Source organism: Helianthus annuus, chromosome 14 (genome assembly GCF_002127325.2).
Source record: "Helianthus annuus cultivar XRQ/B chromosome 14, HanXRQr2.0-SUNRISE, whole genome shotgun sequence".
In the NCBI taxonomy this organism is placed as follows: Eukaryota; Viridiplantae; Streptophyta; class Magnoliopsida; order Asterales; family Asteraceae; genus Helianthus; species Helianthus annuus.
The window spans coordinates 45,132,226-45,204,314 of NC_035446.2; the positions used below are offsets into that span (position 1 = coordinate 45,132,226).

Below are 72,089 nucleotides of genomic sequence, written 5' to 3' on the forward strand. Positions count from 1 at the left end.
CAGGGAGGTATACTTAAATCTGATAACTCAATAATATTATTTAGATATTATTTGTGTAACATATGTGGGCCTTATATAATTTATACATGGCACCTTGAAACTGGTTTACTTAAATAGACTTACCATATATATAATGTATACTTTAAACCTTAAAGGTTGTTTTATGGCCTAAATATGGTGAATAGTTAGAGTAACTTTCCGTTGAAGGGTTGGAGGTGTTCTGGCAGCGGAGGCGGTGCTGGCGCGGAGGTTTACGGGGTCCGGTACTCCGGAACGATACCACCTGTTTAGCCACCTGTGTAACTCAGGAACATGGTAAACTTTTATTTATATATAGATATAACTTCATGTGGTTGGCCATCATCATTCTTATTAAATGTATGTTGGATTATGGTTAATGCAGTGTGGATTGTTCTAACACTTGTGGATCGCAGTGATCTTCCAGACGTTGGGAGTGGTCATTTCACAGAGATTGTTAGAGCAATGAAGGTATAATGTATACAAATTCTACTGATTCCTGCATATTATATATAGTGGGCTGCAGATAACTGAGGATCATGGTGGGTTTTTGAATTTTGCTATGGTTTATGTTGATATATTATATTATATTATATTAAGTGTTTCTTGCATTTTGTTACAGACATTTTATAGCGCGTTGTATAAAAATTTCACAATTAGTGGGTTTTTGAAGAAATACGTGATCTGAGCTCTTCTGGTATCATTTAATTCAAGTTTTGATTATCTAAGACTTTAAAAGATGAATTATTTGTATTGTATTTATAATCTAATCACATATGTAGTGCGTTTTAACTGATTATATTATGGTTGAAAATTTTGACATGTGAAAATAAACAGGTTGGAATGGGTAACTCTTATGGAGTTACTTTAACATATGAGGTACAACCCTTTTATTTATATCCTTTTTTATTATATTCTTTATAAGTGATGTTTCTATGTGCCACATCCAGTTTTCATGGTCAAAATTTTTTGAACTGTTGTAAATGTGAAATTGTTGCAGGGTCTATTTGTGACAACCGACAAATCCAGGCTAACATCCGTACCAACCCGAATTTGGCGTACATCGTGACCTTGCGTTTTAGACTTAGTTTTTATTAATTTGGGCATCACATGCATAGCGATATCTATCCGGGTTAAATTTTGCATCTGATAATTTTTCTTTTATAAATTACCGGGTCACACACGAGTTACTTGACACGCACGAAGATTGGTAATACTTGTCCAAATACTTGGGAAATCACTCTATAGTAGTATTATGTGTGTAATACTATAAATATATATTTAGATATATATTTGTTGTTATTTGAATTTTTTTGACGCATAAATTGTAAATTATATTTACGATATACAGTTAGTACGACACGAATACAAACGTATAAAAATATATAATATGCACCCAACGCATTCATATTTTTTTTACTATGATATTATTTTATATATTATCAAAAACAAGTAACTAGTGGGTAGAATTAAACAGGTATTTTATACACCCAACTAAACTTATTAAATACTCAACTAACCTCCACATACACCACCCATATTTATTTGTATCCAACATGTGCTTCCATGCACTATCATCTTTCTCATTCAATTAATCCACTTAGTAACTATGTAAAAAAAAAAACGAAAGATAAAAGAGGAAGAAACCAACTAGTCTTGTCTTTCAAATATGACAATTCATAATGGGATATTATAATTCTCAAGTCTCCCCCTAAAAAAAAAAAAACTCATTCTCAGCCCCTATAACCTATAACCGAACTCAACCATTCCCCATGCCATGTTGTTTTGTTTTTTTTCTCATTTTCCATGAATTGTTTATGTATATCATCCATCCTTTGTCTAAGAGCATGCTTTGGACCCATCTTATCATCTTAAACATAATCATGAAGTTGTACTGGTTAACTTGTTATACTAGATTTCTTAGCAAGGTGAAACCATTTTAAAAAGGTAACTGATGCATGCTTTCTTTATAGAAAAAAAAAATCTAAAGAATACCTACACTTGAAAACCCAAAACACCTATACCTTCGAACCCTCAAATATTTCAATTCCCCAAACCAGATTACACTACACCTTTCCTTTTCTGTTATGGTTAGAAAAAAAGGGGGCTCAACAACATCATCTAGTTCAAGCTTGCTTCAAGGAGTTTAAGTCTTGTGTTCAAGTATACAAGCTAAAGATTTCTTTCTCTCATTCTCTCACCTTCTCCTTGCTTGCTCTACGTGAGTATTCACCCTTTTAAATCTATGTTTTGAGGCCTACAAATTCGTTTATGTATAATACGTTCATCCAAGTAGTGTATGAAATGAAAAAAAGATATCTTACAAACAACTTGGTTTGCCAAAAACGAACTCGGTGATATACAATAGTTTTTACGGGATTCAAATGATAGTGCTTTGTGTACTTGGAAGTATTGCTAAAATTGACTCGTTTAGGCGTTGATCTTTAAATTTAAGTAGGCTTTTGAAACATATAAACACAAGTGTGTGTGTATATAACTATATATATGTTTTATCTATGGACTTTATACATATATTATAGTGAGGTATTGTTAAAAAAAGGGTATTTCATTAAATTATTCTTGTACGGATTTGATAATTGTTGGAAAACTTAAAGGTGTTGCTCTTTGTATTTATAGCTAGATATAGTCTAGTAAAAAAAAAAACTATTTAGAAAAATGACAATAATTTACATACGTACTTTTTAAAAATACCATTTTTGTGTTAGTTGTGTATAACACATGGACTTAAAACCCAAAAATGATTTATGCTAAAAAAAAAATAGATGTTTTTATAGATCTTTTGCTGAATTATATATATTTAGTGAAATTGATGGCTTTAAACTCGAGACATCCTTTTACACCTCTATATATTTGTTTTCAATATTTATGAAGTTATTATAAGTAGAAAATCCTAAATTATGTAGTTGTAATGCTATGTGTACTTTTACGAGCCTTTAAACGATATATATTTGAGATATATATACAAGTTCAAATTGCTAAATTTCCATTTTTTTTACAAGTATAGTATTTTTATGGGAGTATATGTGTAGAAATGTAATATATAATTTTTACACAAATACAAGGTTATTTCAAGTATATTTCTCTAAAAATAATATGTGTATATATATATTTGCCAATCGAGACGAGTTAGGAAATAGGTTAAGATCTTTATCTATGTTATAAAACCAAACACGTTTTCTATATGTGGATCCATAGATGAGTTATGATATTTTTTTATCTTCTATATTTATATATTTCATGTAAATATAGTTTCAAGAAATCAAATACATATCACCGACGGGTTCTCAAGTTAAAGTATTTTAAAACGATGAGCATTTCTATCGAGTCTAGCTAGTTGGGTGAATATTATACATGGCCAACTTGTATGTTAGGGTATTTCCATTAGATTTTAAGGTGTCATTTACTTGTAGTAGGGCACGACAAGGTTATTTCAAGCTTCGGGATTTGCTTCTCTTTGTTTGATATATGAAGTATTTTGCTTTATTGATCAGGTGAGTTCATAACCCCCACTTTTTACTGTTTTACATTTTTTTTATAAATGTTTTCGGGGGTGGAAAGACATGCAAGTTTTTGCAAAAGCAAACACTATTTTGATGAACAAAAACACATATTTATAAACCATGTTGCAAATGAATTTCAACGAACTCAAAAGGTTTACGAAAGGTTTATACTAAACATACCGGTTTTACAAAACAAACGCGTATTTTCGCAAACGTGCATGATTTTCATAACTAGAGACGAGAATGTCCTAGTTACAACAACGGGACTGGGTTGGCCTGCGTATGAAAAATGAGACAACTCAGTGAGATCATGTCCCCCTTTTCTTTCAACGTTTTGGTTAACAACTTTCAGGGGAAATACATGTCAAACTTAGGTATGATTAAGTTATGGAATGAACTCTTAGATCATGTGAGCATAGGCTGTAACTGAGGTGCCATTAATCCTTTTGAGGACCAAGGAACAAAGGTTAGATCTAATGGGTACGGGCGAGCCCCACTCACGGTCCATGGGTGACCACTTAGAGTGCTGTTGTGTCCTAGTCGAGGTGATTCGACACTAAAAATTGCCTACGCGGGTTGAGTACCTCCTATGTCGTCGCATATATTAATGTCCTCGCGAAACATTAATGATCAACATGTTCATAGACGCTTTACATACCAACTTACAACACTATAACTTTCAAATGTTTTAATATTCATTTGACGCAAACTCATAATACATGTATTTACAAACTTTGATGATGTTTTCAACTTATGTACAAGTAAGAGGACGAGTTGGTCCTGTTTACAAAGACTCTCGTGGGCTAGACTCACAACTTTCATATATCATGTCGAGAAAATGATTTTACTATGCTTTCTCAACAACTTTTAAACCGGTTATCAAAAAGATTTATTTTAAATCTTTTCAAAACAAACTATGAACTCGCTCAACTTTATGTTGACTTTTTCGCATGTTCTTTCTCAGGTTGCATTTTCAAAACTATGGAACGGTTGGAATAGGAGAACCCATTGGAGATTCGAGTACTTAGCGGCGTTCACTGTTTAGAAGTCTTAGCCTTTTGCTTCCGCTGTGCAATGAAGATACCGGTCCAGTCACACCAGCTCTGATAATTTCGGGGTGTGACAGATTGGTATCAGAGCTATAGGTTTCAGCGAATTAGGTTTCTATATAGATTCCTAGGCTTTAACCTCACTATCCTCTGGAGACTTAGATTATTAAGACTTGAATACATACAGAACGCCTAAAACTCGAATATGGGTTCCAACCGTTGCCGAAACAATGGGTAAACATTTTCGGTTTTAGAAATACACAAGTGTTGTATTTGATACATGGTACACGAAACGATTACACACAGTAAGCAAAACCTAGAGGGTTTTGATAACACGCATATAGGACTTTTGGAAAACTCTTGATGAGAACTTATGTCGAAACTCATTAAAGGTCTTCACTTAGAAACCGTGACTAACAACTCGGGCAAACACCATTATCTATATTGTCTATGCTATTTTAATTACCCGAGCAGGTAACATACGCGGAACGAAACGCTAATGCGCGAATATACGTGAAACTTAAACTATACGTCAGCGGACGTCGAAGTACATTACACACGACTTTCGAGGCAAGGCCTTGGGGAAGCCACAAATGGTCACGATAACAACGATGCTAATCTCGGCAGCGGGAGAACTACCGACCGCAATACGACACTTTGCCATGTGATCCGGCAAACAACATGAATCTCGCTGAGGTACGTTAAAGCAAGATTTCACAACAGTCGATGCTTAGTCTAATAGGACTCACAGCTATTGGCGCTGCAAAAGAAGTCACAGGTCTTCACATCCCCCTATTTCATTTATGGCAAATACGCAACGTTCGACATTCCATGGTAATGTCATCTAACAACCGATCATCACACGAACTTCCAGGTAAAGTCCTTAAATTTCTTTTGTTGAAATTTCGACTTCTTGCATATAGTGAGTAGATTTTTGCATTTCTACTCCCCCTAATGATCGTTGCACCACAAAGATTTTCTTTATTGTTTTATTTTTGATGAATTCATATGTACGCATGCATTGTTTGTCGCGCATGTGGTTCGTTGATTCGTGAAGACCATTGGAGGGCTTCACTCCAAATTGTTCTTTTATCAAAGCTCAAATATCGTTCGCTATACTTGAACTTTGCATTGTGATCTAGATGACCCGCATTGTTGCAAAGTGTTGACCTTTTGATATCGAGTCAATTTACTAGTTGAAACTCTTTTCTTTTGAATACGTTACATGGTTTGTTCATTGTAACCATGTCGAAATCTCTTTTTAACACATGCATTCATAGTTGGAATGTGAGTAAGCCAAGTTCAATTGTTTGAACTTGCTCATAATATATATTCGATTCAAGATTCCATATGATGGATTGAGGCCATCATATTCAAAAAAATCCCAACAAGCACTTCATTTGCTTTGAACCATAACATTCTTGTTTGGTCTTCGACTTCATTGAATCGTTTCCTTGATCACGATCACCTTGTGGTGACGTTTTCACAAATTTGAAGCTTGCGCTAATATCGTTTGCACACATCATGTACGGATTTAATTATTTGTTTGTTTATTTATATTAAATCCGCTTGTTCGATTTGTCATACTAAAGCAGTCTTAATACAATCGTGTGTTAAGATAATGGTACACAAATTCATGTCATAATTCGGTGTACCTCTTAACGATTCTTTCACTATCGAGCGAACATTTTGTGATATTTATTGCTTTTCATCTTCGCTTGAAAACATTGTTTATTTGTTTCGTTTTCAATTGAAAATCCTATGAGAATTGTCTGAAACAGATATCAGATTTACTTCGTTGAATCTTTCACTTGATTTCAAAACAAGGTGATGCTTGTTCAGTCACCACTATTATTGAATTATTTCGATCACTACGACACCTTGTGGTGTCGCTATAAACTTGTAGCTTGGGCTAATGGTCGAGCGTTTCATGCAAAACACAGGTGATATTTGTTCGGTCACCGCTATTGTTGAATTATTTCATTCACTACGACACCTTGTGGCGCTGATATAAACTTGTACCTTGTGCTAATCACGATCAATCGCTTCATGCGAGACTACGTATGCTCTTTGTTTGACTAATCACTCAAATAGTCTTAATGCAATTATGTATTAAGACGATGATACACTAGGTTCGGTTGTATTTCAGTTCAGTGTATCCTTGCAATTCGATAATGTCAACACGTTGATTTTACTCATTTAATGGTTCGATAGTTGATAGATCATTTTTATGATTCTATTTATTTGAGTTTGTTGAATTCGAGTTTCACTTATACGACAACCAACGCAAGTTTTCGTTGGTAGTGAATTCTATTGTTTCAAAATTAATTTGCATATTGTGAACGTTCATTTGGAATTCCATCGGTCGAAATTTCTCTTTTGTTGAACCCTGTAAATTTACTCACATTGGTGATAGTATCCCTACGCCTCGTTCACTTGATATTGATTTCTGAAACAACTCAGTTGAACCGCTGGGTTCTTATTGATGCAAAATGTCCTTACAATCCACGTAATCTGAATAAGTCTCGGTTCGATTACGCGATCATTCACTTTGGTATTATTCGAACTTACCTAGAAACGACACAACTTTGAGGAGATAACATAGTCTAAATTTCGAGGACGAAATTTCTGCAACTGGGGGAGAATGTGACAACCGACAAATCCAGGCTAACATCCGTACCAACCCGAATTTGGCGTACATCGTGACCTTGCGTTTTAGACTTAGTTTTTATTAATTTGGGCATCACATGCATAGCGATATCTATCCGGGTTAAATTTTGCATCTGATAATTTTTCTTTTATAAATTACCGGGTCACACACGAGTTACTTGACACGCACGAAGATTGGTAATACTTGTCCAAATACTTGGGAAATCACTCTATAGTAGTATTATGTGTGTAATACTATAAATATATATTTAGATATATATTTGTTGTTATTTGAATTTTTTGACGCATAAATTGTAAATTATATTTACGATATACAGTTAGTACGACACGAATACAAACGTATAAAAATATATAATATGCACCCAATGCATTCATATTTTTTTTTACTATGATATTATTTTATATATTATCAAAAACAAGTAACTAGTGGGTAGAATTAAACAGGTATTTTATACACCCAACTAAACTTATTAAATACTCAACTAACCTCCACATACACCACCCATATTTATTTGTATCCAACATGTGCTTCCATGCACTATCATCTTTCTCATTCAATTAATCCACTTAGTAACTATGTAAAAAAAAAACGAAAGATAAAAGAGGAAGAAACCAACTAGTCTTGTCTTTCAAATATGACAATTCATAATGGGATATTATAATTCTCAAGTCTCCCCCTAAAAAAAAAAAAACTCATTCTCAGCCCCTATAACCTATAACCGAACTCAACCATTCCCCATGCCATGTTGTTTTGTTTTTTTTTTCTCATTTTCCATGAATTGTTTATGTATATCATCCATCCTTTGTCTAAGAGCATGCTTTGGACCCATCTTATCATCTTAAACATAATCATGAAGTTGTACTGGTTAACTTGTAATACTAGATTTCTTGGCAAGGTGAAACCATTTTAAAAAGGTAACTGATGCATGCTTTCTTTATAGAAAAAAAAAATCTAAAGAATACCTACACTTGAAAACCCAAAACACCTATACCTTCGAACCCTCAAATATTTCAATTCCCCAAACCAGATTACACTACACCTTTCCTTTTCTGTTATGGTTAGAAAAAAAGGGGGCTCAACAACATCATCTAGTTCAAGCTTGCTTCAAGGAGTTTAAGTCTTGTGTTCAAGTATACAAGCTAAAGATTTCTTTCTCTCATTCTCTCACCTTCTCCTTGCTTGCTCTACGTGAGTATTCACCCTTTTAAATCTATGTTTTGAGGCCTACAAATTCGTTTATGTATAATACGTTCATCCAAGTAGTGTATGAAATGAAAAAAAGATATCTTACAAACAACTTGGTTTGCCAAAAACGAACTCGGTGATATACAATAGTTTTTACGGGATTCAAATGATAGTGCTTTGTGTACTTGGAAGTATTGCTAAAATTGACTCGTTTAGGCGTTGATCTTTAAATTTAAGTAGGCTTTTGAAACATATAAACACAAGTGTGTGTGTGTATATAACTATATATATGTTTTATCTATGGACTTTATACATATATTATAGTGAGGTATTGTTAAAAAAGGGTATTTCATTAAATTATTCTTGTACGGATTTGATAATTGTTGGAAAACTTAAAGGTGTTGCTCTTTGTATTTATAGCTAGATATAGTCTAGTAAAAAAAAAAAAAACTATTTAGAAAAATGACAATAATTTACATACGTACTTTTTAAAAATACCATTTTTGTGTTAGTTGTGTATAACACATGGACTTAAAACCCAAAAATGATTTATGCTAAAAAAAAAAATAGATGTTTTTATAGATCTTTTGCTGAATTATATATATTTAGTGAAATTGATGGCTTTAAACTCGAGACATCCTTTTACACCTCTATATATTTGTTTTCAATATTTATGAAGTTATTATAAGTAGAAAATCCTAAATTATGTAGTTGTAATGCTATGTGTACTTTTACGAGCCTTTAAACGATATATATTTGAGATATATATACAAGTTCAAATTGCTAAATTTCCATTTTTTTTACAAGTATAGTATTTTTATGGGAGTATATGTGTAGAAATGTAATATATAATTTTTACACAAATACAAGGTTATTTCAAGTATATTTCTCTAAAAATAATATGTGTATATATATATTTGCCAATCGAGACGAGTTAGGAAATAGGTTAAGATCTTTATCTATGTTATAAAACCAAACACGTTTTCTATATGTGGATCCATAGATGAGTTATGATATTTTTTTATCTTCTATATTTATATATTTCATGTAAATATAGTTTCAAGAAATCAAATACATATCACCGACGGGTTCTCAAGTTAAAGTATTTTAAAACGATGAGCATTTCTATCGAGTCTAGCTAGTTGGGTGAATATTATACATGGCCAACTTGTATGTTAGGGTATTTCCATTAGATTTTAAGGTGTCATTTACTTGTAGTAGGGCACGACAAGGTTATTTCAAGCTTCGGGATTTGCTTCTCTTTGTTTGATATATGAAGTATTTTGCTTTATTGATCAGGTGAGTTCATAACCCCCACTTTTTACTGTTTTACATTTTTTTTATAAATGTTTTCGGGGGTGGAAAGACATGCAAGTTTTTGCAAAAGCAAACACTATTTTGATGAACAAAAACACATATTTATAAACCATGTTGCAAATGAATTTCAACGAACTCAAAAGGTTTACGAAAGGTTTATACTAAACATACCGGTTTTACAAAACAAACGCGTATTTTCGCAAACGTGCATGATTTTCATAACTAGAGACGAGAATGTCCTAGTTACAACAACGGGACTGGGTTGGCCTGCGTATGAAAAATGAGACAACTCAGTGAGATCATGTCCCCCTTTTCTTTCAACGTTTTGGTTAACAACTTTCAGGGGAAATACATGTCAAACTTAGGTATGATTAAGTTATGGAATGAACTCTTAGATCATGTGAGCATAGGCTGTAACTGAGGTGCCATTAATCCTTTTGAGGACCAAGGAACAAAGGTTAGATCTAATGGGTACGGGCGAGCCCCACTCACGGTCCATGGGTGACCACTTAGAGTGCTGTTGTGTCCCAGTCGAGGTGATTCGACACTAAAAATTGCCTACGCGGGTTGAGTACCTCCTATGTCGTCGCATATATTAATGTCCTCGCGAAACATTAATGATCAACATGTTCATAGACGCTTTACATACCAACTTACAACACTATAACTTTCAAATGTTTTAATATTCATTTGACGCAAACTCATAATACATGTATTTACAAACTTTGATGATGTTTTCAACTTATGTACAAGTAAGAGGACGAGTTGGTCCTGTTTACAAAGACTCTCGTGGGCTAGACTCACAACTTTCATATATCATGCCGAGAAAATGATTTTACTATGCTTTCTCAACAACTTTTAAACCGGTTATCAAAAAGATTTATTTTAAATCTTTTCAAAACAAACTATGAACTCGCTCAACTTTATGTTGACTTTTTCGCATGTTCTTTCTCAGGTTGCATTTTCAAAACTATGGAACGGTTGGAATAGGAGAACCCATTGGAGATTCGAGTACTTAGCGGCGTTCACTGTTTAGAAGTCTTAGCCTTTTGCTTCCGCTGTGCAATGAAGATACCGGTCCAGTCACACCAGCTCTGATAATTTCGGGGTGTGACACTATTTGACATTCTTTCTTTGTGGGGGATATGTATGTTAAATACCTATGGTGGAGTAAAAGGTATGTCCCATGGGAAGAGCGTTACTTTGGCGGAAGATAGTTGTCGATAGTGAATAGCAGACGATAGCGACAAGCTACCTATATGCTACGTAGCGATAGCGATGAAATAGTAGCCACTATTTCACATTTAGTGATACACTAGAAGAAAATTTTAGAAATATTTTATATGTATATTATAACAAAAAAATAAAAGAAAATAAAAAAATTACAAAAATCTCGCTATTTCTCGCTACCAACTTTATAGCGACACATAAGCGCTATGCTATTTGCTATAGCGGGAGTTATGCTCACTATTAACAACTAAGGGGGGAACTTAATGGATGTGTTTTAGGTTGAGGTTATACTGGTAGTTGCTGGTCGTATTTAGGTAGGATGTTATTATAACCTTTTTTTTTAATTTTTGGCAGTTGTTTTTTCTGCCATGAAGATGATCGACTCAGAACCACGAGGCAGCTTGAAAGAGCCGGTTGAGGATAAAAGTAACTAAGTGCATTCAAGTTGTTAAAATCTCGAAATATGCCGGTTGGGGCGTGATGGCCAGTCATCGCAGGTATGGAAAATCATTTGCAACAAATATTATTTTTTGTTGTTTTTCTTGCTTTTTAATCAAGATTCCATTTTTTTGTTCACTATGGAGAAACATGATACACCTTCATTGTTGATCTTTGTTGGTTTAGCAATGATATTAATTTTTATATATGTATAATAATATATAAAAATAGTAGTAAATAACTAAACCAATTAATGTAATCCAAGGCCGATTCAAGAAATAATAGTAAATGGTGTTTTTTCTGTTGTGCTCTGGACTTTTAGGTCCACTTGAATTCATTGATGCGATGACTTTAGCACAGGCGTGGACTCTTCTGTATCCATTATCTACTTATAAGGTCCACTTGAATTTGCTGATGCAATGACTTTAGCACAGGTATGCCACCTATTGTATTCACAATTTCCATTGATTTCTCTACATTAATTAGTTGTTCACTGTTTACATTCATTCCTATAGTTCTATGCATGTTATGTTTTAATGACACCTTTAGTGGTCCGGGTTTTTTTTTTCCGGATATTGTTTTGCTAAGTGTTTGTTTTAAAATCGTCGTTAGTTTTTTACATGTTTGAAGAGCAGGTTAATCAGGAGAAGCTCATATTGTTACATAATCCTACATTGATTTAAATTGCTTTAACATGTACCACCAAGTAAGCTACTTTTTGAATCAATACTTTTTCAAGTTTTAAGTTTCTTGAAGAAAAACTCATTTGTTCCAACAGGTGTAATAGGAAAAAATCACAGACGAATGCTTATAGTATTTTTTGTTGTTTATATTGCTTTTTGATTATTTAATATATTTCTTTTAATAAAAGCTCATTTGTTCATACTTTAAAAACAACTTTTTGATTAAACTTTTGGCCATTTATGATTTATTTTGGCCATTTATGATGTATTATTGTTGAACAAAATACCACTTTGAATAAATTTTGATCCATTTGACCCATTTCTATTTAAAGATATTTTTTGATAAAATATTGTAGTTCGAATAATATAGCGCATTTAATAATTTGTTTAATTTAAATAAAAAATCATAGCATTGGTCAATGGTGGACTTTCTCCTTCATCTCAGGTCCTCAACATGCCATTGCCACCAGATTTCAGTATGGTTGTTTTTGTGATTTATATATGGGTTTTTCAACCGGAAAGCTATTGGGTCGGTTAATCAAGAGTTTATAATAATGGGAATAGATCTACATTAACATTGTTAAATGATATAATTTACTTTGAGACCACCTGTGTAATACTTAATTTCAGTTATAAGAATGGTTTAGAGATTTATGATTTATAAGTGTTTATAATTTTTTGTGAGACCACCCGTGTAACACACGGGAACTTAGACTAGTTAGTCTTATATGTAATAGTTATGAGGTTTGTGAGTGAAAACGAGAAAAAAAAATACTCTTATATGTAGAGGAAGTGTAGAATACAAATCCCATAATCCTACATTACGTACGCGATTCCCACTGCCATACACGTGTCCGTGATTCATTTTTATTAGACAAGGGTATATCAGACATTCTATTCAATCATCCGAGGGCTAATTAGGGAATTCTGTCAATAAGGAAGAGATTACGAGTTCGTTACAATCCATCTATCTAATTATGATTTGTGTCAATTCGATAGTAGGTTTTTGATTGATTCATATACAGAACACATATGTCGATACCGAAAAATGCTGAATTCGTCATTTAGGATGTTTATTTTGGGTTTTTATCAGAGGGTTACGGTTGAGGGATGGTTTTTTATTTGATTTGAAGGTGTTTTCATGTTATTAGATGTAATGAGATTGAAGATAAGATGTTCCAAGTTTTGTTTGGTGATTTTAACATATCGCATGGGTTAAACATTGGATCATAAGGATAATTTCGCATGCTTGAGTTGGACATTTCGCACACAATAAAGTATTAAGATGTAATTTCGCAAGTTTGAGTTTAACATTTCGCACACTATAAAGTCCTAACATGTTGAGTTCAATATTTCGCATGCTATAAAAGTAATTGTGACAACCCGTACTCTAGACTTATCTTGTGTAACGTTATATGCTCACGTGAACTATGTTACTTGAACGAATACATGATATGTTATGTGTTACATGGTTGTGTGATTTCGTGATTATATTGAATGTTGCATGTTATGTGATTTGATGTGATTGCATATGTTATTACTTGAACCGATTAGTGAAACATTAACAAGAACCCACTCGGTCCATGTGGTTGGACTCGAGACCATGAGAAAACCCATGTGGGGGTTTCGGCCCACATCCCTTGTACGCACACATATATATACATGCACACCTTTAGGGTTTTAGTTTTACAACCTTGCAATCTAGAACACACACAATTCCTCTCCTTCTCTCGCAACCGGAACCGGGACCAAAAGCAGCCGAACACCACTCCTCCGATCGAAGATATTGTTCATCAATCGGGTCACCCCTTTCCCTTGTTTGATCTGGACCGGACGTGGTTGATCACTGTTAGTTCAAGAACTCTCTTTCTTTCTTTGTGTATCTGCCGAGCAACCCAAGGTGAGTTCACACAGCCAAGGCATGGGGTTCCCAGGGTGGGAATGGGATTGAATAAACTATACGTACATACTTAGTTAACAGAACATAATGATATGAGTCCTCAGGGTGAGGGTGGTGAATGATAAGATACGGCTAGACTAGTATACCAATTGAACTGATCTTCGCATACACGCCAGGGGTTGGCCGCGATATTATGACTGATCTTCGCACACATGCCTTGGAAAGGCCGCGAACTATATACTAAAACTTCGCACACATGCCAGGGTGGCCGCGATACAAATATACATAGTCTAGAATACTTGAGAACTTTTCCTAATCTTCGCATACATGCCGAAAGGGCCCGCGATACGAACCAATACTATACATGAACAATGAACGAACTAATACGATGCATGATTAGATGATCGAACGCAATGTTTGCTATACTACTCCATTACTGAACTTACTTTCTGTGAACTCGCTCAACTAGTTTGTTGATTATTTGCTGCATGCCTTGCAGGACCTTAGGTATACTTGGGAGCTTGCACAGGGAGGAGCAGGTCGTTGTGGGCAAAGGATCATGAATGATGTTTCAACACTTATGCTAAATCATACATACTATTGTTTGGGTTACTTAAATGCTTCCGCTATACTTAACTACTTTATACGTTCAATATGATTGGTGGTTAGGATCCTGGTCAGTCATGCCTCCAAGCGGTGATACTCCGCGTGTGGATTTTGGGGGTGTGACAGATTGGTATCAGAGCCATTGGTTATAGAGAACTAGGTTTTAATATGGGAAAACGTTTTTATTAAAACCAGACTATAACCAGAACAGTGCTCTCAACGATCCACAACGACGCTTCGCTCCACGTGCAAGACTCGACATCTTAGGTAATAAGGTTTATGTTTATTGCCTGTTTGCTAGAACTGCTTAGAACTTTGCTCGCATTACGTTTAGATACACATGACTTTGTTACATGAGAACACCTACGTGCTTACACTTTTCTGTCATCGCCCTACTCGCGAACCACTCTTATTTACGTTACTTTTACCATGAAGATCATGTCTGGACGAATCAACATGACACAAGCCCAGCTAGAGGCTCTTGTTCAAGCTCAAGTTGCTGCGGCAGTTGCAGCAGCTCAAGCAGGTCAACACGCGCAGCAGCCTGTCTGCACTTTCAAGAACTTCATGGACTGTCGTCCAAACTCTTTCAGCGGCACAGAAGGAGCGGTTGGACTCCTCCACTGGTTCGAGAAGCTAGAATCAGTATTCGAGATGTGCGAGTGCCCTGAGGCTCGCAAGGTCAAGTTTGCCACCGGCACCTTGGAGGGAATAGCACTAACTTGGTGGAACGCCCAAGTTCAAATCTTAGGGTTGGCAGCTGCTAACGCCACCCCATGGAACGATTTTAAGGAACTCATCAAGCGTGAGTATTGCACGCGTGAAGACATTCACAAGCTGGAAGACGAGCTGTATAATCTGAAAATGATTGGGTCAGAGATCGAAGCGTATACGAAACGGTCAAACGAGCTGGCAGTTCTGTGTCCTACTATGGTGGACCCTCCATACAAGCGCATTGAGTTGTATCTCAAGGGTTTGGCGCCAGAGATTCAGAGCCACGTGACTTCGGCTAATCTCGAAAACATCCAGGAAATCCAACGCCTCGCTCATCGCATCACCGACCAGGCAGTGGATCAGAATAAACTGCCTAAGCGTGTCAACGCTACTGCTACAGTCACTTCAGCTGCTACTACTGCTACACCCAGCGACAACAAACGGAAATGGGATGGGAATTCCGATCAGTCTCAAGCACAGCAGCGCAGAACGAACGACTACCAGAACCCGAGTCAGCAATCATCTGGCAGTCAGGAGCAGGGTGGATACAGGGGAGTACACCCACTATGTAACAAGTGTAACAAGCACCACAGTGGAAGGTGTCGCAAGGAACGTTGCCAGAGATGTTTCAAGATAGGACACGAAGCCAAAAATTGCAGGAGCTCACGACCTGCAAACCCGAATCAGCAACTTCCACCACCAGCTCCTCAGAACCCACAGCAGCAGCAGCCACAGCGTGGAAATCGGGAATGTTTCCAGTGTGGGGCAGAAGGTCATTACAAGCGCGATTGCCCGCAGTTGAACCAGAATCAGAACAACAACAATAACCAGGGCAATGGGAACAACAACAACAACAATGGCAACGAGGCAAGGGGTCGAGCTTTCATGCTAGGACAAGGAGACGCTGTTTGAACTCGTAACTCGTTTTGGGATTTTCTTTATTATGTTTCTGTTACTCGAACAAAGTTTGGTTTGAACATGAATCGTACTGGGTTTTATGGACTATTTTAATTACTTTATGTTTGATATGATGGATGGTTTGATAATATTTGAACGCTCCTGCCGTATTTAAGGACCTTATGAACAGGGTGTGCAAACCCTACTTAGACAAGTTCGTCATAGTATTCGTGAGGTCCACTTCTTAGGCCACGTGGTGAATAAGGATGGGATCCGTGTCGATCCATCCAAGGTAGACTCAACCAGAAACTGGCCTGCACCACGAACTACAGACGGTTTACTAAGGATTTCTCGAAGATTGCTCAGCCACTTACGCTACTGACACAGAAGGGTGTCACCTATTGCTGGGAGAGCCCCAGGAGACTGCTTTTCAGCGCGACAAGGTTATCGTTTTCGCTTCACGTCAACTTAAGATTCATGAACGCAACTACACGACGCACGATTTAGAGCTGGGAGCTGTTGTTTTTCGCGCTTAAGATATGGCGACACTACCTGTACGGTACCAGGTGCACGATTTACACCGATCACAGGAGTCTCGAGCATATCCTTAGGCAGAAGGATTTGAACATGCGTCAACGACGATGGGTTGAACTACTTAACGACTACGAATGCGCCATCAAGTACCATCCAGGCAAGGCCAAAGTTGTGGCGGACGCCCTCAGTCGGAAGGACACTCTACCACAGCGCGTGCGAGCACTACAGCTTACGATTCAGTCTAGCCTTCCAGCACAGATCCGAACTGCTCAGATAGAAGCACAGAAGCCCGAAAACGTCAAGGCTGAATGCCTTACGCGGCTCACGACGACGATTAGGACAGAAGGCAGACGGCGTCTACTATGTAACGGGGCGTATTTGGGTCCCACTTTATGGCGGTCTACGCGAACTTGTGATGGATGAAGCTCACAAGTCTCACTACTCAGTACATCCAGGGTCGGATAAAACGTACTACGACATCAGCACTACTTATTGGTGGCCTAGCAGGAAGGCCCACATTGCTACATACGTCGGAAAATGCATGACCTGTGTGAGAGTCAAGGTTGAATACCAGGAACCAGCTGACCTACTTAAGCAGCCTAAGATACCTCAATGGAAATGGGAAGGAATTTCCATCGATTTTGTTACAGGCCTACCTCGATCCCAGCGTGGGAACGATACCATATGGGTGATCGTGGATCGACTCACCAAGTCTGCACACTTCCTACCGATTAAGGAAACGGACAGGTTCTCCACTCTCGCAGACACCTATCCTAAAGAAGATTGTTTCGAGGCACGGGGTGCCCACGTCCATCATTTCGGATCGCGGAGCACGATTCACGTCAGAGCTTTGGCAAGCGATGCACAAATCTTTCGGCTCACGATTAAGCATGAGCACAGCAGCATACAAGCCACTCCATTCGAGGCATGGTACGGGCGTAAATGCCGGTCACCTCTCTGTTAGGGCAGAGGTGGGGGAATGTCAGATTACGGGTCCAGAGATTGTAATGGACGCCACGGAAAAAGATTGCACAAATACGACAACGCATGGCGGCAGCACGCGACCGTCAGAAAGCCTACGCGGACAAGCGTAGAAAGCCATTGGAATATCAGGTCGGGGACCATTCGGGATCATAGAACGTACAGGCAGGATAGCCTATAGATTGAACCTACCAGCTGAACTCGGGGCAGTTCACAATGTCTTTCAGGTATCGAACTATCGACGAGCGGTTGCAGTTCGTCGGGAAACCAGCTGAAATCACGGACCGGGATGCGAAGGTCCTCAAACACAAGAGAATCCCTCTTGTCCGAGTTCGTTGGAACTCCAACGTGGCCCAGAGTACACCTGGGAACGCGAAGACAGGATGACAGAAAAGTACCCCAGTTATTTGAAACCAATACAACCACTACTGAGGCTGAAGCTACTACTTCGGAATTTCGGGACGAAATTCCAGATCAACGGGGGGAGGATGTGACACCCCAGGAAAAATCAGGGAACGATTGAACTTACCTAGCTTCCTCAGTGAGTGCATACCAAATTTCGGGACGAAATTTCCAATTAGTTGGGGATAATGTGACAACCCGTACTCTAGACTTATCTTGTGTAACGTTATATGCTCACGTGAACTATGTTACTTGAACGAATACATGATATGTTATGTGTTACATGGTTGTGTGATTTCGTGATTATATTGAATGTTGCATGTTATGTGATTTGATGTGATTGCATATGTTATTACTTGAACCGATTAGTGAAACATTAACAAGAACCCACTCGGTCCATGTGGTTGGACTCGAGACCATGAGAAAACCCATGTGGGGGTTTCGGCCCACATCCCTTGTACGCACACACATATATATATGCACACCTTTAGGGTTTTAGTTTTACAACCTTGCAATCTAGAACACACACAATTCCTCTCCTTCTCTCGCAACCGGAACCGGGACCAAAAGCAGCCGAACACCACTCCTCCGATCGAAGATATTGTTCATCAATCGGGTCACCCCTTTCCCTTGTTTGATCTGGACCGGACGTGGTTGATCACTGTTAGTTCAAGAACTCTCTTTCTTTCTTTGTGTATCTGCCGAGCAACCCAAGGTGAGTTCACACAGCCAAGGCATGGGGTTCCCAGGGTGGGAATGGGATTGAATAAACTATACGTACATACTTAGTTAACAGAACATAATGATATGAGTCCTCAGGGTGAGGGTGGTGAATGATAAGATACGGCTAGACTAGTATACCAATTGAACTGATCTTCGCATACACGCCAGGGGTTGGCCGCGATATTATGACTGATCTTCGCACACATGCCTTGGAAAGGCCGCGAACTATATACTAAAACTTCGCACACATGCCAGGGTGGCCGCGATACAAATATACATAGTCTAGAATACTTGAGAACTTTTCCTAATCTTCGCATACATGCCGAAAGGGCCCGCGATACGAACCAATACTATACATGAACAATGAACGAACTAATACGATGCATGATTAGATGATCGAACGCAATGTTTGCTATACTACTCCATTACTGAACTTACTTTCTGTGAACTCGCTCAACTAGTTTGTTGATTATTTGCTGCATGCCTTGCAGGACCTTAGGTATACTTGGGAGCTTGCACAGGGAGGAGCAGGTCGTTGTGGGCAAAGGATCATGAATGATGTTTCAACACTTATGCTAAATCATACATACTATTGTTTGGGTTACTTAAATGCTTCCGCTATACTTAACTACTTTATACGTTCAATATGATTGGTGGTTAGGATCCTGGTCAGTCATGCCTCCAAGCGGTGATACTCCGCGTGTGGATTTTGGGGGTGTGACAGTAATGACATGTAATTTCGCACAGTGTGTTCTATAATTTAGTTTAATAATTCATATCAAATAATTCAGTTCAATAATTGATATAAATAATTTTACAGTGTTTTTTTATTATAAAGTTTATCTTTTTATCACAATTTCAAACCACTTATATCTTATCTTATAAAAAAATGGCAGACCTCCCAACATCCTCTTCTGAGTCAAGTATCAAACAGTCTTTGAGAAAAAGGATTCAGGAACAAATTCATGAGGATCGATCATGTCAAGAGATGCAGGAAACCAACATTTCTCGTGTAACAGAAAACATGAAGAGAAGACAAGAAATTGCGAAATTGCTATCTCAGATGCAAGTGAGGAGTCTTCGAAAAATTGCTGTTATGTTCATGGTTGATCTGAGTGAGAGGGATGAGAAGTAGTTGAAAGAGTTGGCGCATGCAATAACTATCTTAAGATGTTCGATGGAGATGAAAATGAAGTTCCTTTCATCTTTTGAATGACTTTGTTTACTGTATCTTTTGTAGTTTTTTGTTTTAGTGTTTTATTTAATAAAACATGCAAGTTTCTTATGTTCCATATAATTCGCATGCTGTGAGAGTTGCATGGGATTTATTTTCGCATGTGGAATTTCAATATTTGCATATTATAAGCAATTCAATGTCAAACATGCGATTTTATACTTAAAACATGCGATTTTAAAAACATAAATATAATCTAACAAGTCTAATAATGCAACAGAAAATCAACATCAAACAAGTTTATTTGTCCTTTCCAATAAATGCTATCAACCTCTCTGGATTTTTTTTGTCCAAATCTTTAATATACCTTTATTTGTTTGGCCTTTTATCGAAATTAATTGTCTCTTTAATTATTCGTTGACGCTCCAAATTGTACTCGGATAGAATGATTTTACTCATATATCTGTGTCTCAAGAGGTGAAGTTGTGAATTCTGTCTGTTGTTTACTTCATCTTCTTTCACAAACCCAGACAACCATGGTGTTTTCCCCATGTATGTTTCCATATGACGCATCGTAAACACCCAACAGTCTATACCGTTAGTAAGCGTCCTCCATTCCATCTTTTTTTCTTTCTATCACTGATGTTTCAAGTGCTTTTATACCTGGTGTAGGTTTTATGACCTTTTGTAGGTATAAAACCAGTACCCTTCTCTATAATATAGCAACATTGTGTCAGTAGCTTTACAAAAATATAACATGTATATGAAGAAGTTTCGGTATTACCAGTGTGTCTGGAAGCCCCAAGTATCTCTCCTTAAAATCTTGTTTAATTGCTGAATTGTCAATCAGCTCAATTTTACCGGTTTTCAAGTGGAAGCACAAGACATAGAAGTGGTCACCTTGAAGCACCGGACTAAACACGAGGTCAACCGATTCAAGTTTTTTTACCTCATATTTCAGTAACGTGTCTTCAAAATCTGAGGAAAATACGTTTAGCCGTTGGTTGTCTGTGTAAGTCTCCTTGTACATGATATCCGGTTGTATGTTATGTAATTAGAAGGAATGTTAAGTAATTTATTTACAAGGTATTTATACATGCGAAATTAGTACATGCAAAATAATGTCGGAAAATATTTTACATGCGAATTGCTTATATATTGTATGCGAAATCTCTTAGTATGCAAAACGTTATTTTTTGTTCACAGGAAATGTCTCAACTGTTTTACATGCGATTTGCCTATACATAGTATGCGAAATCATTGAATATGCAGTTTTTGTTTTGATATCAAATGAGAAAATGTTTAGACAAACACACCATCATTGTGCTAAACAAGAAGAGTCTGTATGGTGATGATTTTCTATCCCTCTTCTTCTCTTCAAGGTTGAGCACATCCACAAATGCATCGATTCCATTTGATGCGACGTACTGACCCCTGAAGAAGCTTTCGAAGATACCTTTGACGGTGAACACCCCAGTTTTTTATTGGTAAAATATTGATCTGCATGGCAAACATTACATAATTAAATATTTTTGAGTATATATGTAGATGTTTTTAGTTGATATAATTGTTTTACTTACTCTATATTTGTAAATGTAGCAAATGTGTATCGGATCATACTCAATTCTTGATTTAAGAGTGCTTCATGCATGTTTACCACTCTGTTTCAGAAAGGGGAACAAAATGCTTCTCCAAGTTCTGCATACCTTTTCTCATTTCGAAGCTTGGCGGCTTCTATTATCTTATAAAGGAGTTCATTTAACCCCTTTGGTTCAACTTCTTTACCGGCTTTTTGCTTTGCAGTTTGAGTTGGTTTTGAGTTTTTTCTCCCCCTACCTGGGTTCTTTCCCTTATGTACTATCAGGCTGGGTGTCAGGCTTAAAAGTGACTCAACCGATTGCAATTCTTCAGCCGTCACCTGAGGGCATACCACTTCTGGCTCCTTTTCAACTTCGATACCTGAATCGGTTTGTTGTGGGTCCTTCTGTGTAGTTTCTCCTAAAGAAACTGCTTCTACTTCGGTTTCAGATTTATCCTGATTGTTTGGCGCAGAATCTGCAAGTGTGTTTTCGAATGCTTTTAGTAAAAAATGTCAAAAGCTTATCCTTTTTGAGCTAAGTAGATTTGTTGTACCCGTGGAAGTATTTTTTTTCTTGAACTTTTTCTGGAAGTTTTTGTGTATATTTGGCTAAGTTCACTGTTCCTTCCATCCCAGTTTCAGTTTCACCACTTTTTGCAGGCCAGTTTAACTTAAAAAATATAAGATTTTGTTCTTTTATTTTTTTTCTCTAAGGTAAAGTGTTTTTTTACCTTGGACAGGTGGTTTGTAAGCGTATATACCTGTTTCCACAGTTTAAATATTTGCAATAAGGGTCTTTGTTACTCCTCCATCATCTGTATTTGTCAATCCTTCATCATCTAGTTGTAGTACCCCTATAGACACAAATTATTGAATTTTAATACCTCAGAATCAAAATCGCATGCTATACATGACATGGCATGCAAAATTTAAAATATCAATTGTTGCATGAAATCGCATGTGTATTTAAGAAATCGCATGTGTATAGGAAAAAAATGTTTATATAAAATCGTACGTGTTAATTTGAATTCACATGTTTACCTTGTGATTCCATTTGTCTGACACTGTCCACAACATTGGATATTACTTGTTGAGCTTCCTCATTCTCTCTACATTCTTCGTTTGTTTTATCTCCTTGATGAACATCAGAAGGTGCAGTTTCATGCTGCTGATGAACATCAGAAGGTGCATTTCCAGGCTCTTGATGAACATCAGATGGTGCACTTTCAAGATCTTGAACCGAATCAGGCGGTACACAAATGGGATTATTTCGAAGTGTCTCATCCCACTGCTTACAGGTCTCCATAATCTCCGGATCCCCAAAACACTTGGTTTTTGCATCTGAAACTAAGTTGTTCATCTCTTGAACAATTTGAACCATTTCAATGTATTTTTTAACATTGATCCTCATATTTTTCAACAGGTTCCGTAATATTTTTGAGTTAAAATACTATCAATCTAGATGTTAAAATAAATGGATTAAATGAAATTAATATTTGATGGGCTTACCTTTTTGTTAATGTTCGAAGCCTCTCGATTTTGTTGCTGGTCTGAACCGTAGACTACCGTTGGTGAAAGTGGAACATGAGTGTTGCAATAGTCCAACATTTTCTATGTCTGTGTCCCAACCCCCATCACAAGGTTCAACTGAGACTGTTCCTGGATATCAAAACTGAAATCCATCATATCATCAATGTTCTCGTTAAGGTCCTCCTTGGTTTCTACGTTTTCTACTGCACGTGCAGTTCTTCTTCGGTAGCTTTTTGTGGTATCAACGGGTCGTATTGTATACTCCTCCGTTGAACGATCCTATTCATTTTCACATTCATTTGTCCACAGAGGTCCGTTATCCGAAATATGTTCCTCGACTTTATCAATCTCCGCAGATGTGATATAACGAATAACCGGTATCTCCATGACTTTCTCGAACAGTTGAAGCCTCTTGTTGTACTATGCTTGTATAAAAGCTGTATAAATATAAAAAGGAGTTGATTTTTACTTAAAATATGTATTTATTTTATCTTCTAGTAAATATGTTATCAAATGTAGTAAAGCATACCGTAAGAAAGGCAACAGGTCCCACGAACTGTATTTTTGTGTTCTTCCAGCCCGCTCTTGTACGACACAATGTGTCCAGTAGATATGAGCACCAATCTAGATGCAGTATATCCTCAACAACCTCTACCCCAAGCAAACATCTATCATTTGCAATTGTGGCTTTTGTAATCTCCACAAAAAACGTCATCCAGTACACTAGGAAATTTATTCTAAACAGGCTCCCCCATCTCTTTGATTATCCATTGCTGTTGCAATTAAGCCATGGGTAATTCTCGCGTTTTCCCCCCATTGATGATGAATTTATCCATAACACTATCTCCATTTTTTGGGTTCTTTACTCTTTTCAATCTTCTTAACCTTTTTAACTTTTCTTTTATTGACTATTATGACAACTGGCTTAGGTCCTTTTGGTATTCCAAATACCTCATAAACTATGCCCGATGTAATTTTTATTTGGTGTTTACCTACGTTTGGCCTATCGAACATCTCGTCGAAGTTTCTGGCTAGCCAATATCCCAAACGTGTCGAAATATGGTTGATATTCATATCTAGAATAGCCCCAAAGCCCATATTCTTCACCTCATTAACCTGTTATTTTGAAAACTTTTTCACAGTATCCATATATGATGTAGGTTACATCTCAACAGTATTGTTTCGTTGCTGTATTCAAAGAAAGCCCTAGGTTCTATTCTAGGTGGTTCCGGCTGGCTTGATTTTTTCCCTGTTCCACTTTTTGAAGATTTTTTTGTTTGTATTCTAGATCTCTTGTCATCTTTCTTCTTTTTTGGCAGTGGCTCAACAAAGTCATCATCCTCAGAACTTTCTTCCACAACCCTTCTTTTTCTGTTTTTGTTCACGTTTTTCAATGTTGATATGGGCTCTTCAACGTCATCATTAGACTCTATTTCTACAAAATCGCATGCTTTCAGACAAAAACCTTATACAATCGCATGTATCAGTTATCGATTTACCAAAACTCACTAAGTTGATAAAATCGCATGAATGAGTTATGAATTCGCATGTATCAGCTAACCATTACCAAAAGTACCTAATCTTATAAATCGCATGCTTCAGACAAAAAACCTTTATAAAATCGCATGTATCAGTTAATCATATACCAAAACTAATTAATCTTATAAAATCGCATGAATGAGTTATAAATTCGCATGTACCAGCTAACCACTACCAAAACTACATAATCATATAAAATCGCATGATTTAGACAAAAAAAACCTTTATAAAATCTCATGCCTCAGACAAAAAACCTTAACAAACAAAGCTAATCATATAAAATCGCATATGTCATACAAAACCCTCTATAATATCGCACATGTATCAGCTAACCACTACCAAAACTAACTAATCTTACAAAACCTCACACAAAACCTTACCAGATAAAAACCCTAACAAAGTCGCAGTTAACAACAATACCTAATCTTATAAAATCATATGTTTCAGACAAAAACCTTACTAAACAAAGCTAACTATACAAAATCGCATATGTCATTCAAAAGCACTGTAAACCCCATTATTAAATCGCATATGTCATTCAATACCTGGATTCATCTTCTTCGACTGTGGTCTATCGTTGTTGGCCATGCTCCGTTTCTCAAAACTCATCAATCCTCGTTGAATCGCACTGGTAAGTAGAACGGAACTTGGGGGAAGAAGAATGCAATGTTTTGAATTTTGGTTTTATGGTATGATTGTGAGTCTCTTTGCTAATTATCAGGGATTTTGATTTCGCAATGGACGATTTTAACTTTGGCGGTTTCATATATATATTTTAATTTGATTAATTTAATGACGTAAATTAGTTAAGCACGGGGTTTAAACGAGATGATCTGACGGTTGTGGTTATAGCGAACATAATGTACGATTAGGGCTATTATACAATAACCGACCTCCTTATATGTAAATATGAAAAAACACTATTCATTTCAATAAATTTTTGTTAATATTTTTAAAAGTGGTTGTGAGTATAGAAAGAGAAAAAGTATTGATAAAATTATTTTATAATTGAAAAGTAGAGATAAATATAGTGATTTTTGGGGTAATTATAGAGATGGAGATACTTGAAGAGATGTGAATGCTAAATTACACCATATTTTCACTCTAAATTACATTAAAAATCACTACATTTTCTCTCCTTTTCAATTAAATAATATTTTTCTACATTTTCTCTCTCCTCACTCACAACCACTTTCAAAAGATATTAAAAAATTACAGGGGGTGAACAGTGTCCCCCCAAATATACAAATGAACAGTAACATTTTCTCTCTCATCCACTCACAACCACTTTTTATATTATTTATATTATAAAAACTCCACGCACACAAGTTGGTGGAATGGATGTGAATGCTCTTAGGTTCCAAATGAGTGTTAACATACAAGTCTTAACATGAGAATCGAAGAATTTTTTATTTTTATTTTTTTCCCATATTGTCAATAGTAGAGTAATTATAATCACTTTATAGTAATTACACATAATTACTCTACTCGTAGATACACAATTTTTTTATAGTTTACAACTAAACATCATGTTTAAGTAGTTGGAAAAAAATATTAAAAATCCTTTTTCACTTCTTACATTAAAACTCATTTGTATATGATCCTTACACTTATTATTATTGTTATTATTTATTTATTTATTTACTGCAAGATTCTGCTTCATATAAATAAAAATATAGTATATAATTGTCGGAGAACAAATTATATACTATAATTTTGCAACAATGTTGTGCAATAGGAGTTGTATTGTCTGCTTTGTTCTTTTTTAAGGTGATTTTCCACTATGTAAAATGTGCACATGCCACGCTTCCCCACATATCTCTTGTGTTTACATCATGTGGGATTGAGATATCAGACAGAGATCATGAGAGAGGGAGGCGGAGCTGCTGGCGGAGCACGGCGGCGGTGGATCTGTTGACGCGTGGACCACTCACTCCCGCTAAACCAAGGGTGGTCAACACAGCGATGAAGGTGTTCCGATCACTTTGGCGACGATGGCGTTTATCCTCCTTGTCCTCTTATCATTTTTTACGGTAAAAGCACCTAACTCCCTTTGAATTTCATAATCTCCAGTCAATACGTCGAACATTGGAAATATTCGTTCAAATGGGTGGTAAGGATTTGCGATGGGACGGTCTCGGTTATACCTATTCCTTTGAATTATGTGTGTTCCATTTCCCCTTTTTCTTGAAATTGCTCAAATTTGTAGTTTTATTGTCGATATTATGAGGGTTTTGATGTTTTTGAATTGGGGATTTTTGGGATTTCGTAAAATTGGGGGTTTCCATGTAGAGACATCCTGAATACTAGGGGGTATTTGTGTATCCAGGTTCGACTTAATTCACAACATGTATAGTTCTTTTGCTACTTTTTTATATGATTTGGTAGAATTACTTTGTTTTATATTAGTGATTATAGAACTGTTTATGAGTTTGCTTATTCTGATTTACTAAGTTAGAAATATAGGTTTTTGAAAGTGTTCTGTTAAGAGAAATTATATCTTTGATTTACCAAGCAATATTAATCTTGTATAACATCAATTAGTAACGATGATATACATTCATTTGTTGTACGTTTTGCTTAGTTTGTGTTTCTTGCTTAGGTTAGTTGTAAGTTAGGCTTATGTTATTGCAGCCTGAGTGTGGTGGTGGCTACATGAAATTGCTTAGTGTTGATGTGGATCAAAAGAAATTTGGCAATGATACTCCTTACAGGTTATTATTTACAAATATTATTTCATATTGTATTCATGTTATTATTGCTTATTGATATTAATGTTTATTACAATATCATGTTCGGACCTCCTATTTGTGGGTATCATGTTTGGACCACATATTTGTGGGTAATCATGAATTCATGATGATGTGGAAGTTGGGATGAAAGGTCACCCTCCTCGAAAAGAACATGCGGATGGTGATTCCTTGGTACATGTAGGGCATGACTTACTGTGGTAAATGTTGTGTTTATGGTATGTTATGATCTATTAGAATAGAAATTAATTCAGTTATTATATATGTACACTTATTTTGTTAATTGGTTTCAGATGCGTTTAATTGTGCTGACATGGGACTGAGACAATGTGATATAATTCATGCCCAGAGGTGAAGATTAAGTTGTTCACCACATATAAGAAGATACTGGTAAAGCATATACTTTAAGGGGAATATGCATGGAGTGGAGAAGTTGTTATGTGCAACGCCCAACTTTTACACATACAAAATTTAAAAAAATATGGCATACTAATCTTTAACAAAAATTGAGCATGACCCGTTCATACATTAAACAATTCCCTGCTTTTAACAAACATCATTCAAAATAAAATCTACGACACTTTGCAAAAGATATAAAAGTTGTGACCATACAGGGTTCATCACAAGTGTTTTGTCCGAACTACCCAAATTAATATTTAAAATCCAAACTACTTACGAACATCCTAGACATAAGATTGATATTTACATTATAAAAGTGTTTTTGACCCATTCACAAAAGAAGACATTAACCGGAAGCGCAAAAAGGGGCGCAAAGTGTAGCATGTTCGTTCCAAGCTCACCGTCATCAAACATGATATTTACCTATCCTTTACAACACCAAACATTCATTAGTTCGACATACATAAGCAATATCAAATCTTTCATTTACCTATCATTATTCGACCCGTTAACAAAAATTGTCCTCTTGTCATCAATCTTATTTCAATTCATTCTTTTCATTCTAACGTAGCTTTCTCTATGCTCTTCTACATTCCTTTTGGAAACGTTCAACATATAGACCTTCTGACCCATCCGTAATGGATCGATACATACCATACATTTTGACATACTTCCATCCTTTTGACTTGTTATCAACAAGTCATTTCCTTACCATTACACGTCCTACTTTCCAAATTATTTTGACCCACTTGAGTGGTCATTATACATCCGCTACTATTGTATTACTTATTCGTTTTCCAACTTATGACATATCATAAATTTTACCATGATCGAACATACAACTCAATACTAAGATTTTTAATTACCAAACTATCATTCGTAGATCTACATGAAAGGATAATCAAGTTCATATGAACTTACCGTGATCTTGCGATGCTTGCGACTTCAGGTGACTCGTGCCTATACGTTATAACTTCATACTTTTAGCTTTTATAAACATTAATTCACATATGCATTTTGATTTATTCGTCATGACTTAACATAATTATACACATATCCATTTTCATTTACATCACCATTAAATCAAGAATTCATGTCAAATTTCAACTAAATCATTCTTAGGCATTTCATCGAACACATAGCGTGCGTACTATCTATGAAGCATGATGTACAAGTAATTATAGCATATTCATCCTAAATTCATCAATGGGTTAACCTAATCTTTCACAATCAATATCATAACCATACTACATATGATTCATATCAAATTACCAATCTAGACACCTTCTGTAACATGAGTTTAACATCAACATCACACAATTCATCCATAACTTTACTAAATTTCATTATCTTACAATTCCAAGTGGGTTTTACCCCAAACTACCAATACAATCAAAATGACACATAGTATTTAGGTTCGATTTCATGCAAAAATCATAAATTTCACATAATTCACTTCATAAAATTTCATAAAAACATGAAATTAAACTTACTTGATGTCAAGAACACTTAGGTGATTACAATTCCTAACTCATGCATAGCAATTTTGACACCTAAGCCTCTTGATTTGATGATTTTCCTTGCTAGGTTTTGAGAAGAAAAGTTTTCCCCTGTCCTCTCTTTCTCTCGATCGCACATGCCTAGGGGAAAACACTGGCCATTTTTTTTTATTAAACTTTATCCCTTATTAACATATTCAGCCCTTCATCTTTTAGAGTACGCTCATATTTGTAATTTCCATACTAACTTGGTTACTTTCCTTTGGTTAACTTCATTTACATAAAAGGGTTTAAACTTACTATTATTTATAAAACTTTCAAAATGGTAAAAATCTATATTTACCATTCCTTATTATTAGAGCATCACGATTAAATTATTATACTATGATATACGAAATTTGGGGTGTTACAGGATGGGTTGTGTGTGTCGTTGTACACGTTCGGGTTTGAGATATAGGATGTGAATTTGTGGTTTGAGTATGACACTTTGATAATAGAAGGGAAACGGGAGAATGCGCATTATATCGCTGGGATACGTGTACCAGAGGGCTTCCACAGGGAGCATCATATGATCAAGAGGGAGATGTTGGATGGAGGGCTTCCTCATGCTGATGAAAACAAGGGTTTGTTCCGTGTATATCGCTAGATGATTAACACATACGACTACTAGCTATAGATATTATATAATGTTTGTTCTAAAGCTAAGAAACAATGAATCAGTGACTTTAGTAGCTATAGGTAGAAATTAAATCAATATGGCCATCAACTCATATTGTGATTTGATAGAGTTATTAGGGCCACACTCTTTTTACTAACTTTTTTGGTTGAGCTGCCCATGGTTATGGTTTGCAAGAACCCTAGAGTTTATAAATTTATGCTTGGTTTTTGTTATGATTTTGTAGCATTAATATTTTTTATCTAGCCCATTTCATTGACTTGCACTTGATTACAGTTTGCACGAACTGAAATTTATAAATATGTGTTTGCTTTTTACTATGGTTCTTTAGCATCATATTATGTGTTCAACTTAAAAAGTCTCGCAGCGCAACGCGCGCGGGTCTTTATCCTAGTTAAAACCAATTTTTAAGAGCATTAACATTGCAAGTTTTTTTTTTATGTTTTTATGTGTCACATGCCACTTGCCTCATCGATAGACGACTCTTTTCTCTTGCCCTACACATAACACACTAAAACATTCACCTCTGTCTTATTTCTCCTAGTCACACTTACATACTTGTTTTAGATGTTTTTGTTGGAAAACTAAACCATACATTTGCTCCTTCACATCCCACCTTTTATCTGTATCACCACATCTCTCCTAAAAAAACAACCTAAAAACACCTCATTGTGGATGCTCTAAGTATCGACAATGGATGCTCTTGTTGACAGAGCCACACAAGTGTTGTTTAGACTATAGATGAGATAGGTATTGTACCTTAATGCTCTTGTTGATTGATGTAAAATTTACCTTAAAATACTGCCCCAAACGATGAAAATGATGCTTCAATTTGGGTGTTTAAATTTGAATTAAAAAAAATCAAGTCATTTGGAGCACTGTTTCGAGATAAGTTTTACATAAATCGACTCGTATCCTCATTCTGATCAAAATCCATAAAACATCGGTTTGTAATTCGGAAAAAAACTTAACTCCGTTAAGCTATTTTTAACGATGGACTATTACCGGCCAAAAGTGGACCTGGTCGGATTATTATCGGCAAATAACTGAGTTGGTTCAGACCTCTTAATGAGGTTCTTAATGGTTCAGACCTCTTATTGGTTCAACACTTAATGGTTCAGACTGTTTGTTTTGCGAGCAGGTGTCATTCAGACATCTGCTTCTGAATGGTTAAGCATTATGCTAAGTCTGAATGGTTAAGACCTCTAATCTGAATTGGTCAGACATTGTCTCTGAACGGTTAAGCATTATACTGACTCTTAAAAGTTCACACCTCTTACTGGTTCAACATAATAGTTCAGGTCTCTTACTGTTTCAGCGCTTAATCATTCAGAAGTTGCCAAACAGCCCCTAAATAAAAAAAACCCGGCGTGGGCCATTCTTACTATCAAATTGAAACTTATGCATTAAAAAGCTTAGGAAATAAATATAATATACAAAAGTGATGCTTATTTTTTGTAATCGTTTTAAAACTTATTTAAAGCATCCAACAGAATGTCGAAACATAGCATATGTACATGGTACCCATGGGAGGCTTTGATGGTGTGCGGGGAGGACCTTCGCACAAGGCCCGTGATTTCGAGGGGCATACGATTTAAAAAAACTCCGATACGTATATGTTATTTTTAAATAGTAAACACATACCACTTCCAATATAGGCTCATTTACAAATCATTTTTATGGTTTAGAATTTAGCCACTTGGAATTAGGTTTATTGAACCCAATACTAATTTGATTCTTTTTAAATAATAACAAAACATAACGGAAAGGCACATTTTTTCAAGCTATGTGAATTCTCAGAGACGCTGGTCCCTATATTAAAATAAGAAAAAAAGAAATTGTACATGACTTGCCAAATATCTTTTATAAATTTATAGGGGATGATAACATATATTAAAATGATATCTCCCGTTATGTTGGAACGTGGAAATCAACCTACTTTATATAGATATATAGCATAAGAACGTACTATTGGGTTTTAATTTTCCTAGTATGGTATGGTATGTGTATATATTAAATACGAACTGACAAATCTGTATCAACTACTCTTTCTCTCCTATTTTTCTTTCCATTGGTAGCGTCGTTGGTGGTTCTTTGACGGTCTCCGCTGCCTCTCGAAACCGTTTGTAAATATCACTGCGGTAAAACTTTCTTGTACGAAGCACTAAAATGAATGAGATAAAACATGCAAACACTGTTGCTCCGGTTATAATAAGGAAAGACATTTTATAACAATCTACTCCTGTGCATGTTAGATCCTCCCCCTCTTTCCGGGTCATTCCCCTTGCTCTCAATTGTTTTAGTGCCTCTTTATCATAAAGTCGACCCGCTACCACCACATTCAGTATGTAAGCCCCGACCGGGCTCGCCCCACCACCCAAATTATACAGGGTTGAATAGTATTTCAACCCGTATATTTCGGATATGATAGCGAAAATCAATGGCCACTGGGCTCCGAAACAAAACCCGATGATGACCGATGACACGTAGAGCCCGTTGGGTACCCCGAACGCGATTAAAAGATGTCCCACACAAGAAATACAAAGGACAATTGTGAGCATCAATGGGCGTGGAAACTTATACCTGGCTAACAAGTGTTCAGAAACAAAACCCGACGCGACCCGACCCATGTAATTCCAGATACTGACTAGTGACACAAAAGTTGTGATGCTAGTAACCGGGTACCCGAGAGACCGTCCAATCTGCCCGAGATTGTCTATCGCGGTAAGCGTCCCACCGACACCGAAAGTGGTAGTTGTGAATAGTATCAACATGTCGATACTAAAAATAGCTTGTAAGATAGTGAAGTCTTCCCCTCTTACCGGTGGAGCAAAAACAGTTTTCCAACAAGATACTTCCCTCACCGGAGGCTGCGGTATGGCTCCGATCGGGTTCTCGGTTGCTATTATATCAACCACAGGGAAATGATTTCCCGCCTCCTGCTTTCGTTTCCAAAACTTAAATTCCTCTCTAAAAACAATGCCAAGAGGAGCAAAGAGTAAGATGACAACAACAATGGCAGTTGCATCAAACTCGGGCCTTGAAAACTGAAGCTTGTTTTGGGTTATGATCATAACCATAAGAAACCCTGCTAACCCTAAAGAAATGTATAACAAGTTATAGAACGTCTTGAGCTCATTAGCCTGTCGCACCACTTTTAACACCCTAACAACTCCAAGAAACACCATCGAAACCACAGCCGGAAGCCATCCAATGAACAAGATAAGTGATTTAGAATCATTCCCATAAAAACCATGATTCAACTGAGTGAGAATCGCACCACTTAACCCTACAAAACCCTTGAGAAGTCCCAACACCACCCCTCGGCTTTCCGGGAAGTTTTTTACACAAGTAACCAAAGCTCCTGTATTGGCAAACGTTTGTGAATTTGCACCTATGCATATGAACATACACATTTGCCAAACGGGTGGTTTCGCTATTTTTTTGGTGACCGCCAGCCAAATCATGAAGTACCCGGAGAAGTTCATGGCGGCACCGATGAGAAGCACCACCCACGGTGGTGAAATTTCGTTTATTAAACCCGAAATGATGCCAACATTCCCACCCAAATCTTTGAACGTGCTAAGGAGATTAAGGGTGCTTTGGTCATACCCAAGAGAGGATTTAATGTCGCCGGAGTACAAAGCGAACATGTAAGTTGCTCCGGCGACAGACATAATGAGAAGGCAGGCAAACACCATGAACCACCTGCCGGTGAAGACGTGAAAGCTGAACATACCGACTTCTTTCATCCGTCCACCGGAAGCTACCATGCTGTGGTTTTTCTAGGATAAGAAATGTGTGGGTTTTGGGAAGATAGAAGAAGATGGTGGTATATCGTATGTATTTATTGCACTATTTAGTTTGTTAAAGTCTTGTTCAACTTTAAAGTTGACCTGCAATTGTAGACATTGATGTATTGTCCTTATATTCGTTTTAAAGATCTTATGGCGTCCAGTGGGTTCAAGAATATTAAAATAAAATGCTAAATTTCTATGCCAAGTGAGTTTGTATATACATAAAGAACGAAGTTTAATCAAGTCCATCCGAGAAAAAGAAACGGCTTTCGGGCCGGTATCGTTTTATTAATTTGTTCTTAGTTATAATGGGTCAAAACAGTTTAGTGTCTATGTTTATGTATTTGGGCCGGAGGCCATGTCTAATGGGTCGAACAAGATAGTAAGTCCAGTAGGTTATGTAACGATTAGAGAACATGCGGGTTTGGGCTGAGAATTTCATGAACCGGTACGTCAAAGTTAATAACCGCATGAGCGGTTATCATGGGAACGACACATCCCTTCGTTTGAAGCGTTGTGACTGTTGAGACGTATCCGTTCATCGCATATAAAGCCGGCTGCAAATCCCTTGTTCTTTGTTTGGTTCAGTTATTCAAGTTCCTGTATTTACAAGTAATTGTTATTCAAAGTTCAAGTTCGTTACAAGTTATATTCGGTTAGTTTCATTATCATTCACAAGTTAGTTTTGTTCGATTCATAATGATGCACTGTGATTATTGTGGGTTGTATGAAAACGATTGTATGTGCGGTCACAACACCGTCCGTTCCGAATGGTCCTGGGTTTCCGATGACGATGATACCAACATTGTTATCAGAGCCAAAGGTTTAACAGGAAGCGGGAGGAGTTGTGATCAAGATGGGAACCGGGTTTGTGGAAACAAAGGAAAATCGGTGGAAACCGATTACGGTGAGGAAGTTATTGTTCGTAGTGGAAAGTGCGGCCGGGCGGCGGAAGAGGATGAGTACGCGCAGGGGAAGCCAACCATGCGAACCGGGAAATCACCGGTGAAGAAGTTTCCAAGGAAAGTGTTTCCAAAGGGTTTCGTGAAGAAGTCCGGAAAGAAATCAAATGCACCAGTGGGTAGACCGAGGAAACCGGGAGTCCGATGTTTCAAGTGCAAGGAATTCGGTCATATCGCATCGATTTGCCCAAGTAAGTATATCAAGTTATCACCGTTACCAATTGAAAGTTATTATGTTGTGAAAGATACTTATGGTGGCAAATGGGATTCAATATGGGTTGTTGATCCCACGTTCAAAACACATATGACGGGAAACCGGAATATGTTTAAGTGTTTCAAGAGACACTTTGGGGTTGTGACAAACGAAAGTAGGAAAGATTTTTCGTTTGTGCATGGAATAGGAGAAGTGAGAGTGCCGGTGGACGGCAAAGACAAGACGATCCCGTGCGTAACTTATGCACCAAGTCTAGACAAGAATGTTCTAAGTCTAGAACAACTCTTGTTTCAAGGGATAGAAACGGTTACCATGGGGGATACGTGTGTGTTAAAGAAAATGTTTGGTTGTCGGTCGAAAGGGTTCGACATTTATGAGGACAAGTCGGAAGTCGACTTGGAACAAGATTATCTCAATGCATTCTACGATAATCTTGGCGTTGACAATGGCTACAAGAAGGAAAAGAAAGAATTCCAAGAGTGTTTGGGTGAATACTACGAAAGGGAATTTGAGAAAGCAAGAAACAAGAAGAAAATGTACGGTGAAAATTCAAAGGCTAGAAAGAAAGAAGTTGTGTATTCCAAGAAGGCGAAAAAGGCACTTTTGATTTACATCGAAGGCGAGAAAGATAACCCGCGTCAATCAAGAGAAACGCTTCGGGAACGAGCGTTAATTCTCTCACAACTCGAGGAGGACGTCGTTGAAAGAAACATGATTATGGAAAGTTGTGTGGAACCGGGAGATCTTATTACATTGCACGAGGAAATAAAGAAACACCAAAGATTCTTCGATGTACCATTCGAAGAAGTCTTGGTTTGGTTCATTACGGATTTCCTCGGGATCGTATGTGAGAAAGCAATGCCGCCAGAACTGATCGATGGCCGAGACCTTAGTCTCATATTGTTACACTGCATCGTGAAGCACAACGGAGGGTTCAAAGAAGTGATGGAGAAAAATATGTGGGACGTGATTGCGGCCAAGTACGGTTACGAACCGGATGCTGCATACGAGATGAAAGTTGCCTACATCTATTATTTGGAACTAGTCGAGTGGTACTTCGACTACATGAAGAAAGAGCGTGAAAGAAAGGAAGATGGCATGGCTGGAAATTCAAGCAACAATTGCGGTTGGATCGACGAATCAAGCGACGACGACGTGGTGGTCAAGATAGAGGTCACCAATAATCGCAAGGAGTGATCGCGGCCGGAGACTCGGATGTTCTTGCTTAGGGCGGTGAATGAAGAACGAAGTTTAATCAAGTCCATCCGAGAAAAAGAAACGGTTTTCGGGCCGGTATCGTTTTATTAATTTGTTCTTAGTTATAATGGGTCAAAACAGTTTAGTGTTTATGTTTATGTATTTGGGCCGGAGGCCATGTCTAATGGGTCGAACAAGATAGTAAGTCCTGTAGGTTATGTAACGATTAGAGAACATGCGGGTTTGGGCTGAGAATTTCATGAACCGGTACGTCAAAGTTAATAACCGCATGAGCGGTTATCATGGGAACGACACATCCCTTCGTTTGAAGCGTTGTGACTGTTGAGACGTATCCGTTCATCGCATATAAAGCCGGCTGCAAATCCCTTGTTCTTTGTTCGGTTCAGTTATTCAAGTTCCTGTATTTACAAGTAATTGTTATTCAAAGTTCAAGTTCGTTACAAGTTATATTCGGTTAGTTTCATTATCATTCACAAGTTAGTTTTGTTCGATTCATAATGATGCACTGTGATTATTGTGGGTTGTATGAAAACGATTGTGTGTGCGGTCACAACACCGTCCGTTCTGAATGGTCCTGGGTTTCCGATGACGATGATACCAACAATACAAATTCTTATAGTTACAAAACGGTTAATAATTCTTTTAAACAGATTTTGTTATTTACGTTTTTATATCGATTTGCATGGATCATATCCTCCATAGACTATAAAGCTGAAATATTTCTTTTACGTTAAGTGGTCACAGTTTTCGTCGTTTACTCTAAAATGAATCCACTTTGACATGTAGGGATTCGTATGAATGGAAGTAGGTAGGGTCGTCTCTTTAGGGACATTCAAGCACGTATATGATTATTGATTAAAGAAAACTAGTGTTATACCACCGCCGCGCGTTGCGGCGGAAAAATCACAGGTCAACCACTACTCGTGTTTAGTAGTAAATTTGTCTACGCGATGCAAGACGTGTCTCTGGTGGTCTACAAGAACAATCAAATTGTTGTCAAGGCAAGACTATGTTCTCATCTTTTCACTCGATCCATAGGGATCATAATTCATTATCCATAGTTAATTAAAAAACATAGTGAAAAAAAAAAACACTCAAGATGTCAAGTGTGATGTAATTCACAATGAAATACTTCTCCACTGTCTTTCATTCTCCACATTATAATCCTTGTACAACAATAAAGATCCATACCAAAGAAGTAAGAATAATGATATTGAAGGGTGATTGTGGAAAATAATGGTAAAGTTTTGCTTTGGGAATTGGTGTGGGGAAAGCAAAATCCACCATGCAACACCAACTTTGTTCTGCTCTCATTCCATTAGTTTGGCATTTCAATTTTAGAACACATACAGTTTCTATACCATAGAAGACCTGAAGATAGTTGTTTAATTTAATAACTTCCAGAATCACCCTTCAATTTTATTGTTCTAGATTTCCTAATGTGTTACTGTTCTTTAATAGCAAAAAATATATAATTCAATTTTAGAACACATACAATTACTAATGTGTTACTGGAGGTCTTTGTTTCCATTATTTTTCAAAACACCTACAGTTCCCATAGCAAAAATATATAGAATGAAGACGGAGCTTCGTTGATTGTTTGATCATGTCGCAAGAAACTGAAATAATTTACGGTTAGAGGATGAAACCTTGTAAATGTGGGAAAACAAAAACAAAAAAAGTAGATGCGTCATTGCCAGGCACCTCCTCTTCGGCATGAATTTTAGCACCACAACCACACAACCACCTGTCACCGCACGACCACGTGACCGGTCTGCAAGTCTCACACCCAATCGGAACTGAGACCTGGCAATGAATTGGAATTGATTAAATGATGCTTTTGAAAAAAAAAAGCAAAATGGGGTAAATGACAAAAACAATACCTCCTGAAACAAACAGTTTCATTATAAAATTGTTGCTATCCTCATATAACTGTAACTTATCTATAAGGTATAAACTGTAAAAAAATAATAATCATATAAATACAAGTATGATGAGTATTATGTAGTTAGTATTCAACACTACAAAAGATAAGTATTGTGTTGACTGTTGAACTGAAAAAGATCTATAAACATTTTAATTCAAAAAGTCTTATGTTTGGAGTGATTGAGTGAATATAATCTGGCAGGTGTTCTATGAGTTAAATGGCAGCTGCATAATGTAGTAGGGATGAGCAAATGTACCCGGTACCGGTACCGAATTTACCGAACCGGTTTGGTACCGGTCGGTACCGAGCTCATCCCTATAATGTAGCATCTATGTTTCTTTTTTTATTTCAAATCTACAGTTCATCTTTATAATCTTGAAATTCACAATTCATTGCCTTCAACTTTAAACCTAATTAGTATCAGACATGGTCACTTTAATGAACATTTGTGTATTTACTTAAGTCGGTAATAAAATACCTAAAACCTAATGGTAACAAAATACATAGAACATACAACTTCTCATTCAGCTTGTTGCCTCTTCTGCACAGGAGAAATTATCTTGAATCTGACCCATCCGATCCCACTCCCATGTACTTCCCTTTAAACCCTTTCCCACCCGAACTGATTTCCATAGAAGAACTCCTCCATAACTTCCTGCCCACTCTAACCAACTTTATCCTAAACAATTCAAACAAACCTGAATTAGTACCATCCAATTACCAAAAAAACAACAAATGAAACACTTAATTCACAATTCCAACATTAAAACCATCTTCAAACAAAGAAAATTACCCGATCAATCTTCCTTGGACCACCATCAGTTCTTATCTCCAACTGATTAGGGCAAACAAACCCTAACAACCACACCATCACACCGAAGCAATAAGCATAAATTAAAACAGTTGTATGAAATAGAATCAACATTTTGACATATATTCTTTGTGACAAACGAAGTTAACTTAGTAATTATTATTTACAAGAAATTACAATCTGATGCATCTTAATGGTTTGTGAGTGTTGTGTGCTTACCCGCTCGTCTGCCCGTTCACCATAATCTTAGAATCTTCGCCGAAACCTCACCAGATGTTACCTACTCATCAGATCAACATTAGTCGTCGGATTAAGGTTCAGGGACAGTCGATCTAACCAAATAGCGAAACATGCAATAGAAAATGACTTACCAGAAGTTGATCGAAACCCTAACTGCTTGACCGCCGTCATTGTCAGAGCAATGGCAGCATCTGATGTAACATATCTTGTCGCTCTCCGTCAAAAACCATATATTCGGGCCAGCGATTGGTTCATCGGAAACGCATCTGAGTTACCAGAAATTGGCCGGAACCCCAGCTTCCTAACAGAACCGGCCAGGAGCCGTCAACCCGTAGAATCGTCGGAAAACACCATCCCCGCCATTGGATGTTGGTACTGGTGACGCATAGTAGGTAATCGGAGATTCGGAGATATGATGCCTTTGCTTTGCTTGTACCGGAATGACTCCAGATCAGAGCATCATCTTGCCATGAATATCATGTGATTGGAGGGAGAATAGAGATATTAGCTGTGGTAATGACCGGAGCGTCGGAACCCTAGAACCCCGGCCGTGAAGTTCCCATTCAGCGACAACAATACCGTCGGCCGGAGACCATAGCCGGTTCCTCCATCACCGCCGCGTCTCTCCCTATCCTCCGTCGCACGCTCTCTCTCTCTCTCTTTCAGCAGTCTCTGTCTAGTCTTTCTACCGTCAGAAGTGTTGGGTTTTTTTATATGTTAAAAAACCCTTAAATACCCTCTGAGTTTTACTGTTCATTTCGTTTGGTTGTTAATATATAGGAGAATAACATAAATGGGGGTGGTTTGATTGTGGTAAAATTACTATTACGTACATGAAATTTACGAGAGGTTTATATAGATAATAAAATTCATTCCAAGATAAGGATAAACTTTTTATATGATTTCACTTATGTTCATGATTAATTATGGGGCAATGTTCCATTGAAGAATGCAATGTATCAACGCTAGATGTTTAGTGGTTTTAACATTCCCTCCATTTAAAACATTGTTGATTAAATCCAACATGCTACTCTAAGTTCTAGTCATTTTGATCTTAGGGTGTATATTGTGATGATGGATATATATAATGAGACTAAATTTTGATGTGTGTAAATAGGATTTATAATGAATGCGATGTTGTTGTTGGATCAGTTCTGTTTAATCATAATGGAAAACATGAAAACATACCTATTACAGCAGACAGTGCAGTGGAGCCAATCAGAGAAGATGACATCGAGTTCGACATAGTTGTCATTGTGATCTGGTTCCTCCTTAGGGTGCTAACTGATGACGGTGATGATGAAAACCGAATAGGGGATTCGGTATGGAGAAGAGGTCGATGATGTTATGATTATTAGGTTATGTCTAAGTGTGTAACCTTTTGACCTCTACATAATTCTCCTTATATAAGCACCCAAGAGGAAACCTAATTAGTTAATAAGGGTAATATGGTCCATCAACAATTATCAACTAATTATTTAATAGGTTATTATATATTTTGATCTATATTATGTAAATGATTATAATGACTACTAGATTAAATATTAAACATAATATATTTAATCTTACATTCTCCCACTTAGCCGAGTAATCATTTACTATGAGTATTAGATAAGCCTGATATTCATGCCACGTCATCCGCCACGTTAGATGCGTTGAGTCGCAATTTCCCCAAAGAAGAACTGTAAAGTGATTGTATAAATTAGCTTCAAGTCCCTCAGCCATCCCTGCAATGCAATCATTTGCCAATGATGAAGAAGGGTATATACGAAACGTACATCTGAGCATCTATACAAACAATAAAAAAAATTAATAGACCAAACTATGAAGAACGGGTGTCGTGATATTTAACAAGTGAACATATATGCATGTAACCTGATATCAAACCTGTCCATTGTGTAAGATGACATTGACTCTCCCTTCAATAGCATCTGCCAATCCTACAACTTTCATATCTTGAAAAGCAGTTGGTGCTTGCCCTTGAAGAACATATCTACGCAGGCATTGCTTACATGACTAATACATTAAAAGAGTCATGCGGTTAATAAGCATATTATATAAGGTTGGGTAGTGGTGAATTGACCTGCGGTATAAACTATAAAGTGTGGCTGAAATGACCGGTGGCAAGAAGAGAATGAGTGAAAGAAAAGTGAAATTAATAGAACCTTTTAACAGCCATTCAAATAAATGGCCATTGGTGTTACAATTCTCAAAAGTAGATACTATCCATATAGATTTTTAAATGAAAGGACAAAATGTATAACTTCAAGAAAACCACAAGGATGATCTACGTAATTTACTCTATTAAACATTTAACATTTCATAAGATAAGAAAAGCAAATGTTACTTTAAACTTTTGAGCTATGCAGTTAATGCGGTATAAAATCAGATATCAGTCAAGGACCGATATTTGAGATATAGATTATTGCGGTGGGATATCGGTAATTTTAATATCATGCAGAATTTATATATATCACAATTTAACACTAACAATTCAGTATACTCTCCTACCGTTAACAAATTAACCTTTTGCAACTTACAAAACAACAATTCTCGCAAGTAGGAAATAATTAGGATTTAAAACACCAACGATTTAACAATTAAAACTTAAAACACTAATAGCAGCAATAAGAAGAATTAGTCCATCTATTTTCTAACACCCAGATATTGATATGCCACCAAGAATAAGTCAAAGTCAACAACGGGTAAGTCAAGGAGGACACAACAATTATGGTAAGTCAAGGAGGACACAACAATAAGTCAAAGTCAACCACGGGTAAGTCAAGGAGGTCTTTTTCGTATTATTACCTGCTTTAGCTCGTGTTTGAGCTCTTGCCTAACCCATTCCATTAAAGAACACTCAATTTCAGTTGGAAGGCCAAATCCCATACTGTCTGAAACATCGAGACCACTGTCAAACATGTTAGTGTCACCGTCTACTTGCTCTTCATCGTCGTCGGACATTGTTGCTCATGTACCCTCCCCAGGTGATACACCTATACATACACCATATTCATTAGCAATAACCATTAATTAACCAGACTTGGTTGTAAACATGTTTGAGATAGATTCTGATAAAGGTGCAACCATGCAAGTAGGGGTGCAAACGAGCCGAGCTACGCGAGCTCGGCTCGAAAAAAAGCTTGAACGAGCCGAGCTTAAACGAGCTCGAGCTCGAGCCCGAGCCTAAAAAACAAACTCGTTTAGTAAACGAGCCCGAGCTTCGCTTATCGAGCTCGAGTCGGCTCGCGAGCCTAAACGAGCTTTCTATTTATATATTTTTTATTAATATATTAAACATATATTTATATAATAATAATTACCATTTATATAAATATAAAAAATAATTTAATTATATGAATAACAATAATTATAATTAATATAAATTAATTAATAAATACTAAACGAGTCGAGCCCAAGCCAAGCTCAAGCTTGAAAAATTGCCTTCGAGCCGAGCTTGAGCTTTAGAAATAAAGCTCAAATCGAGCCGAGCTCGAGCTTTCATATGTTAAACGAGCTCAAGCTCGAGCCTGGTCGAGCTCGGACTCGGCTCGGCTCGTTTGCACCCCTACATGCAAGTGATCTAAAATAGCCATCATAAAAGTAAATTAACATCTAAAAGATATTTAAAATATTAAATATACAAAGATATGATTAATTACCTGTTAAGCTTTGTAAAGATTGTTCTAGCTCCCAACAAGCCATGACTGCTTCCATTGCATGGACACGAACATGTTGCTGTAACTGTTCTTTAAATGACGATAGCAGTATAACATAATGTGCCTAAACACAAATAAATAAATAAATAAATAAATAAATAAATAAATGATTATATGCTAGTAACAATAAAACGATAGACAATCGTCCTAGGTTTTCAAAGACGTGAGGTGCTCCAAGGCGTGTCGATCACAAATATCACAAATAAGCTTTATTTACAACCAAAAAATGTGCCTCTCTTATTTGTTTTATACATCAAGTTTTTATCAATTAAACATTTCATAAATTCTTCATCCCTTAAGTTCTTTTTACGTATCAACGCCCTACATACACTAGTTTTGACTTTTGACCCAGAAGTACATGAGACACATAGGACACAGTGTGATGATATCAGAAATTCTTGATGAGGTTATAGAAAAGAGGATTGTTTAAAGTGAGAGAGACAGGGGTTCCACAACAAGAGGAAAGTAGAAACTTAAAACATAAAAGAATTCCCTCATTCTGAGTGGAAAAGGCTTTAAAGGGGACTCCACAAATAATTACTCCTTTGGAATAATAACATCTTATTAATCAAAAGTATGAACTGAAACTATGCATTTTGCATAGAGTACCTGTATAAAGTTCACAGTTAAACCCCATCCCCCTATGGGCCACTTTAGCCCACTAACCTGCCAAAAAAAGGTTTTTATATAATCTATCAATAAAACTTCATCAGCAAAAAAAGATTAGTTCTACACACCTGATGCACTATATATCATCAAACTATCTACTTGTAGAACACAAAGAAGAACTTCAGACAAATCTCCCATACGACACCAGCAGGCCTAAACAACAGCAAGAATGAAGGCAACCATTTTGAACCCAGTTCGGATTCAAACCCTAACCCGATTTGTTCACCTCCAACTTCAACTACTCTAACCTGTTTATCAAAAATTGCAGCAATTAACCTCTAATTTAAGTCAAGAACGACACAATAACCTGCTATACTACATATAACTCAAGAAATTTGATATTTTAACTCAAGAAATTTGTAAAGATAATACAAATTAGAAACAATCGAACACAACAAAAATACCTGGTGGTCCGACGGCGTTGCAGGGGTGGTTTGGCGAGGTGTTGCGGCGGCGCAGAGGAGGTGGTCTGGCGTGGTGTGCGGCGTGAGTCTAGGGTTTGGGGGAGGAAGCGGTCTGGGGAAATCAGTAATGGCGATGGTGTTGGGCAAGGTGGGTGTTCTTCGTGGGTTGATTTCGAAGCAGATGGGGGTTCGACGTAGGGTAATTGGGAAGCAGTTGAAGGTGTCGTGGGAGCCCTTTTTTTTGCTGTAATTGGGATTTTGGGGGGGGGGGGGGGAAGCAAAGGTGAGGGAGGGAAAAAGCCCGCCTTTTTTTAGGTATTAAAATCTAGGTAAGATAGAAGCCTGACCGTTGGATCGTATCACTTATCAATGGTTGGATTGAAAGTGCACATGGATCAACCCATGTCGGCCCTATTGCTTTTAGGGGTGATAAACAGGTTGGGTTTGTGGGTTGACGGGCCCAACCCGAACTTGAAAATCGTCTCAATCATATGAATCCTAACACGACAAAAAATTTCGTGGGTTGACCCAAACACGACCCGTTCAACACGAACTTTTTAATTTTTTTTATTTGAAATTAGAATATTAAAATAAAATTTTACTTAAAAAAATAGAAATATATATAATACAATTATATTTGAATTATAAAATCTTATCCTAATTTCTCTTTTTAAATTATACTTATAACATAAAATACACACCACATTTAATTTATAACATAAAACATAGAGGCGGCCGGGGCCCGATAGAACATCGCGTCCGCAGGGCGGGGCTGACGGGGGATTGTCTTTGACAAGAATCCGGTGACCAATAGGTCCAGTACATAGAAAGTCACCCTTAAAAAACATATTGTACAAAAATATAATATTATATAAATGTATTAAACGGGTCAACCCGCCAACCCGACCCCCGTTAACCTAAACGGGTTCAACTTGAAACTGACCCGAACCCGTTTATATTAAACTTAACACGCAAATTTCGTGTTAGGTTCGTGTCATGTTTTTTGGTCGCGACTGAATTTATCACCCCTGATTGCTCTTGTCCCCTCTAAAGAAGTCATCCCTAAAGGAGAGATTTCTTGTAGTGGATGTCGTCAATTCGTCGAATCTGAGTTGCCGAATCACTCGTTGTCGTGTATGGTCAGCATGACAGTGCCTACCACCGCTGCCAGAGCAAGGCAGCAAGCTGTCACTGATGTTGTTACTACTGGATCATCGTGCACCCGTCACACCGCCATTACGACTCCACAATTTCGTATTAGTTGTGCTTATTACAATCAATCCTAAGCACGCCACTTTCTCTTCGAGTGAAGCAAAAAAGGTTGTATCAAACGTGTACCAACCAAAGTCTGCCATGTGGATGAAGGGTAGTATTATCAATTCCCGTCTGGTACTAAAGATAAGATCTAAGTGAAATGTTATAATATATATATATATATATTGTTATATATAAAAGTTTGAAAAATATATAATTATAATTAATATAAATTAATAAATCAAATAGGAGCCAAGTCGCAGCCTAGCTTGAAAAATTACCAGCAAACCAAACTTGAGCTTTAGATGGAGCTTGGAGCCCTTATAAGTTATTTTATATGTATCCAATATCTATACATATTGTACATTTCTAAATATGTGTAGGTATTTATTTTGCCACATCACCTTATAAAAAAGATTTAAATATGTATTTTATATGCATTCAATATCTACACATATTGTACATTTCTAAATATGTGTAGATATTTGTTTTGCCACGTCATCAAAAAATATATACTTACTTATTATATATATATCTAATATCTACACATATTGTACATTTAAACATGTGTAGGCATTTAATTTGCCACATCATTTAAAAAATACATATTAACTTAGTTTATCTACATATTTTAAAAAAAAATTATGTGTTGGTAACCATAATCATTTACCTACACATATATTAGTTTTTTACATATGTGTATATAATTTACCTACACATGACGAAAATTTACCAAATGTGTAGGTAATTTAATATTAAATCGATTGCCAATTTTGGGGGGAAATTTTCCCACCAACACCAAGTGTGGCTAAAATCCATTACCAACACATATTAAGTGTTAATTATTACGAAAATATATTATCAACCATTACCCACACATATACAAACATGTGTAGGTAAATACCCACACATTTACATGTGTAGGTAAATTATGTGTGGGTAAACACCCTAATTTCTTGTAGTGGTACGAACATATACTTTGTATCGAGATATAAACCAGCTCCAGTCGAACTGTTACTGTTCGAGAAACTAACGGCAGCTGAATTATCACAGTAAAGCTTCAATGGTCTAGAAATGGAATTAACGATTTTGAGTCCAGTGATCAGATTTCTAAGCAACATTCCATGACAGGTTGCGTTATAAACAGCCATGTACTCTGCCATCATCGTGGAAGTTGTGGTCAACTGTTGTTTATGACTCTTCCAAGAGATAGGGCCGCCTGCTAACATAAAGATATAGCCCGAAGTGGATTACTTGTCATCTTTACATTTGGCAAAGTCAGAATCAAAATAGCCCACCACTTCTAAATAATCACTTTTTCTATAAGTCGTTTATAGTCTTTCGTCCCTTGCAGATATCGAAGTACCTTCTTAGCTGCTTTCCAGTGATCTAGGCTAGGATTAGTCTGATAACGGCCTAGCATTCCAGCATTATAAGCGATATCTGGGCGAGTACAGACTTGAGCATACATCAAGCTCCCGACTACTGACGCGTAAGGTATCTGGCTCATTTGCTCCTTCTCAATCTCTGTTGTCGGACACTGGAATGAACCGAAAACATCTCCTTTAACTAATGGAGCGACGGAGGGTTTGCACTATTGCATGTTGTAACGTGTAAGGACACGATCTATGTAAGACCTTTGGGACAACCCTATGATCCCTTTGTGTCTATCACGGTGAATTTCGATGCCAATGACGTAAGAAGCATCTCCGAGATCCTTCATGTCGAAGTTATGCGAGAGTAACCGCTTCGACTCATGCAACATGTCTAAACTATTACTTGCCAATAGAATATCATCTACGTAAAGGACAAGTATAGTAAAGTTGCTCCCACTCATCTTGAGGTAGGTGCATTGATCTACTTGATTCTTCATAAAACCTTGTTTCTTCATGACTTCATCAAACTTGAGGTACCACTGACATGATGCTTGTTTTAACCCGTAAATGGATTTCTTCAACTTACAGACTAGATGTTCATGACCTTCAGGTTTAAAGCCTTCAGGTTGTTTTATGTAAACATCTTCGTCTAAGTCTCCGTTAAGGAAAGCGGTTTTAACGTCCATCTGATGCAGCTCTAAATCGAAATGAGCTACTAGGGCCATGGCGATCCTTAATGAATCTTTACGAGAGACATGTGAAAACATCTCTTGATAATCAATTCCCTTTTTCTGAGTTTGCAACCAATCTTGCTTTGTAGCGTTCAACGTTACCATTCGGATCCAGTTTTGTTTTGAACACCCATTTACATCCTACGGGTTTGACACCGTTGGGTAATTCTACCAAATCCCAAACGTCATTTTTCTTCATGGATTCAAGCTCATCAATCATTGCTTTATTCCATTCAGAAGACTGATCACTGCTTTGAGCTACTGCTTTGAGCTTTCCGGGATCCATTTCAATCAGGTAGGTAACATAATCATCCCAATTAGTAGGCCTTCTTTGCCTAGATGACCTCCTGAGTGGATTATCGGGTTCATTGTTGTCTTGGTATTGAGCGTTTGATGTGCCTTCGTCATGAGGTATAATGGGTTCTGATTGTAGAGGTGAATTTGGAGTTGGTGCAGTAGCTTCAGGTGCAATAGTTGCATTGGGTACAAGAGGAGTAATCGGAGTAATGGTAAGCGACGAGTCTCTCCCCCCCGCGTCTTGTACTTCTTGCAATTCTTCGTAAGGGTTGGTACTGCTCCCACTGACCTTGAAATCCTCCAGGAACGCAGCACGCTTACGGGTGACATGGGAAGGACAATAGAAACGATAACCCTTTGAATTATCAGGATACCCGATAAAGAAACAGGTAACTGTTTTAGGGTCAAGTTTCCTTAGGAAAGGATTGTAAAGTTTTGCTTCAGCAATGCAGCCCCATACTTTCATATATTTAAGACTCGGTTTCCTTCCTGTCCAAAGTTCATAAGGAGTTTTGGGGACAGACTTAGAAGGAACTCTATTGAGTATATGAACAACTGCTTTTAACGCTTCAGTCCAGAGGAACAATGGTAAATTAGTGTTGGCTAACATACTGCGCACCATGTTCATAAGGGTACGGTTTCTTCGTTCAGTGACTCCGCTCTGCTGAGGTGTACCAGGCATGGTGTATTGGTTCACAATCCCCTGGCCCTTACAAAACTCATAAAATGGACCAGGAGCTTGACCCACATCAGTATGTCTTCCATAATATTCACCTCCTCTATCTGATCTCACAACTTTAATCTGACGATCTAATTGCTTTTCAACTTCAGCCTTATAATCTTTAAAAGTTGTTAGAGATTCAGATTTCTCCTTAATAAGATACAAGTACATGTAGCGAGAATAATCGTCAATGAAAGTGATAAATGAAGTATGTCCTGTTATGCAATCGATTGGGTAAGGACCACTAATATCAGTATGAATGAGTTCTAATAAATTAGAGCTCCTAGTGGCACCTTTCTTATTTGCTAATGTCATTTTACCTTTAAGACATTTGACACATGTTCCAAAATCAGAGAAATCGAGAGGAGGTAAGACTTCATCCTTTACGAGACGATTTAATCGTTCTCTTGAGATGTGGCCTAAACGTTGATGCCACAACATGGATGAAGTCTCTAAGTCTTTTTCTCTTTCATCTTTGTGAGTGATTCATTAATGTTATATGACAACAAAGATTTGGAAAAGTTATCATCTAGTTCTAATCTATAGAGACCACCATCCAGAATACCAGTACCATAAAGAACAGAATCATAGAGGATAGAGAGTTTGCGATGACCATGGGAAACAATAAAACCGTCCATGTCTAACTTTGGTCCTGATACAAGGTTCCGAGTTACCTCAGGAACATATAAGGTATCATAAAGTTTAATACATAAACCAGTTTTCATAAATAATTGTAATGTTCCAATGGCCTTCACTTCTAATTCTCGATCATCCCCAACCTTAAGCGTTCTTTGGTTTCTTTCCAGCTTCCGGATTGTAAGGAATCCCTGAGTTGAATTGGTAACATGAACCATAGAACCAGAATCAAACCACCAAGAATTAGCAGGAACACTTAAATTATAGGACTCAAGTATCATAAAATAATTGTTACCTTTCTTAGCCAGCCACTCCTAAAAATCAGGGCATTCCTTCTGCATGTGTCCTGCCTTTTTACAGAATTTGCAGTGGATTCTGCCTAAGGAGTTCTTAGAGCTGGAAGGTGCACTTGTATTAGGATTAGGCCTTTGGACTTTAGAAGCATCCTTTCTCTGATGATTGTTCTTCCTTTTCTTAGCGTTGGAGGTGGTGAAGTTAGCAACATCAGTAGTGCGATCCATCCTCATACGCTCTTCCTCCTGTACGCACATGGCGACCAGCTCACTCATCGTCCATTTGTCCTTCTGAGTGTTGTAATTGATCTTGAATGCTTTAAAGGACGAAGGAAGCGAAGTAATGATGAAATGAACGAGGAAACCATCACTGATTTCCATTTCCAGCCCCTTCAGCATATTGGCCATGTCATTCATCATCATGATGTGCTCGCGAATGCCGCTCCTCCCATCATACGTAGTCGTCACCAGCTTGAGAATAAGAGTACTAGCGTGTGCTTTAGACGTCCCCTTGAACTGCGCCTCCACAGAAAACAAATAGGTTTTAGCATCTTCAGAATCAGGAATGGCTCCCCTGATTGCATTGCTTATAGATTGCTTCATGAACATGAGAGACATGCGGTTACACCTAGTCCACTTTTCATGAGTCAACTGCTCAGCAGCAGTACTTTGTGGAGTAAGGTCCACTGGCTTATTCTCTCTTAGAGCATAGTCAAAGTCCAGCAGTCCAAGTGTAAGCATGAGAGCATCCTTCCATGCAGCAAAGTTATCACTAGTCAAAGGTGGAATCCCGCAATTGGGCGCTGATAGTGGAAATAAGATGAGCAAGTTATGATACTAAGGAAGAAGTCGTAATGTGATCTAAGGGCACGTTAAACTAAAGCAGGCATAAATAATGACCATTTTACGTTATGAAGCTGTGATATTGTCTATTACTAATATCAAAATAATAGACTTAGTTAAAATTCTACTTAAACGAAGACAAATCAGCTTTGGCCAGAAGTGTAATCATTTAAGCATGTGTGCAAGTGATTGTAACAAATCAGCTTTGGCCAGAAATTGAGACAATCACTTTAGTTATGCACTTGTTAAGTATGCCATCTATGAAGGAATTAAATCAGCTTTGGCCAGATATTAAGACATTCATGTTTATGATGCACACTTAAAATAGCTTTCGTAATACTTGAATGATAAGTAGATGTATCAAATCAGCTTTGGCAAGAAATGATACACCAAAAGCTTATTCAAGTTAAGCCATTTTGGTTTTGTAAAATATTATCTGATTCTGATTAATTTAACTAAGTAATTACAAAAACCAATTATTTAATAGCAAACCACCTGTTAGCGCGGATCGAGTGAGATCTCTACTCAGTTATGAGGTCTCGAGTGAGATCTCGAGTCAAGTCTCGACTCATCATTATGAGGTCTCGACTCATTAAGGTCTCGAGTCGTAATCTCAGTGTCTCGAGTCGTAATCATGGTCTTGACTGCTGTGAATTATGAGATCTCGACTCCTTATGAGGTCTCGAGTCGCAACCATGGTTTCGAGTTGTGAAGATTGAAGCCCTTAGTCGAAACCTTAGTGGTCTCGAGTCGAGACCTTATGATCTCGAGTCGAAATCATTGTCTCGAGTTATAAACATTTGAGAACACTTATGATTTCGAGTCAAGACCTTGTGGTCTCGAGTCGAGATCTTGGTCTCGGTTCGTTAGAAGGGATTTCGAAACTTCCTGTTAACAGTTGTGAATGTGAAAACATAACTGAAAACTCGAATTCTAAGGGATTATGAGATATGGTTTCCTGTTTTAAGATGATCTAATTTTATCAAAAATATTTCGAAAATTATAACTGTATATCTTTTAACAGTTTTCGAAATAAACTTAACAGATTAAATTGGATCAAACAGGAAAAAACACTCATCAATCCTAATTACATTCCAAAACATAAAGGAATTTTTGAATTTTCCTAAGAACATGATGAACCCTAAAAAATAAAACATAAATTCTGGAACCCGAAATCTAAATTTTAAGGCTTTTCTAAAACAGATTTCGGTTATAAGATTACCCAGTGAACATATAATTAATCCTTTTCCGAAAATAGGGATTTCGAGTGGTCATATTCGACTCGAAACCGGCTGTGAATGTTCATTAAGTTATCAAAATTCCGTTTTCCAGATTTCAATCCCAGAATTAATGGATACGAAAACAGAACCGACTAATCAACATATGCTCTGATACCACATGTTGGATCAGTTATGTTTAATCATAATGGAAAACATGAAAACATACCTGTTACAACAGACAGTGCAGTGGAGAATCCAATCAAAGAAGATGACATCGAGTTCGACATAGTTGTCATTGTGATCTGGTTCCTCCTTAGGGTGCTAACTGATGATGGTGATGATGAAAACCGAATAGGGGATTCGGTATGGAGAAGAGGTCGATGATGTTATGATTATTAGGTTATGTCTAAGTGTGTAACCTTTTGACCTCTACATACTTCTCCTTATATAAGTGTCACACCCTAACCGATGGCGGAATCATCGGGGCATGGCACTGAGCGAAACAGATTGTCCAGAAATTTCCACAATAACTATCATTACTATTTAGTTTAAGTAATACGTCCCATACCGTATCCTAAATAGTAAAACAAATTATTACAGATAACAACTAGTCAAATATTCTGTTCCAACAACTCAGATTTTAAATATAAAAATTGTTCAATGCTTCTAGAGACTCGCTCTGCATGATCTACAGACAACTATGCTCTAGACGCTTATTCTAAGCTCGCCTTCCTAGCAGATAAGCATCCTAATTGCCTGCCACATACGTTAAAATAAAGTCAATACATAAAATGCAAAGGTGAGCATACAAGTTTGATAATAGCATATAGAGTTCGAAATAGTTTATGCATAACCAGCACGTACACAGAGGAAAACGAAGCATGTTAATTATCGACATAGAACTATCGATACCAATGACTGCGGGTTGACTGCTCGAGGCAGTTCGCAATACATGATTACCACCGTAATCCATGCAAGTAATGGTCCTTAACAACCCCTATGTGAACGGGTGCTGAGTCCAAACTATAGTACTATCGTCGTTTAGGCAGGTAGAAAGCATTCCACGTGTAAACATAACAACAAGCATTCATTTAGTCATGTAATAAATGCAGAACGGTTAGTGTTTTAAATAGTTGAGTAGTGTGTTCGATTGTGGTTTAGATAAGTAACGTATGTAACACCCAAAAGTGCTAAAGCAAAAAGGGATCGAGTATACTCACAGCGATTGATGGATTGAAGGGAGCGCTTGAGAGTAGGGTTAGCCTGAATAGTTCGATAGCATAGCGATGAGTAACGCGTAAAACGAAAACAAGTGTTGGTGGGTCGAACAGCCTGGTCGATCGAACGGTAGGTTCGATCGGACGGGTTGTTCGTTCGGTTGACAGTCCGTTCGGACAGTCTGTTCGGTCGGCCGGTAGGCTCGATCGGTTGAGCTGTTCGAGTGGATTGTTTCTTCCTTTGAGTAGGATGTGTTTGTGTATGATGGCTTGACCTTTTGAAGTTTTCGTTGTAGTATTTGAGAACATTGAAGTGTCCTTACCTTTCAGGTCGATCGATCGAACGGGTCGTTCGATCGGCCGGCTTAACCGATCGGCTAGGTACTTCAGTAGTGAGTCCTCAGCAGGATGTCACCTGATCAGACGACATGTTCGATCGGGTGGCACTCCAATACGTCGAATGAGTTGAAAATCGATAAAGTGTTGAAGCATAGTATCTCATGATCCGAAGAGTAATTCAACCCAAACCGTAGTTCGATCGAACCGCACTTCGTTCGAACAGCCTGTCCGATCGGTCAACATCCTGACCTGGTCGGCCTGTTCGTCTAACACTTGGCTGTTCTGAGGATATATCGAAGTATTTTGACAACGAGTTGAACCATGGAACCTTCGTTCTTACTTGTTTCCCCTGCTCGGACAGGAATCACCCAAGTCCGGCCGGTGAATGGTTCGGAACGGAGTTTTAAGTTTAACCCGAAATCGGTGAACCTCGTAGATAGAATCCGAATCTTGAACCACTAAACTATTAGAATGATTAGTGAGTTGGCTCAAGCTCCGTTTCTACCGGTTTGAAGGCATCGAGTCTAAAAGAGTTGCAAGAAAGTTGGAAAATCCATCTTTTAATCCTTTACAACATGTAAACGTTTAGATCTAGGATAGATCCTTGTTTGTTTATGTGGAAATCGGTTAGACCCAAGTGATTCTTGGTGGATTGAAGCCAAAACATGAAGTTCTTCAAGAACACCATGATGACATCATCCTAGAATGCTTAGATCTTGATGATTTCACGGTTAGAAATCAAGATTTGAAAGATAGAAAGGTGTAGGAGTGTGTATTGATCAAGAAAGTACAAGATTTAGGATGAAATCTTACCGGGATTGAGAGAAATCTGAGAAAATAAGAGGAGCACGAGCTGGTCGGTCAGAGAGTTTCCAAAAGGGGAAAGAATGACAATGACAGGGCTACTTATAGGCTTCCCAAAGAGGAAAGGGCTGGCCGATCGGCCAGGCATCCCGATCGGACAGCCTGCTCGATCGGACAGTCCGTCCGATCGGCTGGGCCGTTCGATCGGCTAGGAGCCTGATCGATCATCTTCCTGTTTCGAGTGTTCGGTGCGAAGATTTCTGATATTTCAATTTCGATTGAAGACGAATACGATAGAGTTTCCTATTCAAATTACTTTTAATCCCAACCACTATATCTACATACAAGCATCTATATCTTGCACTGTCTCTTCTCCACCAATTATCATGATTCAATTTCGATTGAGTTTGATTGAGTTTCGAGTTTCGATTCGATTGAGCACTACACATAACATAAAGTAAACACGCACAAGTAACACATAAGGCACATACACACACGTATAATAACTCAAAGTTGCATAATTCGAGTTTCGAGTTCGAAGATGATTCGATTAGCTTGATTATTGATTGATTGACTTTATCGCATTGTTACTTCCTACTATTCACAGTCATAAAACATTTTGCGTTGATAAACATTTGATTCGTTCGATTACTTTGATTAATAACACTTACTCCACATAATACAACTAACGAAAACACCAACCTAGAATAGACTCACTATAGTCAAAGAAGTCAATCTTGACTTGGACTTTGACTTTGACATTCGAAAACACGGGGTGTTACAGCCTCCCCTTGTTTAGGGAATTTAGTCCCGAAATTAGGCTGAGAGCTGCACAGCACCGTGAATGATCTTGCCAATTTCTCGCTTCAGATCTTCATTTAAACAACTGCGGGTACTTAGCCTTCATGTCGCTTTCAAGTTCCCAAGTGAACTCCGCGCCTCGTTTGCCTTCCCATCGGACTTTCATGATAGGGATGCGCGAGCGTCTGAGTTGCTTGGTTTGGTGATCCATGATTTCGACAGGCTTTTCCACGAAGTGTAGCGTTTCGTTTACTTGAAGGTCTTCAAGAGGTACAATCAGATCATGGTCAGCTAGACACTTTCAGAGGTTCGACACATGGAAAGTTGGGTGGACGTTACTAAGTTCCTCCGGTAGTTCGAGTTTGTAGGAGACTTTTCCAATTCTTTCCATAATCTTAAAAGGTCCAACATATCGAGGCGCTAGTTTCCCTTTCTTGCCGAATCTGACCACACCCTTCCAAGGTGATACCTTTAGGAGTACGTAGTCGCCAACGTCAAATTCAAGGGGCTTGCGTCTTCTATCGGCGTAACTTTTCTGTTTATCCCTGGCTTTCGACAAGTTGTCTCGAATCTGGAGGATTTTGTCAGTCGTCCCTTGTAGTAGCTCGGGACTGGTTAGTTGCGAATGACCGATCTCGTGCCACACAATAGGTGAACGACATCTTCTTCCATATAAGGCCTCGAATGGTGCCATTTGTATTCTGGCATAATAGCTGTTGTTGTACGAGAATTCGACTAACGGTAGGTATTTGTTCCAACTACCACCGAAGTCTATGACACACGCGCGGAGCATGTCTTCAAGAGTACGGATCGTTCTTTCAGTCTGTCCGTCGGTTTGAGGATGGAATGCGATACTTAGGTTAAGCGACGCACCAAGAGCTGCTTGAAACATTTCCCACAATCGCGAGGTAAACTGAGCATCACAGTCAGAGATGATGTCACGAGGCGTACCATGATTACAAATGATCTCGTCGGTGTAGATTCGTGCTAGTCGTTCTACCTTGTAGTCTTCCCGTATTGGCAAGAAGTGGGCTGATTTCGTCAGACGATCAACTATGACCCAAATACTGTCGTGACCTTTCACACCCCGATTTCCACGTGTCTCATCGGTGGGCCCGGTGGGGGATTACCCTGACGTAGTTGGCAACAATATAGTCAAACCACACAATATATGGTCGGATCAAACAAGCTTAGACTAGTTAATATACTTATTAACATGTTTTATCAGTGTTAAAACAGGTTACACACCATCTACATTACTGATTATGCATGAAAGCGCAAAATAGCATTTCTGTTGACTTTTTCTAAGCACGTTTGACTCGACATTCGGACTAGTTAGAGTGGGAATCAGAGGGTGCCCTTTTAGGGGTTTAAAGCCCACATGATTACCAACATATAACTATCTTTGATTCGACAAACCACTGGACCATTTGTGATTTATCGCAAAGTCAATCGTTAATTACGATGGATTGACTTTTAAGCTAAACTATGCATAAACTAAGCCAGAAAAGGGTAGGCATACTTACAGAAGCTTGGTGCACGACTAGAGATGATGGAAGAATGCTTTAGAGCTCCAGAAATGAACTAGAAGGCAGGTTTGAGGTGTGTTTCACAATGGTGCAATGCCTTGCCTTTTATAGTGAATTATGGTGCACAAGATCATTATAACTCACTCTAGGATTGCTCATGGATGATCAGGAGGTGTCCTATAGTGCTAGGGGACATGTAGAGGGCGCCCATGCTTCAATTAATGCACACAAGATCGTTCACAAGCTCAAACATTGAATCTGTCCAAGATTTCTGCATCTGGGGTCCTTACGCGGCCCGCATTAGAGATCATGCAACATGGACGCGGGCCGCCTGAATCCTCATGTCAGTAAACGGATCTTCAGGTGGCGCGCGGCCCGCATTGGCTTGCTTGTTTCCTTCATGCGGCCCGCCTGGGGCTTGATTTCCAAGATTTTCAAATCTTTTGTAATCATTAACCTGACCTTTCGGTTTCGAAGGGGTAACTTTGCGATTTGGCCCTCGATTATTTACAATTAAGGGCCTCATGACTTTTACCCTTGTTGTTAAGTCCCCGGTTAGTTTAATTACTATCCGAAAAGCCTTAACTTTTATTGTTGACGCTTTTAACCCCTCGCATACGAATTTGATCATAACTTTCTCGTTTTAAAACGGAACATCGCGAAATTTATATCGTATATTCCAGTGAGCGTATTTTACTGTTACAAAGCCTCGGGTTCGTCAAAGGGTCACTCAGAGGTATAAATTAAACATGTTGACACAATTAACCCCTGTAGCTTGTAATCTCTCACTTTCTCCCGCATTTCTCTCCGTACGATCCATGATTCATTCGTTTGAAGGTACGAGCATCATTTAGGGTTACTATATAGTATATTTACCCCTCGTTGATGTTTTCAACCATCGAATTTACATACTTTCAAGGTTTGTCAACTTTAGTCCTTTATTTAGTATTTAATACCACGTGTAAACTCATGATACGTGTCAACACATTATTGGACACAAAATTTCGAGGTGTTACATCCTCACCCCCTTAAAATAAATCTCGACCCGAGATTTACTGAAATAAATAAGGGTATTTTTCTTTCATCGTGGATTCAACCTCGCACGTGAATTCGGGACCTCTACGGGCATCCCATTTGACCTTAACAATAGGTACGTGCTTCCTTCGAAGCTTCTTTACCTGTCGATCTTCAATCGACAAAGGTTTTTCCACCAATTTTAAGCTCTCATCTATATGCACATCTGTATGTGGTATTACCAGTGATTCATCAGCGAAGCACTTCTTTAGATTGCAGATGTGGAACACATTGTGAATTCCATTGAGCTCCTCTGGTAAGTTTAACTTGTAGGCAACTGACCCGACACGTTCGATAACCTCGAAAGGTCCTATGTATCTCGGGCTTAGTTTGCCTTTCTTACCGAAACGCATCACCCCCTTCCAGGGTGATACTTTAAGCAACACTTTTTCACCTACTTCGAAGTGAAAATCTTTACGCTTTGGGTCTGCGTAACTTTTCTGCCTATCTCGGGCAGCCTTGAGACGGTCTCGAATCTGAACAATCTTGTCCGTTGTTTCGAAGACTATCTCTGGTCCTGATAATTGGACATCTCCAACTTCCGCCCAACAAACGGGCGATCTACACTTTCTACCGTATAATGCCTCGAAGGGCGCAGCCTTAATGCTGGTATGGTAGCTATTGTTGTAGGAGAATTCGATTAATGGTAGGTTCTTATCCCAACTACCACCCAAATCGATAGCACATGCACGTAGCATGTCTTCCAACGTTTGAATAGTACGCTCACTCTGACCGTCTGTCTGAGGATGGTAAGCTGTACTAAAGTTCAAACGTGTGCCCAAAGATTGCTGGAAGCTTTTCCAAAAATGAGACGTGTATCTAGTATCTCTGTCAGAGATAATAGACACAGGTATGCCATGCAAGGCTACAATCTTATCAACGTATAACTGGGCTAACATGTCGGAGCTATAAGTCTCCTTGATGGGTAAGAAATGAGCTGACTTGGTCAGTCTATCAACTATAACCCATATTGTATCATTTCCTTTCCTCGTCTTGGGTAACTTGGTAATAAAATCCATAGTTACACATTCCCACTTCCATTTGGGAAGTTCAGGCTGTTGTAGCAAGCCTGACGGCTTTTGATGCTCAGCTTTGACTTGCGCACAAGTCAAGCATTTGGCTACATAGGCGGCTACAGACTTTTTCAAGCCTATCCACCAATAATTTGCCTTTAGATCCTGATACATCTTATCAGCTCCAGGGTGAACATTATATTTGGAACTATGGGCTTCCTGGAGGATAACATCTCGTAGTCCTTCATAAATTGGAACCCATATTCGTCCATTTAATCGTAAAATTCCGTCCTTGCTAAGAGTCAACTGCTCCTCAGTTACTCCTAGCTTTTCTTTAGGATAGTTAGCTTCCAACACAGCTTCCCACTGTGCAGCTAACAACCTTTCAATCAAATTATTCTTCACTTCAATGCTCTTGGCATTGATTCGGATGGGTTTCACCCTTTCCTTTCTACTCAGGGCATCAGCGACTACATTCGCCTTACCGGGATGATATCTGATTTCACAATCATAATCATTTAAAGTATCCATCCAACGGCGTTGCCTCATGTTTAATTCCTTCTGATTAAACAAGTGTTGAAGGCTCTTATGATCAGAATAGATCACAAACTTGATACCATACAGATAATGCCTCCACAGTTTTAGTGCGAACACAACGACACCCAACTCCAAGTCATGGGTGGTATAATTCTTCTCATGCACCTTTAACTGTCTTGATGCATAGGCAATAACCTTGCCTTTCTACATAAGCACACACCCCATGCCGGTGTGTGATGCGTCGCAGTAAATTACGAACTCTTCGGTACCTTCAGGCAATGTTAGTACTGGAGCGTTGCTCAACTTTTGCTTCAGAATATCAAAGGACTCTTGCTGCTTAGGGCCCCGAACGAACTTTACTTTCTTCTTGGTTAAGGAAGTTAAGGGCGCAGCAATCCTTGAAAAGTTTTTCAATGAAACGCCTGTAATATCCTGCTAACCCCAGGAAACTACGAATCTCTGTAGGCGTCTTTGGCTCTTGCCAATTCATGACAGCTTCTACTTTAGCGGGATCCACTTGGATACCACGCTCGCTAACAATATGTCCAAGGAATTGGACTTCTCGAAGCCAGAATTCGCACTTAGAGAATTTGGCATAGAGTTTCTCATGATGCAGGAGTTTGAGAATACAGCGAAGGTGTTTCTCATGGTCAGCTCGGTTCTTCGAGTAGATATGAATGTCGTCGATGAAAACGATGACGAATTTGTCTAAGTACTTGCAAACGCGATTCATGAGATCCATGAATGCGGCCGGTGCATTAGTGAGCCCAAAAGGCATCACTAGGAACACATAGTGACCATAACGAGTCCTAAATGCGGTTTTATGTACGTCTTCATCTCTGACTTTCAGTTGATGGTAGCCTGACCTCAAGTCAATCTTTGAAAAATAACTTGCCCCTTGTAACTGATCGAACAAATCGTCGATCCTCGGCAAAGGATACCTATTCTTTATCGTGACTGTATTAAGCTCGCGATAATCGATGCACAGACGCATCGATCCATCCTTCTTCTTGACAAATAGGACAGGTGCTCCCCAAGGAGACGAACTAGGCTTGATGAAACCTTTAGCTAGCAGTTCATCCAGTTGTGTCCTTAACTCCTTCATTTCGGTTAGTGCTAACCTGTAAGGTGCTCAAGCAACAGGTGCTGCTCCAGGGATGATATCGATCCTAAATTCCACTTGCCTATCTGGTGGCAAACCAGGTAGATCTTCAGGGAAAACTTCTGGATATTCCGAAATGACGGGGATGTCTTCTATCTTCGGTTTAGGCTCATCAAAAATCACCTGTGCCATGTAGATGACACAGCCCTTCTTTAGACATTTTGAAGCCTTGAGCATAGTCACTTGCTCAGGTAATCCATACTGGGTATCTCCCCGAATGGTAAGCGATTCACCAGACGAAGTCTTTATCACCACTTGCTTTCTGTTGCAGACGATTTGGGCCTGGTTGTGAGATAACCAGTCCATACCCAATACTATGTCAAAACCGGCCAATTTAAAAAGAAGTAGAGATAGAGGAAAAGAGTGGTTCTTAATGGATATCACACATCCATCTAACACAGTGGAGACGGTTTCTATGGTGCCATCTGCTAGCTCTACCTCATAATTCACATTTAAGGTTTTGACAGGCATATTCAGTAATTTGCAAAATTTATGATCTACGAAAGACTTATCAGCGCCTGAATCAAAAAGTACTCTTGCAAAGACATCATTTATAAGGAAGGTACCTGTGATCACGTTATCGTCTAGCACAGCTTCTTTCGCATCCATCCTGAAGACTCTCGCATTGGTCTTCTTGGCCTCTTCAGGCTTCTTGGCATTTTTAGGGCAGTTGGTTCTAATGTGCCCCTTCTCGTTGCAACTGTAGCAAGTTGCATCCTTTATCTTTTTGCAATCCAAGGTCTTGTGGTCCTTGGACTTGCATATCCCGCAAGCAAATGACTTCGACTGAGTCTGCGAGTTCGATTCGAGTCTACACTTTCCAAAGTGATGTCTCTTGCAATTCTTGCACTTGGGCTTCTCACCAGATTGTTGCCCTTCCTTCCTTGACTCAAACCCTCTCTTGTTGTCACCGTTTCAACGGTGCTTCTTGCTCGACCTTCGTGAAGTATCATCTTCACGTTTTCTCTTCTCAGCTTCTTTGTTCCTCAGCGATCTTTGTCTGACCGCATCCAGAGTGAGGGACAAAGAAATGTCAGCTACAGATCTAAACGTCGCTGGCCGAGAGGCCTTTATGCTTGCCTTTATTTCGGGGGCTAAACCACCGATAAAACGAGCTATTCGCTTTGGTTCCGGGGTTACTAGATACGGAACCAACCGGGACATCGTGTTGAAGCTCGTGAGGTAAGCTTGACAGTCAAAGTTCGTCATAACCAACGACAGGAAGTCGGACTCGATCTTTTCAACCTCATGTTGAGGGCAGTAATTTTCCTTGATGAGAGAAATGAATTCCTCCCACGTCATGCTGTACAAAACAGCCTTCCCCGAGGCCTGAACCAACGACCTCCACCAAGCCAGGGCTTCGCCCTTGAATGATTGCGAAACAAACTTTACCACGTCTCTCTCTGCACAGCCACTGATGTCCACCACGGTGTCCATCTCGTCTAACCATGTCATACAATCTACCGCGCCCTTCTCCCCAGTGAAATCTCGGGGTTTGCAAGATACAAAATACTTGTAGGTGCAACCCCTGGCACGAGATGCATCAGTAAACACTTTTTCCTTAGGACGAACACTGTTTTCATTGGATGAGTGGTTATCATCGTCCTTTTTAGGCTTAGAAGAGGGTTTGCTGTGAGATTTTGAGTGGGTTTTTGGCTTTGAGTGTGGTTTAGATATGGTTCTGCTCCGGGACTCAGTGTACTCTTCGTATTGTCGATCCAAGGCTGCCTTAACAGCACCGTCGACAAGAGCTTTTAATTCAGCGCCCGTCAAATGAACCTGGGCGTTATCATATTCATCTTCTTTCGAATGACTATTCTCCTCATTTGGATCAGCCATTGTAACTTGAATCTGCTACAGAAGATAACGAAAAAGTTTTATTTAGGAGTTTATTATGGAATTGTCTTTTATGGCAATTCATTACCCATGGTAACAGAGACCATATCTGGTTAATTTGTTACTCACATTTATTTAGGATTTGAATATAACTTATCCTAATTACAAACAATATTGTTAGTGGCATAAAAGCCTAGTCACAAGGACGTTTTTATAATATAAGCCGGGATTACAGAGAATCAAGGCATGTAGGTTTGAACCGTAGTCCTTTTACCTTTTCTGACAGGGAGTCACAGACTACAACTGCCTTTTGTCTTATATGACAATAAATGTGGCCCGTAGGCACTACATCACTAATGGATGTTTAATAGGTTTGGCCCGTAGGCACTACATCGCTAATGGATGTTTAATAGGTTTGGCCCGTAGGCACTACATCACTAATGGATGTTTAATAATTGATCATCTTTATTGATGATTTAACCCATGATTTACAAATCATTAATTTGGGCTTTGGAATCCTTAGAAGGATTCTTATATAAGAATGACGCGTGCGATTTTAACGAATCACATCTGCCAAGAACGTTAACATGTTTACAGAGGTTAACAGGAAATCTGAATCTTTTAATCAGGTCTTACCATCTTGGCCGAGTCCTATAATGACACCTGGATAGGTTTCACTCTTAAAATTCTTTATTTAGGCAGATTTAATTTAAAAGGAATGATTTTTGATTTATTTCATATATAATAATAACAAAAACGAAATTTGTAACATAACATTCCATAAATTTCACATATGATTACACGCTGCCCTAAACGGGACTTTTTTTTAAATAAATAAATACCTACGCAGAGGTTTATAGAAAAACAAGTCCACGCAGGGACCAATACGAGATAGATGTCCGTGCAGGGACTAAATGATAAGTCCACGTAGGGACTGAAATGCAATTGTCCACGCAGGGACTAAATTGTAATAGTAAATACAACAAAACATAAGGAGACTAATGATCTCGTTTCTTCCTTCCTTTCAGTAGGTTTGCTAGGCCTTTAAGGAATCCACGATTACTCTTACGTTCTTGTTCGAAGTCTCGTTCCATACGGTTTAAACGGTGTTGGATTTCTTCTTGCTCCGGTGGAGAAAAACGTGGCTGCTGGGACGGTTGCTGAACCGGAGGTCTAGGAGGTATTGGATACCCATGAGCTGAGTAACCTGGTCTCCAAGAGGTTCCATGAAGCGCGTTATAATTAGCCGCTACCACGTATGGATCGGCATCATAGTTATAGTTGTAGTGCGTGTGAGTCGGCTGCTCAAACGGGTTGTACGCGGTGGAACCGCCGTACGCTGGTATAGGGTTATCATAGCCGAAAGGTGGCGGAGGTGGTGCAACTGGTGCAGAATTCACCTCTGCAGGGTGACCAGAAGGTTCCCCTAATTGTGGTTACTCAGGCACTGACGGAAAGTGACTCGCACTCGAGTGGCGAGGGGGTGCTGAAATGGAATTCCCCTCCTCGGGTGGACATCCGTGCGTATAACAACCCTCGGTAAAACCGACACCTCTCATAATAACTATGTCACCCTAATATATCTTTAAATATATCAACTTGTCTTTATATGCACCCCGTATGTGAAAACCGAGCCCCAAAAATAGATTATACTATATAAAATAAATAAAAACAATAATTATTAAGCTGAGGCGGGCCGCGTAGGGCCTCACCTCAAGCTTATGCGGGCCGCGCGAGTATGAAACCAGATTTCGCCAAAACTATAAGTTAAGGCGGGCCGCGTGCAAGGTAGCCCAAGTTCATGCGGGCCGCGAGCACCTGGAAATCTGGCAACGCCCTGGGCCGCCACCTGGCCCAACACCCGTCGAGGCTATACGATGACTGGGCCAAGCTACGCGTTGACGCAGCCTTGACGCGGGCCGCGTAAGCTTAGCCCATATGTCACGCGGGCCGCGAGAGACCCCAGATCAGATCCTATAAATAGCACGCATCGGCTTCATTCGACGATCGCTCAATTTCTTTCTTTCTTACTAAATTTCCGAGTAGTATACACTATACCCGGGCATTATACCCCCTAAAATAGCGAGGTTCTGCTACGATTTAAGTATTATAACCCCTGGAGACGTATTAGATACGCTGCCCGATTGATCTAGGGTTCCGTAACGGCTGTCGTGGTTCTGCCCGATGTAGTCGTTGGAATGCCGTCTCGGGGAGGGTATTACTAATGTTAAAATGGGTTATTATACTAACACACGTGCATTTGTGTAAATTATAGATATTCACCAGGAAACCCTAAAGAATCACCTAAGCCAGCAATGTGAGTTGATCCACTTTTTGTAAACTTTTGTTTACTGTTTTTACAAAACCTTAAATATCTTTCCATGCGAATGACAGTTATTGAGTATTTGTAAGAATACAATTACAGTCGGTAAATTTGGGGTTTTGTATACAAAATTTGTTACCACCTGGTAAAGGAGTAACATGACCATAAGTCGGAACGACATTACCGTGTGGTGGTAATTGATATAACTTGGAAACAAATGTAATTGCGGATGCGCCCTCAATACTGTTCACTGTGAATTTTTATTTAAACTTGATTAAACTGGGATTCACTCACCAGTATTTCCCACTGACAAAATGTTTTTAAAACGCGTTTCAGGTAACAATATGTGAAAGCCAAATAGAAGCCAGCTGGACAGCACTGAAGGCTTGGAAAAGTGGCAATAAAGTTACCTAAGAATAAAAGAGATGCTTTTTAATAAATAAATAGGATTTATTCCTATGAAACGTGTGTATTGAAAACTTGGGTTTTACCCATATGTTTAATATTATAAAACATGGTGGTTTCCTCTGATTAAAATATTTCCTAACTACGGTCCTGATGAAAATTTCCGCTGCCAAATTGGATAAATAAATGTGATACCACCGAAACTGGCTCACGGCCGCCCGTTCCCGAGAGATAGGGATCGGGGGCTGTGACAGAAGGTGGTATCAGAGCTATGCCACTGATTCAGCCACAGAAGTGTTCTGCTGACATCAAAATTCAAAAGTGTTAGGAAATAAATTATGGAAATACGTGTATAATTGTATTTCTTGCTCTGTGTTATCTGACTATTTGTTAGTTTACAGTATGAGTGACCAAGGACCTTCTGACGCTTATCGTCAACTATCTGGTTCGCCTAGGAGCGAAGGCACCTCCTCTTCTCAGCCTGCCCTCTCAGGGTATTCTGCTGACACAGAAGAAGGGATCTTTGTGTTTAAGGCTCAGTCTGAAGAGCCATTTCCTCAGAAAAAGAGGGGATGGTTCAGTAGGGGAGCGCACGAGCGTAGGAAAAGAATGAAAAAGTTGAAGGAACAGCGAGTGTTAGCCGCAGCAAAAAGAGAAACTGATGCTTATAATCAGGATATGCTCAATAGGGGTATCGTAATATCCATATTTTAGCAACCACTGCTGCTGACCCAAACCTGGAACAAATGCTAGCACCCCAACCACAAAATCCTGATCAACCCATGGAAGTAGAAGACCAGATAGAAATGCCTGATTTCAACCCGGAGGAAATACCTAGGGTACCTGCACCTGATCCTCTAGACCCAAACAATTACGACCCCTGGTGGGACGATGTTAGGGACTACGTGCAACAAAACCCAATACAGGAAAATGTGCCAATGCCCAACTTAGGAGCTTACCCAGGGTTAGATCCTCAAGATCCCTACAACATTAGTGATGCATATGTTAGGGAAATTTTAGAGAATCCATACCCGTACCAGGCCCCTATGCCTCCATATCAGGAACCCATACCTCAGTTTCCAAACCCAGTCCTAGAACCTGCACCCCCAATGAGTGCAGAAAATGTCCAGGAACTTAGGACTTTTGGGGAGGAAATTTTAGAAAGCAGTGATCGTATGCGACAGGTGGGAGAACGCCTCGTATGGAAATACGATGAGCGTAATATGGATTTTTGGATGAATCCTTATCAGTGAAGGTGATGGTAGAAACAGTAATAATAATAATAATAATAAAATAATATATGTGTGTATGTGTTAGAAAAAAAAAAAACCTACGGATGCTTATTATTAGTATTGTAGCTTTACATTCCAGTCAGTATTGTAATTTAAATTTCAGTACTAGTGTGTAATGATGCATACTATATAAATAGAGTAAAAGTCGCAATGCTCGACGTTTTTGGTTAAACGTGCGTGTCATGTGATTGGCTATATTCAAATATTAATTGTGATATTAATATTTGGTAAATGTTTAAAATTCAGATGGCCGACGAAGGAAATCAAGAAAATCTGAATAACGATAACCAGAGTAACATTAACGTGGTTAATGAGAATCCGGACAACAATAACAATGGAAACCAAATGGATAATAGTGCCGTTCAACATATAGTGGCACAAGGAATTATAGATGCAATGCCATTTATTATTCAAACAGTTCAAGAAGCGAATAATAAAAGTAAGCATAGCAGTAAACGACCCAGTGAACTGGAAAACAGCGTGAACAATGGACCCGTACTTCAAGCGCCCATTCCCAAAAGAAGAAGAACCATGCCATATGGTTGTTCTTACAAAGAATTCTGGTCCTGTAAACCAATAGAATTCTCGGGCAATGAAGGACCCATTGCAGCCCTACGCTGGATAGAGAAAACTGAGGCTGTTCTAAAAATAAGCAAATGTGCTGAAGAAGATAAGATAATGTTTGCTTCAAATCTGTTTAAAAATGCAGCCTTAGAATGGTGGAACACTATCCTCCAGTCAAAAGGAAGTGATAGGATTTATAATATGGAATGGGAGGAATTTAAGAATACGGTAGAAAGAAAATTCTGCCCTCCCAATGAAAAGGAACAAATAGCAAATAAGTTTCTGAATCTGAGAATGACCGGAGTAGACAGTAAGGGTTACACTACCACATTCTTTGAATATGCTAGGATAGTACCTACCCTTGCATCACCTGAACCGGTATTAATCTCTCGTTATATCTGGGGCTTAATTGGAGAAATTAGACATGTAGTCAAGGCAGCTAGACCCCAAACTATAGAAGAAGCTGTAGAACTAGCCAATACCTTGACAGATGAGTTAATCCGTACTAGAGAAGAAGACCAGAGAAGAAACCTAACCCAAAGGCTTACTCAAGAATTCCGTTCTGGGAATTCCAATCGTAGGAATGTAGGTTCTACCTCTGCACCATACTGCAAAGCTTGCAAAAAGAAGCATTCTGGAAGATGCTCTACTTACTGCAATTTCTGCAAAGCACCAGGACATAAGGAGGAGACATGCAGAAGAAAACCAACTAATGGGATGTGCTTCTATTGTGGAGAAAAAGGTCATATCAAGCCAAACTGTCCAAAGTTAGCCCCAGCTGCGAACAACAAGAACACTAAAAATGCTAGAGCATTCGTTTTAACTACAGAGGAAGCCAGGATGATTCCAGACGTAATTGCTGGTACGTTTTTAGTTAATGATATTTTTGCTAAAGTATTATTTGACTCTGGTGCCAACCAAAGTTTTATTAATACTTCATTTTGCAAACTCCTAAATCAATCATTAACTAAACTACCACAAGAATGTCTAGTAGAAACTGCAAATGGAGAAACTGTTAGAATTTCTGAAATCTTGCAGGGGGCAAGAATAGAAATTTTTAATCAAAAATTTATGGCAAACCTTTACCCAATGAATCTGGTTGGATTTGATGTAGTATTAGGAATGGATTGGTTAATAGCCAATAAAGCCAGTATTTTATGTGATCAAAAGACAATTCAATTAAAATCACCAAGAGGTGAAAAGATCTCAATTAAAGGAGATAAACCATTTAGATCCACTAAATTCATCTCTGTGATGAAAACTGCAAGTTGTATAAGGAAAGGATCTATAGTGTATTTGATTTCTATAATCACTAACACTAAAGGAAAAGAGTTAAAAGACATTCCAGTAGTGTCCCAATTTTCAGATATCTTTCCAGAAGAATTGCCAGGACTACCACCAGACAGGGATGTTGAATTCAGAATTCACCTATTACCAGGGACAACACCGATTGCCAAAGCACCTTACCGTTTGGCACCCGCTGAAATGCAAGAACTGAAGAAACAACTAGACAACTTGTTGGAGAAAGGATTCATACAGCCAAGCTCATCGCCATGGGGAGCGCCGATTTTATTTGTCAAGAAGAAGGACGGATCAATGCGTATGTGCATTGACTACCGTGAATTGAACAAAGTCACGATTAAGAATCGATACCCATTACCGAGGATCGATGATTTGTCTGATCAACTTCAAGGAGCTCGATTTTTCTCTAAAATCAATTTAAGATCAGGATATCATCAATTAAAGGTACAGGAAGAGGATATTCCTAAAACCACATTCAGAACAAGGTATGGTCATTATGAATTTAATGTCATGCCATTTGGTTTAACCAATGCCCCAGCCGCATTTATGGACATGATGAACCGAATATGTAAGCCATATTTGGATAAATTCATAATTGTCTTCATAGATGATATTCTAATTTACTCTAAAAGTAAAGAAGAGCATGCAAAGCACTTGCACTTACTTTTAAGTTTATTGAGAAAGGAGAAGCTTTATGCTAAGTTTTCAAAGTGCGAATTTTGGTTAGAACAAGTACAATTTCTCGGACATTTAGTTAACCATGAAGGAATTCATGTAGATCCAACAAAGATAGAGGCAATTACCAAATGGAAAACCCCAGAGTCACCAACCGAGGTTAGAAGTTTCTTAGGATTGGCCGGTTATTATAGAAGATTTATTCAAGATTTTTCTAGAATAGCCATTCCTTTAACTAGGTTAACCTGTAAATCTGTTAAGTTCGAATGGGGACCAAAACAAGAAGAAGCCTTTAGAATTCTTAAGCAAAGATTAACCCATACACCGATACTAGCGTTACCAGAAGGAACTGAAGACTTTGTAGTCTTTTGTGACGCTTCTAAGTTAGGTTATGGATGCGTATTAATGCAACGTCAAAAGGTTATAGCTTATGCATCTAGACAGCTTAAGAGTCATGAAGAAAATTATTCGACCCATGATTTGGAATTAGGAGCCATAATTTTTGCCCTTAAGATTTGGAGACATTATCTTTATGGTAGTAAGTTTACCATATTCACAGATCATAAAAGTTTAAGATATGTCTTCGGGCAAAAAGAGTTGAATATGAGACAGAGACGCTGGATGGAATTACTTAGTGATTATGATTGTGATATCCAGTATCATGCAGGAAAAGCCAATGTGGTGGCTGATGCTTTAAGTCGAAAGTATCACGAAAAGCCAAAAAGGGTACATTCTCTTAAATTAAATCTACAAGTAGATTTAAACAATCAAATTAGAAAAGCACAAAAATCAGTAATCAAGGAAGATACTGAAAAATTAAAAGGAATGATTAAGGAATTAGAACAAGGAACAGATGGAATTTGGAGATTCCATAAAAAGAGAATGTGGATACCTAAATTAGGAAATTTACGTCATCGTATATTAGAAGAAGCTCATAAGTCTAAATATACGATGCATCCAGGAAGTGATAAAATGTACCAGGATTTAAGGAAAAATTTCTGGTGGATAGGAATGAAAAAGGATGTAGCAGCTTATGTTTCTAAATGTTTAACTTGTTCACAAGTTAAAGCTGAACATCAGAAACCCTCAGGTTTGTTACAGCAATTAGAAATGCCAGTCTGGAAATGGGAATTGATAACAATGGATTTTGTTACCAAATTACCCAAAACAAGAAAAGGTAATGATACAATCTGGGTGATTGTAGATAGGCTAACCAAATCAGCCCATTTCTTACCAATGAAGGAAACCTTTAGCATGGAACAATTAGCTAAATTGTATGTAAATGAAATCGTTTCTTTACATGGCATACCTTTATCAATTGTGTCTGATAGAGATAGTCGTTTTACTTCTCATTTTTGGTCAAGTTTTCAAAGAGCAATGGGAACTAAGCTAAACCTAAGCACCGCTTATCATCCTCAAACGGACGGGCAAAGCGAAAGAACGATTCAGACAATGGAAGACATGCTTAGAGCTTGTGTAATTGATTTCGGAGGTAATTGGGACGAACACTTACCTTTGATAGAATTTTCTTATAATAACAGTTATCACACAAGTATCAATGCTGCACCATTCGAAGCACTTTATGGACGAAAGTGCAGAACCCCAGTCTGTTGGGCAGAAATTGGGGAAAAACAATTATCTGGACCCGAAATAGTACAAGAAACAACTGATAAAATCATTCAAGTCAAGGAACGACTGAAAACAGCACGTGATCGCCAAAAGAGCTATGCTGACAACAGACGCAAACCATTAGAATTTCAAGTGGGAGATAAAGTATTATTGAAAGTCTCTCCCTGGAAAGGAGTGGTAAGATTCATCAAAAGAGGAAAGCTTAGTCCCAGGTATATTGGACCTTTCAAAATTCTTGAAAGAATAGGACCGGTAGCCTATCAGCTACAACTGCCAGAGGAAATGGCAGGAATACATGATGTGTTTCATGTATCTAATCTCAAAAAGTGTTTAGCTGATGAATTACTCGTAGTACCTCTTAAGGATATAGAGGTTAATGAACAACTCAAGTTTGTGGAGAAGCCTCTACAAATTGAAGATAGGAAAATTAAGAATCTCAAGCACAAAAGACTAGTTCTAGTCAAAGTAAAGTGGGACTCCAAAAGAGGACCCGAGTACACGTGGGAGCTTGAATCCGAAATGCAAAAGAAATATCCACACTTGTTCCAGTAGATCTCGAGGACGAGCTCTAAAACAAGGTGGGGAGGATATAACAACCCTCGGTAAAACCGACACCTCTCATAATAACTATGTCACCCTAATATATCTTTAAATATATCAACTTGTCTTTATATGCACCCCGTATGTGAAAACCGAGCCCCAAAAATAGATTATACTATATAAAATAAATAAAAACAATAATTATTAAGCTGAGGCGGGCCGCGTAGGGCCTCACCTCAAGCTTATGCGGGCCGCGCGAGTATGAAACCAGATTTCGCCAAAACTATAAGTTAAGGCGGGCCGCGTGCAAGGTAGCCCAAGTTCATGCGGGCCGCGAGCACCTGGAAATCTGGCAACGCCCTGGGCCGCCACCTGGCCCAACACCCGTCGAGGCTATACGATGACTGGGCCAAGCTACGCGTTGACCCAGCCTTGACGCGGGCCGCGTAAGCTTAGCCCATATGTCACGCGGGCCGCGAGAGACCCCAGATCAGATCCTACAAATAGCACGAATCGGCTTCATTCGACGATCGCTCAATTTCTTTCTTTCTTACTAAATTTCCGAGTAGTATACACTATACCCGGGCATTATACCCCCTAAAATAGCGAGGTTCTGCTACGATGTAAGTATTATAACCCCTGGAGACGTATTAGATACGCTGCCCGATTGATCTAGGGTTCCGTAACGGCTGTCGTGGTTCTGCCCGACGTAGTCGTTGGAATGCCGTCTCGGGGAGGGTATTACTAATGTTAAAATGGGTTATTATACTAACACACGTGCATTTGTGTAAATTATAGATATTCACCAGGAAACCCTAAAGAATCACCTAAGCCAGCAATGTGAGTTGATCCACTTTTTGTAAACTTTTGTTTACTGTTTTTACAAAACCTTAAATATCTTTCCATGCGAATGACAGTTATTGAGAATTTGTAAGAATACAATTACAGTCGGTAAATTTGGGGTTTTGTATACAAAATTTGTTACCACCTGGTAAAGGAGTAACATGACCATAAGTCGGAACGACATTACCGTGTGGTGGTAATTGATATAACTTGGAAACAAATGTAATTGCGGATGCGCCCTCAATACTGTTCACTGTGAATTTTTATTTAAACTTGATTAAACTGGGATTCACTCACCAGTATTTCCCACTGACAAAATGTTTTTAAAACGCGTTTCAGGTAACAATATGTGAAAGCCAAATAGAAGCCAGCTGGACAGCACTGAAGGCTTGGAAAAGTGGCAACAAAGTTACCTAAGAATAAAAGAGATGCTTTTTAATAAATAAATAGGATTTATTCCTATGAAACGTGTGTATTGAAAACTTGGGTTTTACCCATATGTTTAATATTATAAAACATGGTGGTTTACTCTGATTAAAATATTTCCTAACTACGGTCCTGATGAAAATTTCCGCTGCCAAATTGGATAAATAAATGTGATACCACCGAAACTGGCTCACGGCCGCCCGTTCCCGAGAGATAGGGATCGGGGGCTGTGACAGTGCGCCTGTTCTTCTACGCCTTGGCGGATCTGGAATTACTGGTTAAACCGGTGGCGGTGGCGGTGGCGTAACTGCCACAAACCGCGAATCCCCAGAAGGATCTTGTTGTTGCTGTTGGTCATGAGGCGAGAAGTGATGAGATGGTGTGAAGTACCAATTACATTGGTCAAACCTCGCCTGGTAACTATCGGGACC

At 38.3% G+C, this 72,089-nt stretch overlaps 2 protein-coding genes and 4 long non-coding RNA genes across 8 annotated transcripts; 2 read left to right on the forward strand and 4 right to left on the reverse strand.

Moving 5' to 3' along the window:
• Positions 1-10,757: 10,757 nt before the first annotated feature.
• Positions 10,758-12,136, forward strand: LOC110905447. The gene is made up of 3 exons (XR_002573126.2): positions 10,758-10,938; positions 11,346-11,488; positions 11,752-12,136. It is a non-coding gene; the product is annotated as an uncharacterized LOC110905447 (long non-coding RNA).
• Positions 12,137-26,484: 14,348 nt separating this feature from the next.
• LOC118486431 lies at positions 26,485-27,977 on the forward strand. The gene is made up of 3 exons (XR_004879046.1): positions 26,485-26,724; positions 27,326-27,659; positions 27,735-27,977. It is a non-coding gene; the product is annotated as an uncharacterized LOC118486431 (long non-coding RNA).
• Positions 27,978-28,000: 23 nt separating this feature from the next.
• Positions 28,001-29,488, reverse strand: LOC110905448. Its single transcript, XR_002573127.2, has 3 exons — positions 29,334-29,488; positions 28,762-28,800; positions 28,001-28,268 (listed from the first exon to the last, which is right to left on the reverse strand). It is a non-coding gene; the product is annotated as an uncharacterized LOC110905448 (long non-coding RNA).
• A 2,372-nt stretch (positions 29,489-31,860) lies between these two features.
• LOC110908370 lies at positions 31,861-33,867 on the reverse strand. Its single transcript, XM_022153306.2, has one exon. The coding sequence runs from the start codon at positions 33,786-33,788 to the stop codon at positions 32,058-32,060; it is 1,731 nt and encodes a 576-aa protein (XP_022008998.1). The 5' UTR covers positions 33,789-33,867; the 3' UTR covers positions 31,861-32,057.
• A 3,836-nt stretch (positions 33,868-37,703) lies between these two features.
• LOC110908371 lies at positions 37,704-40,641 on the reverse strand. Of its 3 annotated transcripts, XR_002574562.2 has the most exons (7): positions 40,373-40,632; positions 39,316-39,933; positions 39,164-39,224; positions 38,927-38,988; positions 38,648-38,812; positions 38,090-38,163; positions 37,704-38,012 (listed from the first exon to the last, which is right to left on the reverse strand). It is a non-coding gene; the product is annotated as an uncharacterized LOC110908371 (long non-coding RNA). The 3 variants fall into 3 exon arrangements; XR_002574561.2 differs by having other exon boundaries at positions 39,316-40,641; XR_002574563.2 differs by lacking the exon at positions 38,090-38,163 and having other exon boundaries at positions 39,316-40,637.
• Positions 40,642-40,729: 88 nt separating this feature from the next.
• On the reverse strand, positions 40,730-44,240 carry LOC110905449 (anaphase-promoting complex subunit 1-like; the record flags this gene model as incomplete). Its single annotated transcript, XM_022151192.2, has 6 exons — positions 43,977-44,240; positions 43,641-43,820; positions 42,847-42,967; positions 41,993-42,180; positions 41,072-41,200; positions 40,730-40,972 (listed from the first exon to the last, which is right to left on the reverse strand). Coding segments are annotated over exons 4-6 (528 nt in total), but the record flags the coding sequence as incomplete, so codon positions are not given.
• Positions 44,241-72,089: the final 27,849 nt, after the last annotated feature.

Bases quoted from the DNA above. Each gene is read 5' to 3' on its own strand.
- LOC110908370 (XM_022153306.2), bottom strand. From the start codon at position 33,788: ATGGTAGCTTCCGGTGGACGGATGAAAGAAGTCGGTATGTTCAGCTTT.